Here is a 68943-nt window from a genome sequence, read left to right as displayed (position 1 = left end):
ATGATATCAAGCTCAAACTTCTAATTTCATAGCCAACTTTGCACAAATACCAGCAGTTCACACAATTAACTAAAAATATGCGACAATTTTGGTTCACCACACAAACGAATATATTTTGATATGAAATTTGGTAGACATAGGCAGCCCAATACTGACTAACTACTGGTAAAATTTTAGGAGTTTCCGGATGGATTTACGAGGTCAACAAAATTTGATTAGGTCTGCCGCAAAATTTTGATTCGGTAGGCAAATAATGTCACAAAACCTCGAAAATTGACACAAAAACTACTAAAATGGAGTATAATCAGCCTGTAAAGTTTCAGAGTTTTCTGGATTGGTTTGGTGTGTTAACTAAATTTGATCAGGTCTGCCGCAAAATTTGGTTTGATATGCAAACAGTGGAGTTTTCACATCAAATATGGCATGTGAGGTGTCTAGTAATACCCAAAGATGTTGGTAGATTATCAGGCTCAAATTCAATGTTTAACTTCACAATTCACAACTTCATCACTTATGTCAGCTTGCCAAATTTTCAGCACAACACAACTCAGCTTACAATCCAATCTCCTTTTTTATTTTTTTATTTATTTTTTTTCCTTTAATACTGATGCAAAGGATAAAAATTACATAATCAACTACCGATACCACTCAAGTACTTTGGCAATCCAAATCAAGCTCTACCCACTAGCATACAGGCACATCCTAAGCATTAATTACCCAATTTAACATACTCAGACTTGATATCATATAACTCAAGAGGCAAATAGCTAGTGTCAAAGATAGGTTTCAGCTTGATTAACTCTAATCCTACAGACAAACTCAAGGAAAACAAGATGAACAAGAGATTTAATCTAAGATTAAGCAAAATCCTACACTAAAATTAACACTACCAAGTTTCAGCAAGCAAGAGTTTAAACAAAAAAAAAAAAAAAAGAAGAAAAATCAGTACCCTAAAATGCAAATTTGATTTGGCTACAAAAAATAAGGTACCAGATGAAGAAACTAATAAATATTTAAAGGTCCTACAATGGCTGACTATTATAGTTAACCAAACAGAAAAGAAAAAGTAGTTTTAATGGATAAATACCTTGTTAGATGCCAAGGCTCTGATATCAAAATGATGAGCACTCCTAGGATGCCAAGAAACACAACATTTAAAGATTGGAACCAAGATCTTTAATCATCCAAACAAGGCAGAATTTCAGATTGAAAACTCAAGTGTCAATACACAAATAGTAACAAGCTAAAGCATATTGATCATCAAAATAAGACTAGTAAGGGGTTCATGCTGCTAGAATCCAAGTTCTTTCAAGAAACATGGAAGAAACATAGAAGAAACTCAAGCTCCAACAATGGAGTTCTCTCCCTAATGCTCACACTAAAACTAGAAAAAATGAATGCTGCCCCATACAATCTGAATATCTTGGGTTATATATAGTATCTCTAAAACCCTAAAAGTGTGCCAACATGGCTAAAAAGACAAAAATACAAGGCTCCTTAATCAGATGGGGCGTCTCCATAGGGGGGGGGGGGGACCATTTGGGACCATTTGCTTTATGGCGTGCTTTATGTAGTAGTGGGGATATAAGGTGGCAGCAACACTTTAGGTGGTAGCAGCCTTTTTTTAATGTAGTGGGGACCAATAAAAGGTGTCAGCACATGGCAAATCCAAATAAGCATAAGAAGCTCCTCCAATCCACTTGGCCGAATGGTCTTGTGCCAAGTCATGCTGATGTGGCAAAGTCACGCTGATGTGACGCCACTTGTCAAGTCTCCCATGCCAACTTATGTGAGAACGATCCACCTAGATTCCAACAATATGCAAAAAAGTCCAACATGGCAATTTTGATCCCCCTTGTGCTCACAATGCTCCAACACCAATGCTTGCAGCTCTCTAGCTCTGGCTCTGGTGATGGGTCCTCTAAATAATGGCATAGGCACTGGTGCTTCTTCATCAATTAGTTAGATTACTTTTGTAACTAGGCCAGATAACAGTGGTAATCCCATCAATTCTGGCAACATGCTGCTGTTTTGTAACCGGAAATACTTAGAAAAATCTGGCAAATGAAGTGATTTCTGGACATGTCCAAGACCACCAAGTCTACCATTTCTCCTATCATGCAGAGAACTTATACGTGTAAACTGTTCCCAGGAAGGTACATGGAGGTCAGGAGGGAAAGAGTCTTGTTGTATTATAAACGAGCCATTTATAATCACAACAATATTTTCTTCATGATAAGGGCCTTTTCAGGAAATGCATAAAATGAAAAATCACTAAGATTTAGCACTCGAGTCCTGGCTTAAAGATTACCAAAAGTTGCAGGAATAGAATCACTCAATTGATTTTCTGTTAGGTCCAAGACTTGCAAATAACGCATATTGGAAAGAGTTGATGGAAGTTATCCAGAGAATGAATTTGAGGGTCTAGAGTTTCCAAACTTGACAATGCTTCGTGGTAAGTTATTCCTGGAAAGATCATGATCATTAACAGACTCTGGATATCACCTGAAACACTAGCTTTTCCATTCCTCCAAGATTTCAGATGTAAACTTTCTGTCAGATAATTATTTGATAAATCGAAATACTTTGGAATTATACATGTGATTCAATGATGTAACAACTTCAGTTCTATTGTCACTGCTTATTCCTCTCCATTGACAACAATTACTAGTTACTGTATATCATTCCATGATGAGGAAAAATTATTCATTACAGTTATCGTGTATCCAACTGTTTTATTTAAGACTCGCCATGATTAATGGAGAAAATGTATTTATTCTATACAAAGCAGGTTGCATGGATCTTAAAGACCATTCTTGAAGTCAATAAGAACTTCTGTCAGAATGAAGAAATGCCATAATTTTTTTCCAATATTTCTCTCAATTTCCCATGAGAACCTCAATTCCCAAGTCAACAAAACCCTAAAAAATGTCGAGATTCCCCTATGATTTAAAATTTCTAGACAAATCCGAGATCACCATTGAAATTCAAAATGTCAAGATCCATTCTATTCAAGAATTGTCTCACCAACAACAATGTGGACATGAAAATGCTTGGGAGGCGAAAATGAAACAACCAACTGTTGACATCTACACAGCCGATCCATTGGACGATTTCAGTAGTAATGATTTCGGTAGCCTAATGATAAATTGAAGCCAACAATTAAGATTCATGTTTGTACGAAAGATTTCATAAAAATTCAGGCTTTGAATATTAGGCTTTTAGAGATTGGTTGAATATTTTGGATTTGCTAGTTTGATTTCAATATTACATAATGTTTGATTTATGAAATCCTATATTTAGTAGGATATAACTTAAAATGTATAATACAATTAAATTTAATATAATTCATACTTGTTATAATTTTAAAATTGAAATTCATTTATCGTCATTTTTTAAATTACTCTCAAGAATAAAATTAAAAAAATTATAATTTTTTACACAATTCAAAAAATCTTTTATGTACTAAATTTAAAACAATTAACAAACATATAAACATATAATATAGTAATAAATATAGAACAAATTTACATGTCTCACAAGAGTTTAAGAATGATATAATGGTACTTGGTTATTTTTCCTTGAAGATTCAAACAATTTTTAATTTTTTTAATTAATTAATGGTACTTATTGGATGTAGTAAATTTTATTGATCATAGTAATGACCAAAATTTCAAAGTGAATTAATTAAGTAAGTGGATATATAAAAAGATAAATGATTGAGAGGTAATTTTGATAAGGGCTTTCTAGTTAAAAAATGTTATTTTTGTAAGTTTTGTGGAATTAATTTCAAATTCACTAAGAATTTTTGTTTAATTTTATGGTAAAATTTATTTCACTTGTAAATGAATTCCATGATAGAATTTATTTATAAATAAATTTTTTTATTTTGTATATTTTATATTAAATATGAAATTCATTTCATTTGTATTTTGAATAAATAAAATAATATATATGAGAGGATAATTTTGTCACTTGAAATATATATGATTTTAAGTTTAAAATTCATTTGTAAATTCTATCAATTTTGATGAAATTTGATTTAATTATAACAAATTTCATGAAATTAATTATTAAAAATTTCAAATGAATTTTCATTTAAACAAAGTACTAAAATTTTAGATCAACAAATAAATTCCATAAAGTTTTATAGAATTCATTTATTCATTTATACCAAATACTATCTAAGAGATAAAGCGCTTTCAATAAATATTGTTATCATTTTCATTCATGAGTATCAAAAACTAGACCTTACTTAAAGGATAAAAGTGCCGAATCACTTATACCACATACCTATTAGTAATATGAATTGGTTTTAGTTATATTTAATTCCTAGACTTAAATTCATATAACTAATTCTAGATTTTTTTTTTTAACCAAATGCATAAAATATAAAATTTAATTTAATTTTACAAAATTTTGTGAAATGAAATTCAACCAAGAAAGGGTTTAGAATTGGAGTTCGTTTTATTATTTCTCTTTTTAATTATAGGCTTATTAGAATTAGAATTTTCTCTCTGTATTTTTATTATGTTTTGTTCTAAATTTTTGTTTTTGTAATTATCTCTTTTGCGAATTTTGATTGCATGTTTGTGAGTGTTTTTTTTAAGTGGTAAGTCTAAATAATAATTTACTTTTTAGTAACTTAGGAATTATTATATATTCTTTCATATATTAGATCATCTTTTAAAGATATGATTAATGACTAAATTATTGGTTCTGTTTGATATTGTTATTAAAATTATTATTAAAAAAATTATTTTTTGAGATATATTAGTTAGAGAGTATTAAAAATATTATGTTATTGAATAGTATAAATAAGAGAAATAGTATTTCAAAAATATTATCTTAAAAATTGTTACCAAATAAGGCTTTAATTTATTTTTAAATAGAGGGATGAAAGTGTTAATAATGTAAAATCATGGATCAAATAAAAATTTACCCTTTTTTTTAAAAAAATTTCTTTCTTTTTAAGGCCTCAAATCCTTTAATTTGGGTTAGTTTGGCCCATTACTTATTCCTAATTCGTAGCCCAATAACACTAAAAAAACAGAAAGCTTTCTCATTCCCCCTCTTCCCAAAAACCCTAGTGCTCAGTCTCTCTTTAGCGGTCCAATCGAGATCGGAGAATGGCGGCGAGCGAGCACACTGCCCTTCAATTCACGCCAGTGCTCTCATCGTCAAGCCTGTTGGCGAAGGTGCACCCCTTGGTGATCTTCAACATCTGCGATTGCTACGTGAGGCGCCCTGACCAAGCAGAGCGCGTCATTGGCACGCTTCTTGGCTCCGTCCTACCCGATGGCACTGTTGACATTCGTAATTCTTACGCTGTCCCTCACAATGAATCCTCCGACCAGGTTTCCAGTCTTTCGTGATTGAGAATTTATTATTTTTGGATCTTTATGGAAACTTTGCTCCATTTTTATGCTCCTTATAATGAGTTTTGGACTTCTCATAATGATTTATATTGATTGAAAGAGTATTATAATATTGAAAAGGAGTTGTAATTTGTGTTTTGCCGTCATTGATTGTACTCGTTCAACACTAGTTTAGAGAGTCAGCGGTGTTACATGCTTAGCTGGAAACCGTAAGAGTTGCTAGCTTAGTAAGTAATGAAAAGATTTCCTATTTAAGGAATTATTTGTCGCTAGATATTATCATTTGTGCTCACTGCATGCACTAATGGATGGATTGAACTCATGAGAGTGTTGCAGTGGAATTCTGCAATTAGTGTTTGTTCATCGAGAAAATAAAGGAGAATTCAGAGAGAGAAGAAGAATCTAGAAAAGATAACAGAGTCTCATGACTCATCATTTTTCATAACTGATTCACATCCTGAGTTGCATCACTATACATCGACTGAACTAATTCTAGCTGAGCTGTAACAACTAACTAACTAACTAACAACCGAAGAAGAAGAAGAAGAAGAAGAGGAGAAGGAGGAGAATCCTAATACATTATTTCCTATTTGAAAATTTTTTTTAATCATTATTATTTTTTTTTATTCAATTTTCATTTTATCAAAATTTTAAACCTTTATTTTCAGTATTTTAATATTAATTTTATTATTCTATATATTTATTATTTCATTTATTTATAATTATAAATATATAAATAATCTAATTAATTAATCAAATAATTAATTTTATTATTTTTTTCTTTTTTTAATATTTAAATTTATTATAATTAGGACTTTCAAATTCATATATATATATATATATATATATATATATTTATTTATTTATTTATTTATAAATATATCTCTATATTTTTAGCTAACAACCCCTTGAAACCACTTCAACAACCATTCCCACCAGAACTTCGTGCTTATTTCTTCTTGAAGCTTTCTTGTTCTTCTCTGCATCATTGAGAGTGTTTGTGGGCTGAGAAAGTTTGAGAAAGAGAAGGAAAGGAAATAAAAGTAGCAGTTTTGAGAAAAAAAAAAAAAATGAAAGGGGGAGGATTGTGGAGGCCTTTCTGAGATATTCTGACTAAGACAAACTGACTTGGCAACATATAGGTCATTGTTTTTTATTCTTCAATCAATTCCATTTCTGTATATAATTGACAGCTATTGTAACTAACTTTTCTAACTGTCAATTGTCACTAATTAACTTCAACTATCTTTGTTCATATATAGAGTGACATTTGGAAATGAGTGTGGAAAGCTTGACCTCATATGAGTTCTAGTTTTTGGCATTTGGACCGTGAAAAAGAAAGGGATAACTTTAAACTACTGACCATTCAGTTACTTATGGAAATCACTTGCATTTGAGTTGACACTTTGAAAAAGATTGTAGCTAGTTTGAGTTTAGCTTCTCTTTAAGTTTTTCTCTTTAATGTATCTTTCAATGATACATTAGTTAAATTTTTATGTTCCCTTTGTAATGGCTGCAGGTTGCTCTGGATATTGATTACCATCATAATATGTTGTTGTCTCACCAAAAAGTGAATCCAAAAGAAGCTATTGTTGGATGGTAATTTCATCTTACTAATTTCATTTTTTGTGGCTTGTATATTCATTTTTAATAAACTGTAGTAGAAGTTTCTCGTTATCCTGTAGAAATAGTAACAAAATATCTATTGGTTTCTTCAATTTTGACCTTGCTGTAATATGTTTTGTCTTAATGAGGTTAGAAAGCCCTCTCCAAGGCCACCAAGCTAAATGGCTGTCCATCTTTCATGAGATCTGAATTTTTTTTTCTTTTTGATAGAGTTTTATGTTTTGAGAAGTAATTTTATATACACATTCTGTTCTTATCTTATGCTTTTCTTTTTATGTGCAGGTATTCAACCGGATTAGGAGTCACTGGTGGAAGTGCATTGATCCATGAATTCTATTCTAGAGAAGTTCCCAATCCCATTCATCTAACGGTGGATACAGGGTTCAGGAATGGAGAGGGTACTATTAAAGCTTATGTTTCTGTTAATTTGTCTCTTGGAGACTGTCAGCTTGCTGTACAATTTCAAGAAATTCCTGTTGATTTCCGCATGGTTGAAGCTGAGCAAGTTGGATGTATGTATATTCTGAAAATTCCTTTGTTCTAATAAAATCTTTACTAATCTGTGTTGTGGACATTTAGGCTTTTACGGCTTAAAGCAAGTCAGCCTAGAATGGTTTGTTCCTGTGGTATTTAGAGAATCTATCCAAGACAAGGCAGTCTTGATTGTTTTCCCCCCTCTACTTTCTTTTGTGATTACTTTTTGCTTCTGTAGGTGGTAACCATAGGGTTTATGGTTGGGTAAGGATTGATGCTAGTAATCCTTGTAGAATTAACTGTTGCAGATAGTTGGCTTCAAAATTATGACAACTTCATCTATAGGCCTAGTTGATAATGGCCTCTTAAATTAAAAGGCACTTTTTTTAATTTTTTTTAATATTCTGCCTTTACCTAGGTGGCTCATGACCACCGCTTTTTTTAATTGAAAAGAAAGATAGATCGCTGTCCCTGACTTTGTTGCTTTTCAGTGAGAAACATTTATCTTTCTTGATGTTGAGATATTATTCTAATGCAACGGTTACTGAACTTGCAATTGATTAAGATCAAGTTACATTTGGATAGATATCTTGAAACTCAAGGATGTGAATTTAATATTTTAGTCCAAATTGTACAATTAAAGATTTAAAATGATACCTTCTTAATAGGCGAATTTGATTCTTCCTAGAACAAGTTTCATTCATTTTGAATCCAGTAAACGAAACCTCATTCAAGTAATTTAAACTAAATTTTCAATTCATATCTCTCCAATTCAAAATTTTCTAATCCAAGATGACCTATATGTATTTTTATTCTTGTGTGAGCAAACTAGATTTGGTTTGCTACGTATTTTTTCCATCTCATTTCCTTTCCTTCATTATTGTTTTCTCAGCCCTTGTTAGATGTTTGGAATTCCATACTCTTGAATGTTGAGTGCTCTATTAAAATAAGATTGTATTGAGTGTCTGATACAATGTGATTTGACCCTCCCTTTTTTTTAATATTTGTAGTTGATATCCTTAAGACACCAATGGTTGACAAAATCCCAAGCGACTTGGAAGGAATGGAAGCCTCAATGCAGCGGCTACTAGCCCTAATTGATGATGTCCACAAATATGTTGATGATGTTGTGGTGAGTTAGGATTTTACTGGATAATCTATTTAGTTTTTACTTTCTTGCCATATGGGATGATATGGTTGTTTTTCTCAGGAAGGGCATACTGCATCAGATAGTAGCATAGGCCGGTTTATATCAGAAACTGTTGCTTCCCTTCCCAAACTTTTGCCATCGGCCTTTGATAAGCTTGTGAATGACAATCTTCAGGTAATGTGTTGCTCTCAAATCACCTAGAGGTGAAGTTTATAACTTAATTGTATTAGCAGACTCTTACCATTTAATTAACCTTAGATCAAAAGGGATTTCTTAGTGTTGAAAATTGTTGGTATTATAATTTGATTGTCCTTGTTGACCACTGATTCAATCATACTCTTGAATTACTGTTGTAGCTTTGTGGTTACCTTGACATTGGTGGCTTTTTATCTGACTGACTTTTGTGGCTATTGCTTTCTTCCGTTCCTACAGGACCATTTGCTCTTGCTATATTTGTCAAGCATCACAAGGACACAGCTGAGTTTAGCAGAAAAGCTGAACACTGCTGCTCAGATCCTCTAATTTATTCTATCCATTGGTGGAATTCATGGGTCAAAACAATTTTAGTGTTAAATCATTTGACCTATTGTAATGCATCGCTAAGCTTGAGGAATCAGCTATTCATTCTGTGGGAGGGTTTGTATTAATTTCGAGAAGGTAGGTTCAGGTTGTGCACAATTTTATCTGAGGTTCGCTTTTTTGTAATGGTTCAGTTACCGTCTGGAAACATCCTACGCTTTGGAAAATTAGGCTTTATATTATCTCCCATATAAACATATGATGCCTTCCATATGATCCAATTGCATAAAAAAGTGGAAAAAAAAAAAAGAAAATGTTATAAATAATTTTGTATCACATTTTTTTCCTCACGTAATATGGTTACGATATGATAATATTTTATTTTTGAAAATGAGCACGTGTATATATATATATGCCATTGTACTCCTAAAATATTGAGGTTTGATGTTGTATGAAGTACGAATCTGCAGGCTGAGATGGGATAGTTAATGAGAGGAGGAAAGTCACCTCTATTGTATAGTTCATTCAATAAAATCAAAGTATAAATAAAATAAAAGTGAAAATTGACTAAAAATGCTATATTTAATTTTCTCATTTACGAATTTTAATATCTATTTATTATTAATCACTTTTATGATAAAAAACTAAAAAGAAAAAGTTATTTTCATTTTGCAGTCCACCCATTATATTTATAAAAGATCACTGTTATGGAGATATTCATGCCTGTGAAATTAAGCAAGGTGCGCCTCCGAAATGATGCCCACTACACAAGTAGGTCCCACAATTTGTTGCAGTGTGATTGCATGGGAGAGGCCTTCCATGATTGGTTCTTTCTCCCATCATCTCCGGGCTGTGTTTGGCCATCTTCCACTTTATATTTTACATTTAACAAATGAACATCTAGTGGAAGACAGAAGAAAAATTAAAGTTATGGGATGTGGGCAGTGGCTGTTTGTCGGAGCTGAGTCTCTCTCTCTCTCTTCAGTCTTTCCCTCAAACAGGAAAAGAAAGTGCTTCTTTCTTTGTCTATTACTACTAACGTTAACAAACAGAGACCACATCCACACCTCAATCACACTCTTGCCCCTTTAACCTTAAATAAGTTAAGAGAGAAAAAAAAAAAAAAAACCCTTTAACCTTTAGCAAGTTAAGAAAAAAATGTTAAACAGTAAGTATTTTTCTTATCTAAGTACAGTATAGATTCAAGATGTAAGATACATGATGAGATTTACTTATTAAATATATAAATTTTATATATTTATTTATTATTTACGTATTGAGTATCTATTAAAATAGGTCTAAATAAGAATTTATTAGAATGATAATAATAGTATTTTTTTTAATAGAGGAATTGGGGAGTAGGAGATTTGAACCTGACTTATCAAAGTATGATAATTGATATATGTTTAAGTCACTAGATTAAACCAAATTAGGACATGTAGTTAGGCTAAGACAAAAGCCACAAGACAAATGAAAATACAAAGCTGCTTCCCTTTTTTACTGGTCATGAGTTGTCTCTCCCAAATCTCAAATTGCTGGCTTTATTGTCTTCTTGTTTCTGTTCCCATGTTCTTAAAAGCTGCCATTACCCAACTTAATTCACTTACCTCTATATATCAATAGTCAACTTACTTCAGTATCTTTGTCTCTACTTCAGATCACAACCCTCCAACCCTAATCAGACAATGTGAACTTTGACTTTCACTTGCATCAATCTTCTTCACCATCACAATATTCTTTGAAAAATTTGAACCATTCTCTTGTTCTTTAGTGGGTATCCCTACTAATAGTTTAAAAGCAAAGCTTGGATTATTCAATGTCTTATTTGTGTTGGACTTATTATAGGCAAGTCTACTATATTGAACCATATATAATCACAAAGGCTTGCATATATTATTGCAAAATTTACACTTGAAACTTTATATAATCTAGCAAAATCGAAAACAAAGCTTGGATTATTTGTATGTCTTGATGGGCTTGAACTTATTAGGTTAAATTTTTTTTGTTTTTCCTTTTTTAATTTATAGGGTTTTGAGTTATGTACAATAAAGATATTCTCATTTTAATTTCTTAAACTCCAACTTATCAAATTTGTTAGAAATTTATAAAAGAGTTTGTTCATATTAGTTTCATTTGGAAAAAATCATTTTTAAGAGAAAAATTCAATTGAATTCTTTAATTTTTTTTAAAAATAATTTTTTTTAAATTAAAAAAATGAACTTTTCTTTCCAAATATGAAAAATAATGCAAAAAAGTTAATTAAATTTTTATAAAATTTTAATTTCTAAATAAGAGAGATTGAAATATGAATTCTCACTCATATATTTCTTTCAAAGTATTAAACTGCTAAGTCGATAGTTAGATTTTTATGATGTGTTTAGTAGTTGGTTAAAAAATCAAGGGTTAAATGTTAATTACCTTTGTAAAATTTAACTTTTAAAGATGGCAATTATTAACTTACTCCTCTAAAATTAACTTTCCCTCTCAAAAGAGTAAATATTAATTAAGTTAAAAATTAATCTAATCTTTTTAAATATCTAAATAATATTAATAAAGAGTTAAAAATTATAAGAATAATAATGACCTTGTTCTTATGCTCCTTAAAAAAGAAAACCATCCCATTATAGCGGCAAGTGCACACGTTAAAGAAAATCAAAACCCCATCTATGCATATGTGCCTCTATGTGGATCAACTTCGAGAAATAAAAATTTCAATACCAAGATTCATGTAAAATCAAGTAGGGAAACTTCTCGTCTGCTAGGCAGCCCATGCGTGGCAACTTTTGCGCATCTCTATTTCTCTTTCTTTTTCACCATAGATCATTAAGTGCATTCGCAGCACATAATTATAATGTTCTTTATGCTCATTTACATGTAAATTTTTTAAAATTTATGAAAAGTGAATCCTACAAATGCTTCAAGTGCATTTAATAATTTCCCCACTTTCACTACTGTTGGTACACAAAAATCCGAGCACGATCAAATGCTAACAAATTAATATTCAATCTCTTCATAATCCAAAAATCAAAGCAGATTGTAATAAACAAAGTGCCAGCTAGCTGATTCTGTAATCCTTTGATCAACCATTTCAATAAAACAAAAGATAAGTGCTCAAGGGAAAAAAAAAAAAAAAGGAAAGAATTAATAGAAAGAGAAAAGAAAGGCATGTATTCTATTATATATATATGCACACGGGTTCTTATCTTTTGAGTTCAGAAAAGCTCAGAAATAAAGTTTAGAGACTTCTATACACATCAAAAAGAATAGCATTTTGGAGCTGAGAGATATATTATGGAAGAGAGAATGTCAGGCTTTTGCATTACAAAAGCAAGAAATCATGTTCGTGGTGATGATGATAGTGGTAATAATTGTAGCACGGGAACTAAGTGCGGGCGTTGGAATCCTACTTCTGAACAAGTTAAAGTTCTGACTGACTTGTTCAGGTCCGGACTCCGAACTCCGAGCACTGATCAGATCCAGAAGATCTCTTCTCAGCTTAGTTTCTATGGCAAGATCGAGAGCAAGAACGTGTTTTACTGGTTTCAGAACCATAAAGCCAGGGAAAGGCAGAAGCGGCGAAGGGTTTCGGTCGATGAGAAGGAGATGATGATTCGGAGAGAAGATAGTCTTTCATCTTCTGCAAGATGTAACAGCTTTCTTTCTTTTCTCTTCTTTTCTCCTCTTCTGGGAAATATGCACACAGAAGTTTTGAACCCCTTTTTTTTCATCATCTTTTTCTGCAGATTTCTCTGAGATGAGTCAGGTTACTGTGCAAGAACGAGTGATTGAAACACTCCAACTATTTCCATTAAACTCATTCAATGAAGGGGAATCAGAGAAGCTTAGATTTCAAGCAAATGAATGCAAGGAACCCACATCTTTTTCCTACACATTTGGTACAGAAATTGATCATCCACCATTGGATCTCCGATTAAGCTTTCTGTAAAACGATCTTGGATTGTTTTAGCTAGGGTTAGCATGAAGGGTTAGTACTTAGATGGGATTGTAAGATAAAAAATGGTGGCTTAAAATTAAAAAGCTTTAATTAGTCGTGATTGTATAATTGTTGTTTTAAAATATTAGAAAAGCTTCAACATTCCCATCTGCATGCTCATAAATACATTGTTTAATCTCTCTGTGTTTACTCTGTTGGATTTTTTTTTTGCATTTTCTATGACTATGAGTGCTTGGAAATTGGAATTCACTTGCTCTCATGAGAAATGTCTTCTTGAAATGCATATAAAATTAAAGAAATAGGCATATTTTATATGGTTTTTGATGCCTAGGGTCTGCTTCCATCTTTGAAATCCATGTTCTGATCCCTTCACTGTCCTTGGTCAATAAGAAAAACCAAACTATTTCAATAATATGGTAGTATTTAAAAGATTGAAAAACAAGTTCATCTATGAATATACAATGGGAATTTGGAGCATCTTTTTATTTTGTTTTCCTGGTTTAATTAGTACATTTCTTTCAAAGTTTAAATCAGCCTCCATGAAATATGGATTCAGTGGTTAAGAATTCAGTTCTTGATATATTCCATATTAAGTTCGTATCTTATTGACTATTATTGGAGTTACTCATGCGCGCAAGATGTATCAGTTCTACTATAAATTTCTTTGATTTGTAAGCTCTCCTTGATATGATACTCTTTTTACTCTTAAACTTTAAAAAAAAATTATGTGTATAAAATATATTTAAATATATAAACCCAATTACTGACAATTTGGAAGCTTTGGGACTCTATTATTTGTGTAGAAGGCTCTGAACGGCTGAAAACTTTCTTCTTCATGATTATCCCTTTCCACTTGAACCATAAAAAATAAAAAATAAAAAATAAAAAAAGAAGGCAATCCAACACATAATGGTGGCATGCCTAACACGAACAGTAGCAATATAATCCTTTTGTTAATTATTACTAATTAATGTCTTAGTCTTTTTCTTGATAAACTTGTTTGGTTCCCTGAAGCTTATCATCATCTTGTGGGGTGAACAAAAATTATTTATAATTGAAAAATCAAATCAAAAGTTTTAATTTATTTTTTGATTTACTTTTATAATTTGTTCGATTCAGCTAAGTTAATATTTTTTTATAAGTTTAATTTTCTGTTTAGTTTAATTATTTTTATTAAAAAATTAAAAAATAAACAATTGAATTTTTGTTGAATTTATAAACTATCAAAAAATTTATAATAGACTCAAAAATAAAAATATAAAAATTAAAAAAATTTAAAATAATAGGTCCAAATTAAAAAAATAAATCGAATCATATTGAAATTTTTTTATTCAGTTCGGTTAACATTATTTTTAATTTTATATTTTAATATTTTAATTCAATTTGATCCAAAATCTAAGAATTAAAAATTCTACTCAATTCAGGAATATTTGAATCACAAAGCTAACACTGTAAAATTCGCCAAGTGATCTGCGCAGTAGTTGATCTCGCCATTGACATGCTTGACTCAAACTTTCAAATCTCTTGTTAAAATCTCCTTAATTCCCATAAGGGTTGAGTTCTATCCATGCAATACAGTCATATAAATAAGCAGGGAGAGTTGAACATTATGTTTGGGCCGTACATGGTTATGTTTTGTAAACCCTTCAATCTTCATGGACTCTTCAATCTTCTTATGATGAGTAGATGTGACAACCTGATCGGATGGAGCAGGTTTGGCTGACAAGTTGATTGGGTTGGGTGAGTTTAGATTTCAACAATTTCGAGTTGTGGGTCATTTCAAGTCTCCTTTCTAAAGGGTTTGGGTCAAATCGTTTATAAATTGTAGATCATTTCCAGATTAAATATTAATTTTTTTAATTTGATAAATTTATTTTTAAAAAATAAAAAATAAAAATAATAATATAAAAATTTATTTAAATTCTTTTCTTGTAAATGATTATTTTTTTTATGTTTATATCAAAATAATTAAAAATAATATGTTCCAAGAGGATACATAGTCTATTGATACAAATGTTAATCAACTTAATTAAAAGGATTAACTTTATTGAAGTAATATAAATTAAAATCGTATTAAAAAATGAATCAAATCCCTCTCCCAAATTATTCCATTCAGGCAAAAACCATGAGGAAGAAATGCTTCCCTCTATTTGCAATTTCAGTTAGCTCCACAAATAAATTCCCCAAACAAAGCCCACTAAGGGCCCAATGTTAGATGTGGAAATGGGCTTTAATTCCGGCCCAAGTATGATTGACCAGTGCCAAAATTGAGCTGGATCCATATAAAGCCCAATTCATGAAAGCTTGGGCCCAATAAATCATAAACTTGCAACAGCCGAATGAAAGAAGAGGAGCAAGCAAAAAAGCGAAAGCACAAAGCTGAAATTCACGTATAAAAACAAGATTTCCTGGGCAAGAAGCAACCAAGCACAAAACTCAGAACCAGAAATCAAAGGAATTGGAAGCAGAAAGAAAAAGGGATTTGAAATCTTGAAGTTGGGAAGTTGGATCAGCGAGCGAGAAGTGGGAATGGATGTGATAAAGACGCAGCAAATATCTGCGAGACCCATCGAGAAGGTGATAGTGCACCCTCTGGTTCTCCTCAGTATCGTCGATAACTACAGCAGAGTTGCTAAGGACACTCGCAAACGCGTCGTTGGGGTCTTGCTTGGTTCTTCTTTCAAAGGCACCGTTGATGTCACCAACAGCTATGCTGGTTCAGTTCTTTCTCTCTCTGATAAATTTCTAGATCTCTTTTGTTGTTGACCCTTCAATTTATTCGTGTTATAGATCATTATATGTGAATAGAGGAATTGGGTTTTGTTTGTGTTAGATATTGATTGTGATGGCCATGCTGTTCAAACTAGGATATGATTTCTTTCCCCTTTGGATTCGTGACCAAATGCTTTGTTTGAAAGCTCATAGCCTCATACGATATTTTAATTGTAATTTCTCAGTGCCATTTGAAGAGGAAGATAAGGACCCAAGCATATGGTTTCTTGACCATAATTATCATGAATCAATGTTTTCTATGTTCAAAAGAATAAATGGTACTGTCTCAGACACTATTACTTATATTGCCTTTCTTTCTATAGAGATTTTGATACTATTAAGATAAATTGCTTTTTCAGCCAAGGAGCATGTGGTGGGTTGGTACAGCACAGGTCCAAAACTGAGGGAAAATGACCTGGATATTCATGCGCTATTTAATGAGTAAGATCATCAACTGTGATTTATTAAATCCTTTATGCTGTTTCTTGATGGAAATGGACTACCTCTGACTCGGAGTATCTGCCTCTTGGCAAAATAAATCAAACCTTTCTTTGATTTTTGCTCCTCAGGTTTGCTTTATTATTAATATTCTGCTTTATTAATAAGTTTCTACTGATATTACAGTTATGTTCCAAATCCTGTCTTGGTCATAATTGATGTCCAACCAGTGGAGCTGGGAATACCCACGAAAGCTTACTGTGCAGTTGAAGAGGTGAAAGAGGTGAGGATATCAGTTCTGAAATCAAAGCCAAAAAATCATATTGTTCCATTGTGTTAAATGAGCTGCTTATATGTAGATGTGAGGCAGTTAAATGGATTCTATAGCTGTTCTTTATTTATAATGCTGCCTCCATGTATCATGTATGCTTGTTAATTGATGGTATATGTGCTTGGACATTAGCTGATGGTTATATATGGTTATAGAATGCAACCCAGAAAAGCCAGAAGGTGTTTGTGCATGTGCCATCAGAAATTGCTGCTCATGAAGTTGAGGAAATTGGTATGCCATTTGAAAGCCATTATTTTCTTGTTTGTAAAATATAGTTTATTCAAAATAGCCTTCTATTGCATGCATAAAAGTGAATTCTTTTCGCTTGATCAACTTGATATTCTGTGTCCGGTTTTGACTGTTTCTTTTGCCCACTTTAACAGGTGTGGAACATTTACTAAGGGATGTGAAGGACACCACTATTAGTACCCTTGCAACTGAGGTTTTGCTTCTGAATTTCTCAGTTTTTTCACCTCTCTGTCAGTATGGAAGAAGGAAACTGAGTTTTTGGTTTGTCAATGCAGGTGTCTGGAAAACTTACTGCTTTGAAAGGGTTGGATGCTCGACTTCGAGAAATACGTAGTTATCTTGACCTTGTCATTGATGGAAAGCTACCACTAAACCATGAGATTTTGTACCATTTACAGGTTTTATTATGAGTCTTCCAAAATTTCCTATTTTCTGGTCTTTTTTTTTTTCTGTGCATACACATGTACACATATCATGCATTAAGTTATCAGTTCAATCTTGACTGTAAGAAGGAAGCAAAATTCAAGTCATTCATTTTAACCCTAGTTAGGAATCTGTATTTAATTAAAATGAAATTTAAATAAGTTGTCTTTGATGTTTTCACTGGGTTTGTTGTAGTTTGCTTTGAATTGATGGAGGCTTTTCTTTGTTTGATCTGAGTTAAAGAAACTTAATGTCAAGTTTGTTTTCTTTTTTAAGATAAATAATTGAAATAATGGAACTTTTTTAATATTTTTGTGTTACAGAAATTTTTTTTCTATGTTAACAGTGCTTAATTTTGTCTGGCTTTTCCTTGATTGGCTACATTGTTTGTAATGGAATTTGGAAACCGCTTCAATGTCCTATTGCATAGCTCAAAATAGGAATATTAGATTTGAAAAATGCTTCTAAAATTAAGGACTATGCACTCTTACTAGTTGATTCATATAGAATTTTGGGCATTTTCTTTGACGTTGACTACTTCCACGTTATCTTCTGTAGTCATTGCTCGGACTTGAGTGTCAAATAGCTGATGTCCTAATAGCCACACAATGGACTTGTTTTTCAGCATGGGCTCACAAGCAGTACATGCCTCAATGATCTGATTCTTTATAAATTGAAAATCATGGTGTAGTAAATGAACAATTCTTTCCCAAGAAATATTGTTGTCAATTGAGTCTCTCATTCCATTTTGTGGAACCAAAGCAAAACCATCATGAACTTGAGCCCATTTTTAAGACCATCTTTCCTTCTAAGTTTTTGTCAACCTTCATGATATGCTTACCTCTGTGCATTCATTTATAATCATGAAGATTTATCATCTCACTTTGATTTTTTTTTCTTTTGCTACATTTTGCAGGATGTATTCAATCTACTTCCAAACCTAAATGTGGCTGATTTAATCAAGGCTTTTGCTGGTATAGAAATTTAAAAAATGCTTAGTAACTTAGCCTTCTTTATTATTTTTACTTTGCTGCTTTGTTGTTAGATTATTTATATATTTCCAACATGTGCAGTGAAAACCAATGATATGATGTTGGTTATCTATCTTTCTTCCCTTATCCGAAGTGTAATTGCTCTCCACAACTTGATCAACAACAAGGTGAGGACATCTTTATTAATAATCGTTAGAGAAATTACTTATTCAAGTTCTGTCAAGCTTGTAAAGGATCTTTATCATGGGCATGGCCCAATCAATATATAGTGGTCCAAACATTGCTATAATAAGTTGCTTTATTCATGTTTTTCTAAAGTTCAAGCATGCATGATTTTCTCATTCTGTTGTGATTTCATAGTGGTCCAAACACAGTAGTGGTTTAGTTGAAATCAGGTGCTAGTAAATCCTGATCATATTCTGGAGAGCTTCATAATGGATCTACAAATGCATCTTTGATGTTCTTCACTCTTAACTTTTATCGGTTACAATGCTTGCTTCTACCCCCTCTCCTGTCTCCCAAGTCTCAATGCATCCACAAAACTTTGTAGATTATAGATCAGGCATAAATTCCTCATCTCAAAAAATATGTTCTTCACCTTGAAAAAGCTTCTCTGCCGACCAAAGAGATCATAATGATTATTATTACCATTAAGATCCATCATGGTTTTATATTTCTGAAAAACTTGATGCATGCGTTTATTTTGCTCTAGCTTATCTGGCTAGCTCTTCGGCAATTTTAGTCAAGACTGATATGTCAAGCTGTTTGTGAGTGTCACTTCTTGTGGATTAAGTGATATAAGTGTTATGTTGAACATTAGTCATACAATTTATTGTTCTTGGACAAAATGAAGAAAATTTGGATTTGTGATCTGATTTTCAGATGCTTAACAAAGAACATGAGAAAGCAGAAGACTCGAAGTCAGTTGCTGTACCTGCTGCGGCTGGTAGCTAGAGTTGGAGATTTTACTGGCCTCAGTCTTCTCTGTGGCTGCATGTGCTTTGCAATTCAGACTATGTTGTTCTCTTTCTTCAGTCTTTCCAGCCTTGGAGAATCTTGTGTTTTCTTAAAAAGACAATTGGAAGGGGTAGAAGGATGAGGGTTTAGTGTAAAACTTTCCTTTAGTTTGTGTTTCTTGTGATTGATTAAAGTGTTTGTTCTAATGGATATTTGCAAATGCTATCTTTATGGTAAATGTAAGCTCATTCTTTGGCATCAGAATTTCCATATAATTTGGTTTTCCTTGTGAGATAGGTTTAAATTTCTGTAATTAAAAAAATTAAAAATATTCTTTTTTTTTTTAAATTAAAAAAAGTGTTCCATAGTACATATGGCTGAATGCTAGTAAATAAGGATTGGAATAATTTACGTCAAATGTTGGTGCAATAGTAAGGCTTATTAAGCTCTAAAAAAAAGGTGGTCACGAATCCTAAAGAGATTTATTTTATGTAGAACATAAGATAGATATAAAAGTTAACTTAATGTATAAAAAGAAGTTAATTTTTAAGAAAACATTATTTTAAATACAGTTAAAAGAAAATATGCTATTTAAAATTGGTTAATTAATTATTAAATTTATGAATTTAAAATTTTTAATAATTATAATTAAAACAAAAATTAACACTTCAATATTGTATTGTTCTTTTTAGCCAACTTGCTTAGTATTACATAACATGTTTATCCATTTGAAGTGAATGGGACATGCCATATTGCTGTTTACTTAATTCTATGGGGCAAGATGAGAGTTGAAATCCAGATATTTCATTTTTTTTTAATTTTTTTTATAAAAGAAATATTAAAATAAGCAATAAAATTACTAGAAAAATATGTCACAAAATTACGTAAGATGAAAACATCCCTCTTCTTATCCTCGATCATCGCTCCAAATTAATCACCAACCTTGACACCCCAACAAGATAATCATCAACGATACAAGATCATTATCATCACCGATAATTCAACTGCAGATCAGTTAGATACATATTGCATGAATTCGTAATCAGACTCGATCCCAGCCATTGTTTCAGGCGCCAAAACCACCTCTAAGTCGATGCTTCCGCCGCCTTCCCGCCCTGGAAAGGCAGAGATCTTACCGTCAAATTTGTTGGCCCCACCACTCCTAACGGCCAAGGGTCGACCCCACCCGAAATCATTATCGTACATTGGAAATCTAGGGGAGCTACCCATGGTCATTGATGCACCATCAAAGTTTCCCAAGGGGAAACACTTCGGATCCTCCTCCCAATTCTTTACGAAACGACGCACCATCTCGTCGTTGTGAGCTATTACGTTCTCATTTAATTGTTCGGCGCACCATCGCAAATCGCGAGATAAGACGTCACCGGCTGATGCGTATGTGGGTATGCTTTGAATTGCGTTCCCGAAATAAAGCGGATGCAGTTTCGGGTTCAAACGGTGCCGGCAATTCGCTGCCATTCTAAATGTCGTCGTTTTGGTTGGGCTCAGCTTCCTCGCCCGCGTCACCGCCTTCCACAGCAGCGCGCACAAAGATTGAAAAGAAGAAATCTCCACCACCGTTGGAGTACGGTTGTTGGACTCCATTTCTTGAGGTTTCGAAACTGCGTTCTTTAACCAGTTTTCAAGAATTGCAGTCATATTCGTTTTTCCATTGATTTGGTGATGATAAGGATCATTACTTTGTTTACCCATTAATTCCACAGCGTCAATGCCTGAATTTTCAATCCATTTCTTGTTGTTAGCTCTGGCTTTTAGCTTCAAAATGGCTTCTCTGCTAAAGCTAAAGATTCTTTCACTCAGTGGCTCGTTTTCATTAAAAGTGACCTTGGGTCCACCCTCAGGGACTTGAAGCACCTCCTGGGATATCAGCACCGAGTTTCTTGAAAAATCGGGCTGCAGCACCTGCGAGATTTTCTTGATTCCTCTTGAAAGCTCAGCGAAGGTGTTAAAGAAGTTCCAGATGGAAGTTCCATCTGTGACAGAGTGGTTCAAGGCACAGCCAATGAAAACTCCATCGGCTAGCTCCGTCACCTGAACAGCCAAGATTGGCTTGTAATGCCCATCATAACTAACAGTCCGATCAAAAGCAAAGAAGCTCTTGACGCACTCAGGGACATAAACTGGAGAAAGAATATCGCAAATGGAAAGATGGGTGGCGCAGGCGTGCAAGAAATCAACACCTGCGTCGTTGCAGGTTATGTAAACGTAACCATTGGAGTCTGTTTTCAATCGACCAGCGAGAGGAGGGAAGTAAGAAAGTGTTTGAGAAAGAGAATTTTTAAGGAGGGAAACAAGAGAATCAATTGGAATATGAGGACGAGTGAAGAGACCACCCTTTTGAATATAGTGGCAAGAAAGCATGGGGAGGTCAGAAACTGAAAGTTTGAGGTCTTCCATGGTGGATTTCTGGTCTGGGAAAACAGTGCATTTGGAGACCAGAGTTAGAGACGGGGCAGAAGGCATTTTTGTTCTTTCTCTTTCCCTCGTTATAGCTTACTTCCTTGTGTATGCAAATTTGCAAGCGAGAAGTGATCGGTGGAAGGAGAAGGACAAGTGGAATGGGCATTTATAGGAGAGGGTCTTGAAGTGGGTTCATGCACTTGGGGAATAATGGGATTTTCTATCTTCTTTTGTCATTAAATAAGTGAGGTCACGAGGATTTGTTATTTTTTTTTTATTTATTGATGGGATTTTATTTCTTACAATTAAAAATTTACAAGTGTATAATCTAGTTGCCACATGTTCTTTTCAGTTGCTCTCCGGGTGCCACATTTTTATACCAAAGCCGTTCTTGAATAAGATTGAATTGGAAATTCTAATAAAAAAAGAGATGGAGTTGAAATTATACTTAATTGTGATTTTCATTTTAGTTATTTCCAAATAAAATGAGTATGTTGTAAATGAATCTAGATTTTATTTTATTTTATTATTCAAATCATAGTTTAGGGATTCTATGAAGATAAGAATTTTTCTTCCAACTCTAATTCTAAAACAAATTTGATAGATATTATCAACTTACTCATAGCAACTTTCACAAATTTCAATGAAGGAATCTCTAGACCTATTCAATCTATAAAGTCATCCTTTCCTCCATAAACAAATGATACTGTTCTAAAAGCAATAAGTTCTAATGGTAATTTTGATTATATAGTCATTAATACTTTACTGCCTTTCTATTCTGCTGAACCCTCAATTCCTATCATTTTGGTGTACATTCATGTCCTGTTATCCAAATACGATAGACCTGGACTGAGTTAAACACCCACCTTTATGCAATAATCAATTACCAGCCCAAATGAAGAATGATTAATTGTATCTCTCTTTGACACTGAATTGATTATCATCATAAGTTGTGCGAGATATAAGATTTAACATATTTTTTTATAAAATTATTATAATGTTATTAAAGGGTATGTGCTTTTCCTGATAGACTCTATATGTGCGTGTATTTTTAACTAATATATATATATATATATATATATATATATATATATATATATCATTTAAACATGATAGGAAATATAGAAATTAAGAGATAAAACTCTCAGCATTATGGTTAATAATTTAAATTCGTGTATTATTGACTTTTGAAAAATTATTTCAAATGTCACATCTATCAAATATTTTATAAAAATATTAATTCCAACCTAATAGAAAATGAAAGATTAAAAAATTTTAATTAAACCTAATTAAACTTAATTCAATTACTAAAGAAATATTAATCACTTGACAGATTGAAGTTTGTTTCCCATTCTTCCAATTCCCTAATTGTGGTAGAACTTTTAACCATGGATATATCTAAGGATATGAATCTTGCAAAAAATGAACACTAGTTTTTTGAATCTGATATGAGATTCTTTGTAAGAGAATGAGATTTTATTTTATGATTGAGGATAAAAATTGAACTAGATCGGAGATTCTTATTGTGAGATTTTCCTTCAAATCTCAGGAGTATCAACTTAGGTCTACCTTGAAATCACACAAAGCCCATATCTACGAGATATGCATGCCTCACAACCATCCAATTGCCCATACTCAATAACTTTCAGATTTTGTGTCTGCTGTTTATAGTCACTAGGAAGGTTTCCTCCATTTTTATGCAAAAAATAACAAATAATAACACTAATGATAGTAAAGAATTGTGAGATCTTTAGTACAAATTCTAATCAAAATTCAAAAAAAATAATAATAATAATAACACCTTCTTGGCATTCATGCAAAGACATACAATTATCCATCATGGCAGACATGCAAGATTGTTTAGGATAAGTAACTACTAGAACAATTACTTTAATTATTTGGGTTGTCTTTGCTTTTGGAACCTGCATTCTAACGTCAAGAAAAACATTCAAAAGTTAACTCTACAGGAGACATACAATAGTTTAATTAATTCATGATGCTCTTCTCCATTTCTATGGTAATAAATTCAGATATTAAATATGCAAAATAATAATGAAAAACACTGAGTAGATTAATTAATTATCGCTCCAATACTTAAATGGGAACTAAACTGCGAATAAATAGGATTGATTAGATTCAAGTACGTGTAGATTCCTATTAAAATTAGTGGGACTAGGAGTCATCTCATTTGAGAGTCCTATGAAACTATAATTATGATGATTATCTTGAGATTATTTTTAGGTAATATAAGTATCAAGAAGAATGCTTAACAAGTGTAATGAAATCAATGAAAATAATAATTAATATCAACTTGCGTATATGAATTAAAAAACCTTTATGTGATTCATATAAATCACGCATGCATTTCATATCATATTTCAAGTGAATTAAATAATTTCAAAAACAAAAATGTGTATAATCTATAGTATTAGATGAAAACTGCATGGCAAATGATTATACATTAGTGTCATATCTCACATCTAGAATCACACATCTTAACTCATATCTTATTAATATCATATGACCCTCCAAACCAGGTAATAGTTACAAATTTGAAAAAGTACGTTTTAGCCTCTGAAATGGATATTCTGTAAAAATCACTCAAATAAGTCTAAAAATTTTAAAATTTTGTCTCGCGGTCCTCAACAATATTATAAAGCTATTGTAAAAAGAATTATAATTTTCTAATAACCTCTAAATATTTTATAAATTTTTATTCTAAACCTGATACTAAATAATTAAAGAAACATTTGGTTAGGATTTACTTATACCAATTCTAACATTTGAAATGCATTCGGGGTATCTGTAAATAGTAGGGTTGCTTATAATTTTGACCCGATTTTAAAATTATTTCAGCAATTGTTAGGCTCAAAATTACAGATCTGGGCGACAATTAAATTTTTACAAAATGAAAATACTTACATGAAGTTCAAAATATCAAAGTTAAAATAACATATTTTTATATAAAATAAATATTTAAAAATTAAAAATATTACAATTTTCTTATTTAAGAGTCTTATGAAACTATAATTATGATTATTATTTTAAGATTATTTTTAGATAATTTAAGTGTCAGAAAGTATGTTGAACAAGTGTAATGAAATCAATGAAAATAATAATTAATATCAACTTGCATATATGAATTGAAAAACCTCTATGTGATTCATATAAATCATGCATGCATTTCATATCAAATTTCAAGTGAATTAAATAATTTCAAAAAATAAAAATGTGTACAATCTATAGTATTCGATGAAAATTGCATGGCAAATGATTATACATTGCTGTAAGTTGGCTGTCATTCTTCTGATCGCAAGAAATGTCGGTTAATCTAGAATCTAAACTGTTTAATTACTTAGCTAATCCTAAACTGTCTTCAGCAATTGCTACAACAGATTCAGTTGATTATTCATTATTACTACTGCTACATGATTTTCATGGTCGGTTTAATCATAAGAATCTCCTTACAACCGCCATTTCTGATTTGTCGGCGTCTGACAATTTTCTGTAAGAGACAAAAAATTAAATTTAGTTTATTTAATTGTTTGACTTTTCACAAGTGCAAGTGTCCAAGTGCCAGGACCAATGGAGGATATTAGTTGACATCTGCCACGTGTTTGACAGATCAGGAACAACTATGTGTGTAGGAAGCATCTCATTGGTCCTAAAATATATATTTAAAAATATTTAATTAATATCAGTAATTAATTGTTTTTGGCATTAATGCTTGGTGTCTAAGTACTAGGACCCAACACCAAGGGCAAGTGACTAGTAAAGTTGCACTGAACCTTGACATGATTATAATTATATGACAGTTCAAGAACAACCATGAAATTTTAAGTTCTTCACCTTTAATTCTTGGTTCTTGGGTGTTTTTTTCTGCATAGGTTTTTGAGTCTGGATCCATGCATACTAGAGTTGGCAATTCTCAATTCTTAACTCTTCTTTCCATTCAAGACAATTTGTAATTTACTTAAATTTAAATAAAATATTTAATCATTGTATTATCAATTGATATACTTAATTTGATCAAATCCCATAAAAAAAATTTATCAACAAGATGAATTATTGAATAACTTACTGTTAATTTTATTACACTCTTAAATAGAAATAATATTTAGATATTATACTAGTGTAGAAAATTGAATTAAAATGAAATAAGATCATCTTATCAAGTTTAATTTAATTTAAATTTATAAGAAAAAATCTATCATCGAGCTCAGGATGACACTTAATGATGTAAATTATTAGATAATTTATCATCAACTTTTATTACACTTTTAAGTATAAATAATATTTAGTTATCACATAGAGTTGAATCAGAGTAGGATAATATTATCTCGTTAAGTTAATCGCTAAATTACTTATTAGGTATATTTAGTTAATTGTAAAGGGTGTGAAGTGAGTAATTTATGAAATAATTGAAATGAATCCATCAACGGTCTGATTCAAAATCAATAGAATTTAAATGCAATTAGTTGAGATTTAAAATGGGGATAGTCCAAGTGAATGCAATTGGAAATGTCACTTCACAAATGCCCACGTAGGCTTTTCTGATGGAACTTGTTCATTGGAATAGCACACATCAATCTCAGTTTTTAAAATTAACTTAATAATTGAGATTTGTTTAATTTCAAATCACGTTGACCTTTCTAAATCCTCCTCTATTTTATAGGCTAAATCCATTTTTAAGCCTCTGAAATTTTAAGTTTTATATCTATTTTCTTTTTTTTTTTAATTTGTCAATATTTAGCTTCGTATTTTTTTTAATTAGATTTATATGGAAATAAATTTAGTATTCATTATATTAAATATTTATATTTATATTTAAATTCTTAAATTAATTATACATATTTTAATTATTGCTTGCATTTTATTATTTTTTAAAAATGTACATTATTGCATTTATTAATATTCATTAAATATATTTATTTATTTATTACTAATTTTATATAAAAATTATCAATATTACATTTTCTATATGATATTGTAGCATTTTCTATGTAATATTATACATTTCTATTTAATATTAATAATTTTCAATTTAAATAATATTGTACTCAATAGAAAAACTATTTTTTTTATTAAAACCTTTTTAAGAAAAATTATTTATAAAAAAAAATTCAATTCAATTCAAAATAATTTTTTAAAGTTTAAAATTTAATTATTTGGTTTCAAAAATGGAATTGACAATTAAAAAAAATCAATTGAAGTGAAGTTTTATAAAATTTTAATTTTTAAATAAAACTTTATTAAAAATAAAAAAATAAACATAAATTAATCATTTTCATTGGAAATATATATATATAAAGGTGACTCATTAGCCATAGATGGTGAAAGAAACATTTAATTAATTCAAAGATTTTCAATTTCAAGTGAAAGATATTATTATCTATAGTTTGCTGAAGCAATTAAATTAACAACCATATATTGACTTTGGAAATTAAATTGCATGATAAAATGGCTATAAGACTAAGTACCAATGAACCTTCTACTCAACAAAAAACAAAAATTTTAGCTCATTCATGGTACCTACTGCATACATGTCTCTTGTGGGTCAATTTTAATTTATTCCCAAAATTAATAAGGAAAAAATATATAATAATATCTTTTTTTTTTTATAGTATATGACTATACAATGGTCAAAGGTTTGACATCATAATAAAGTATTTATGTATGTGGCTAGTAGGGCTAAAGTGTTCGTTCATGTACCTTAATTATTTTTTCAACATTGCAACACCACTTATGGATCGGCCGGCCATTGATGATTATATCTTTTAGTAGTTCAGTTAAGGAGTGTTGTAATAGTATCATTAATTTATATGTGATTATTTGATTTAGGCTTTATTTGATAATAATTTTTAAAATAATATTTAATTTTTTTTAATTAATGTCAAAACACTATCTCTTTTATTCGATAGTATATTATTTATATTAATATTTAGAAGTTAAGCGAATAGCTTATAAAAAAATTACTCCTTTTAGCTTTTAGATGTTGAAAGAGCGTTTTTATTATAGTCAACAAGATACGATAATATCACTATTTTTATATTAAATAATTAATTTAACAACTATTTTTATTAAACAGTTTTGTTTTAATTACTATATAAATAACTAACTATTAATAGTTAACATCTAACAACTAACAGTTAGTAAAATAATTAATAGTTACTAAAATAGTTAACAACTACTAAAACAATTAATATTGCTGAATGGCGCCTTAAAGTGATTTATAAATCATTTTAAATTATATAAAATTTAAGTTAATCTAAATTTAAATAATTTATAAAATTAAAAATTAATTTAACAACTTATATATTGATTCAAAATTAATTTTTGTAGATTGATATAAAAACTAAATGAATATAATTATTTTTTTTAAAAAAATTAATATTTTGACTAGAAGCAACCTTCGAATCAATAAATTTTCTGTGCATAAAAATTCAAAAAATAATCTAAATCAATTCAAAATCTGAAATACCCATCTCAAATTTATTTAAAATAAACGAGAAAATCAATAAACTATTTAAAAAAAATAATAATTTGTAACGTTAGGTTGTTTTTTTGCTGCTAAAAAATGAAAGTACAATATTAAATTTAGAAGGAAATTAGCAGAAAATATTATTATTTAATGCATAAAAATTTTGTAATCAAAAGTTGTTAATGTCACGACCCAAATTCTGGGCTGAACCGGTAGTGGGACTTGGGTTAGCATAAGGCTTCTGAAACCCATAGTAAGTCTAACTATTCCTAACCCAACCATAAGGCCTATCACTGTAGCCCAAATTCAAGAAATCAAACGAATAGAGTTCGACTATAAATTGGACTACCTAATAGAGAGTATTAACTCATCCGACCTGTAAATACAAAATAACTCAATTTGAAGAGTTCACCTCACCCTCACAATCTTCAAAATAATAAATAATTAAATAGGAGCTCAGCTCCCTTATCCAAGGTAAATACTCACCTTGAACATTCCAACATATCCATGCATATAATATATTTACAACTTCAAAGAAATAAATTATTACAGTCCCAATCAAGATTAGAACATAACTAACATATGTGGAGTTCTAGAATATACATCAAGAAAATAAAATACAAATAAGATGCTACTGTGTAAACTGCGACAAAGGAAGCGGGTTATTCACAAAAATAGTCCACCTGTCACTTGAGGAAAAATGGCTGAACAGGAGTGAGCGTTCGACTCATAGAGTAAGATATCGGTTTTAAATATAATTTTTATAACTATCTACAACTAATGCATTGCCTGGATATGAAATGTAGCATAGTCACATAGTATCAAACAATTCAAGCAATAATTGCACAAAAGATAATTTAGAGCACGTACACACCCATGTGTCTCAATAACATATATACATATGGGAGCTGATCCTCTATACAGCTCTCTTAATTCCAATACCTGCCAGTGAGACCAACTCGAGCCGAACTTTCTCTCAGTAATCCGCTCTCTTAATTCCAATATCTACTAGCAAAATTGACTTGAGCTAGACTTTCTCTTAATAATCCAAATGCAGGGGTCAATGAGATCAACTTAAAGCCATACTCACCCTAACTTATTTACATATAAGGATTGAATTCTAGCAAGTCAAGCTCCAGCCGTGATTACTCGTCCTACCCATATTTATAAATACACCACATGCACATCGACACACGCATAAAGCCCCAAATTACTTTAAAACGACATCTACAACAGTTTCATTAAATACAAATGTAATACAAGGCATGCCTAGTATTCAACTACATAAATATATTTATAAGTGAATGCATGAGCATACATTGAATATATAATAATATTGAAATTGCAAATAAAATCAATATCTACTCATAAATCCACCAGATATTATTGCGGCGGCTGAGAAGATGAAGAAGGTTGATTCTGATAATCTAAATAATTATATTAATGAATTCATCAGTATTAACACAAAACAAGAATTTAAAGAATCAAAGACATCCTAGTTTATGCCAAAAATACAGCAACGTTTTTCCTACACCAAGGACCTACCCAACCTGCAAGGCAATCTAAGTAGTACTTTTAAAACTAAAGGCCTTAGACCCACATCACAATAACATCATATGGCCCCTCCTAGGCTCGTCAAACCAAATAATTCTCAAGTAACTACACAATTCAGCTATAAGGCTTAAAACTTATATTTTTCAAAAATCATCCAAACCAACTTCAAAACTTCTACAAACATGCCCTATAGTCCTTAACGATGCTATTAAATTATTGCAAAAGAAATTATCATTTTCTGGCTGCCTACGAATATTTTATAAATTTTTATCCTAAGCATGACATTAGGTAAATAGGGCAATTTAGAGTTTGGGATTACTTTTGCAAATTCTGTTGCTTGAAATGTGTTCAGAACATTTGAAAATACTAGAAACAACTATAAACATGATCCCTTTCTAGGATAGCTCGCCAGACACCTAGACTGGATAAAAAACTAGGTCCTGAGTGCTGGTGAGCAATCACCATTTTGATCGCACCTAAACAAAGCTAAAAAATTATTAATAATTATCAAATAATTATTTTAAATTTATGAGAATCGAAAAGGGTCAAAAATCTCATCAAATGATTTGGACCGTCTGATGATTACATTTTTTAAACGATGTCCGATCAAAGCGGGACTGGTATTATCTCGAAGATTTCGTCGCTTTGAGTTCAACGATGGTCTCGGATCACTGATCTGATTGTCAGATTGCCTGAAACGATTGGAAAGTGGCAAAACCCATATTTTCTCTCTCATCTTTCTCTCCGTGGATCTTCTCTCTCCAGCCACCGTTGGAGGCGAGGCTAGTTGGTTCTTAAAGCTTAATGTGCTAGGAGTTGAACGAGCCTTCCCTTGAAGGAAACAACCACCGAACGACATCGAAACGAGGCTTGGAAGTTGCTATCTCACACACGCATCCACCTCTTTGATGTTAGCTGTGAAATAGCTTTCGCAAGTGCACGGGTCACAGTAGTATAATTTTAAAAATATCATTCCTACAAGGAATTTTACTTAAATTAGAAATAAAAGAATAAGCTAATTGGAATGTTAAAATTCAAAGATATTGATAATGAAATTTAAAATTAAAATTAGTATTTGAGGAATTTAAGTCAAATCAAACAATTAATTAAACTAATTAAACTATATGACTAAAATTCAAATTGAAATCACTAATTATGAAATTGGAAAGAATTAAATTTAACTTCAATGAAAATTAAAATGATTCTAGAGATTGAGTTTTCAATATTTTTTGTATGTGGTTTATCCCTAATTTAGCCAAACACATGAGAATTGCAATTTTGAGGGAAATCAATTCTTAGTTTTTTGAAACATTTCTCAAGCATTTCAAAGTTGGTATTCATCAAATCAAACCATGTTTTCATGGTATTTCAAACCTGACAAAAACCTAATTAAAGCTCTAATTGATTTTAAAAGTCTCCTTAATGCTCTTAACTTATCTCTAACACTAAGAAAACTAAGTTTATTGCAAGATTATCTATCCCAAATATTCACTTTTTAGTCTATTTGTTAAGGATTAAAACTTAACTTAATGATGACTCTTTCATCAAGCAAGGCAACAAGCTCACAAACAATAAATCAAAATATAGCAAATCTTATTTAAATGACTAAATTAATTCAAAAACCACAATACAAACCAATATTTACAAACCTATCTCTAGAATCTCAAAGATCTACTCATAAATCATGATTTCAAGACAAACCCAAGTATAGAAATGAAGAAGAAATGAAAATCTAAGCTAAGGGACAGAAAAACCCAGTAAAATGATGAAGAATCTGCTGTTGGAGTGTTGCAGAAGGTGTCCTCTGCTGCTGCAAAACTTGATCTCACATGCTCCTCTTCCTTCTTCTCTCTCTTGCAAAATCTCCCCTCTTTTCTCCTTGTGGAAAGAAAGAGAAAAAGGTATTTATATATGATGCAGAGGTCTGCCCTAGAATGGGTTAAAAAGACAGAAGATTCTGGAGAAAATGATGTATTAAATCAGAGAGAAGAAAGTGTCACGTCAGTAATTTTCATTAAAACATCACAAGCTGAGTAGGTTGTGTTGCGCCTTGTGTTGCAAGTTGTATAACTTTCTGTCTGAGAAAAACTTCATATCTGATAATGACACAACCTGTAACATAAGTTGTGTCATAAGTTGTGCAACTTTCTGTTTTTTTAAAACTTAACTTTAAATTTTCTTTTTGAAATTTTGTAATTCAACTCTAATTTCCTTCAAGTAGCTGCTCTGATCAAAATATCACCAAAATTCTCTAAATTTAACCTATAAAACAAATAAATTCCAAAAATTAAACGAAAAAGTGTAAAAAGGTAAAAATTAACTAAATATATGCTAATATCTACAGTAATAACTATCAACAATAGTAAATTATGTGCAAAAATTATACCTAAATGATGATGTAAAATATATGCATCACTCTCTCTCTCTTCATTCCTACGTATGTGGAAGTCCTTGTGAGCATCCATGGCTGCTGGAGGATGGCCAGTTAGTGCTGGGGCTGCTGGGAGAGGCAGTTGGACTTTTGGCCAGCTATGGGTTGCTTGGGTGGTGGTCGGAAAACAAAGGAAAGGAAGGGGAGGAAGAAGGAGTCGCACTACAAGAAATTTAAAAAATAGCTACGAAAATTACCTACTAAATATACTGAAATTTCGCAGGTAATCAGTGATTACCGACGAAATTTTTTCGTCCACAAATACTAGCATAGGTAATTTTTACTGACGAAAAAAATGTTGTCCCTAAATTTACTGACGAATTATTTCGTAGGTAAATTTAAATTTTTTTATAGGTAATTTCGTAAGAGATCTTACTCTTATAAACTACCGACAATTTACCGACAAAATTTTTCGTTGGTAATTACTAACGAAAACAAATTTTCATAGCTAATTTTTATTTAAAATTTTTTAATTTAGTCTTTACTTTTTAATTTAATTTAATTTTTAATTTTTTTAATTTAAATTAACGTTTAAATTTAATTTAATTTAATTTAAAATTTTCAAATTAATTTTTAATTTTTTTAATTTTTAATTTTTTTAATTTTTAATTTTTTTAATTTTTAATTTTAAATTAAATATTAATTATTAATTATTAATTATTTTTATTTTTATTTTTTAAGATTTAATTGACTTAAAAAAAATTACTAGTGGGGCTCAAAGTAGGCCTCATATATGTGACTATGCCACAATTACTCTATGTTGAAAAATAGTTTTCCTTTTATAGACAAACTCACTACTTTCCAATCTATTCTCAAACGATGTGAAAATTTCACATTTTTTTGTGATTTACCAATGAATTACTGACTAAATATATTTCGTTGGTAATTATCAACGAAAAAATTTTCGTAAGTATTTTTTTAAAATTTTATTTTCTATTTTCTCTTTAATATTACCTAAGAAAACTGTTTCGTTGGTAATTACTAATGAAAATAATTCATAGCTAAAATTTTTTAAGTTTTTTAAAATTTTTTTTCCTATTTTCTTTTTAATATTACCTACGAAAAATATTTCGTTGGTAATTTCCGACGAAATACTTTTCGTAGGTAAATTTTTTTTATTTGTTTAGAATTTTTTTCTCTATTTTCTCCAATTACCTACAAAAAGCTTTTCGTTGGTAATTACCGATGACAAATTTTTCTTAGGTATTTTTTTATTTTATTTTCTATTTTTTCTTTAATATTACCTATGAAAATCATTTTGTTGGTAATTACCGACGAAAACAATTCGTAGCAAACATTTTGTGAGCTTTTAATTTTTTTTTTCCTATTTTCTTCTTAATATTACCTACGAAATGGATTTCTTTGGTAATTACAAATGAAATAGTTTTTGTAGGTAAAATGTTTTTAGTTTATTAGAATTTTTTTTCTCTATTTTCTCCTAAATATTACCTACGAAAAGCTTTTCATTGGTAATTACCGATGAAAAAGTTTTCGTAGGTAAAATTTTTTCCCTATTTTCTCCTTAATATTACTTAGGAAAAGCTTTTTGTTGGTAATTACCGATGAAAAATTTTTCGTAAGTATTTTTTTTTTCAGTTTTTTTTGAAATTTTCTTCTTTATTTTTTTCTTAATATTACCTACGAAAAGTTTTTCGTTGGTAATTACCGATGAAAAATTTTTCATAGGTATTTTTTTTAGTTTTTTAAAAATTTTCTTCTCTTTTTTTTTCTTAATATTACCTATGAAAAACTTTTTATTAGTAATTACCGACGATAAATTTTTTGTAGGTATTTTTTTTTTAATTTTATTTTCTATTTTCTCCTTAATATTACCTACGAAAAGCGTTTCGTTGGTAATTACCGATAAAAAAGTTTTCGTAAGTAAAATTTTTTCAGTTTTTTAGACTTTTTTCCCTATTTTCTCCTTAATATTACTTAAGAAAAGCTTTTTGTTGATAATTATCGACGAAAAATTTTTCGTAAGTATTTTTTTTTTAGTTTTTTAGAAATTTTCTTTTCTATTTTTTTTTAATATTACCTACGAAAAGCTTTTCGTTGGCAATTACCGATGAAAAATTTTTCATAGGTATTTTTTTTTAGTTTTTTAGAAATTTTCTTCTCTATTTTTTCTTAATATTATCTACGAAAAGCTTTTCGTTGGTAATTACCAACGATAAATTTTTTGTAGGTATTTTTTTTAAAAAAATTTATTTTCTATTTTCTTCTTAATATTACCTATGGAAAGCGTTTCGTTGGTAATTACCGGTGAAAAAAATTCATAGCTAAATTTTTTTCAAGCTTTTTAGATTTTTTCTTCTCTATTTTCTCCTTAAAATACGAAAAGCATTTCGTTGGTAATTACCGAAGAAAAAAATTCGTAGGTAAAATTTTTTAGCTTTTTAGAAATTTTCTTCTCTATTTTTTTCTTAATATTACCTACGAAAAACTTTTCGTTAGTAATTACAGACGAAAAATTTTTCATAGGTATTTTTTTAAAAATTTTATTTTCTATTTTTTTCTTACTATTACCTACGAAAAGCATTTCGTTGGTAATTACCGACGAAATATTTGATCGTTATTTTTATTATTTGGCTGCTAATTTTGCTGCTAATGTTAGGCACCACTTTTATCTATGAAATTACATCGTCGGTAAAGTTTTGGTCGGTAATTAGTCGATAATTTCATCGGTAAAAATTAGTTTAAATTTTATTTCTCTTTTTCGTCGGTAAAGCGTCGGTAATTCATCGGTAAATTACCAACGAAATTCTATAGTCGGTAATTTTCATAGTTATTTTTAACATTTCTTGTAGTGTCGAGGAGAGAAAGAGCTGGGGGGCGGGGGGGGGGGTGTTGGTGGGCGCGCGGGGGGGGAGGACCTGCTATCCGAAATTTTATTGGTCCCTCTTTTTTTTTTTTTTAACTTTTAATTACACTTTTAGTCTCTAAATTTTTTGAGTATATTCAAATGGGTCCAAAATATAAATATACGTATAATTAAATAATAAAGAAAATAATAATAATAATAATAATAATAATAATAATAATAATAATAATAATATTGATAATAATAATAATTGTCAAATTAATAACTATTAAATTAAATCTTAGAACCAAGATTAATAATAATGTAATAATATATCTTGTTAATTGATTTAACATTAATATTTAAAACTAATCATTTAAATCAAAATTAGACTATTAAATAATTTTATAAAATATGTTTAGAAATAACATTAAAAATATATAAATAAAAATATTATAAAAATTATAATTTAGTTAGATAATATTAAAATAATATTTGAATACTATATAAAAATATAAAATTTATATTTTAACAATTCAGGTCATTACAGTTAATAATATTATCATAAAGATTTAATAACATAAAAATGTTGTTAATTATTATTTTTAATATAAATATTTAATTATATTAAAAATAGTGTCCTTAAATTTAGCAGTTATCACAGTGATATAATCGATTTCCAAAAAGTCAAAATATTTAAACCAAGTACATAGACCACCATTATTAACACTATATATATATATATATATATATATATATATATATAAACCCTTAATTTAGCGTGATGGTGTTGTGTCCCTTATAGCATTTGCAGCTTGAAAACGACATTGATTTTGTATTTTGTGAAGGACATTTTAGGGTTACATTTACAATAGAATTTTCTTACCTAAATCTCAATTGTTTCATTGATTAATATTTATGGGCATACTAAATACTAAATATATCATTTGATTTGCGCTCTAATTTTTAAAACTAATGATTGTAAAAACTGATTTTATTATACGTAGTTTCATCAATTTCACTTCTATTAAAGGTAAGTGAATTAAAATTAAATATTTTAATTAATTAATTATAAAGAGAATACAAGACTGGCCTAAAAATATTTAATAAATAAATTAACTATTTTGATGTAAATAATCATATATTTGTGATGCAAGATATATAATAAAATTCATTTATTAAATATATGGGTTTTATAAATTTATATTTTAAATTTATAATGGACCGTATTTAATAAAAAAATTTTCATATAATAAATTCAGGTTTCGATAATTATTAGATTCTAATTAAGTTTAGTGAAAATTTAATTAATTTTTTGTCATGCATGTCAATTTCATATTGTACTATTTTTGACCATTATCATTTTTGCATACATTATATAATTTTTTTTGTTTGTTTCTTGAAGCACTCTAATTAACGTGTGGAAATTATATATATATTGTCAAAATGGAATTGCACTTCCTTCAGTCTCTCTTCTTTTGTGATACATGCAGACACTTCTTTTGACACTTTATATCATTTGTAGTTTGACGTTTAATCCGAGCGTTGATCAGTCATAGGATCAATAGTTCGATACTCATTCTAATACCATACATAATAAATCTAAAGCAGCCATTGAAAATTACTGTCATGTATATTTAAATCATAATCATAAGATAATGACAGGATTTTGAAAATTGCTATATTTATCTTCATTACAATAACATAATAATTTAATAGTTGATTTTAATAAATGTAAATCATTACTATCTGTTTAGTAATAATTTTGTTAACTTTTTTACATAATTTATTGATTAAGCTTACAGGATCTCTGTTTGTCGAAGAAGTAGAAGAGCTAGGACTTAGGCTATAGTGGCAGTTAACAAGGAATCAAGGAGACTTAATTATTTGGTTTGGTTGAAGCAGGTGCAATTCAAGGTTCACCAAATATTAGGGAATAAAGGAATTAAGAAGGAGAAGATGGTAGATGGTGGGTTCATATTCATTCATATACATTAATAATTATGAAATTAATTAATTAATTATATGTGATTCTAAAATTCCAATTAAGGAATAAATTAAAATTGGAAATTGTTAATTCGATTTTATTTATGATATATATATTGCAGAAGATCGCTGATTGAGATGATCTGAATATGGCCGTTTCTTGTCACTTTTGATCAACAACTATTAAAACTGTCGTGAACCTACCACGTTTCAGTTCAGTATTCCAATGGCCGCAATCTACTAATGGGCTCCTTTTTGTTTTCTTCTGCTCCATATGCCCAAAACGACAAACGCAGAAATGGTCTACGACAGCGATCTCATATCCATATTCTCCCTCTCTTTCTCTCTCTATCCCTTGAGAGGGAGGGATTAATTGCAAAATTGGAGATAAAATCGTAAATAATTATAATATTTAAGGATTAAATAGTAATTTATCTTCAAATACTAATGTTAAAATGAACAGAAGGACTAAATGTGTGATTTTTATTTAAGACTAAGTCTGCAAATGTTGTTCTTAGGAGAGTGACTCCCAGATTCATCATGAGAACTCAGTTGTTGTTGATCATCCATGGACAACTTGAATCCATGCGTGCTCCACTTGCTTTCATCCACACAACTAGTGTCAGCTCTTGTAAGACAATTTAGCTAGGTTAAGAGTATCAAAGATGGTTGCATGTGCAAGGGACCACTAAGAATGGGCAAGCTCTCCAGAATCCTGAGAGTTGATGCTGCTTTATAAATGTTCAATTTGTCAATATGATGAGAAGATATTGATGATGATTTTTGGCTGTATACAATTCCTGTATATTTCTATTCTCCATGATCTGATACGGAAGCCCATTACAGGGCTGCATGGTCTCTTCTTAGGGTTTAACTGCTCGATTCTATATATATATATATATATATATATACACAGTTTCCATTGACGGGTTGTTCTAATGCACAATTGTTAAACTATATATGATCACCAAATAGAAAGTAATTAAGATTACAAAGCTTAATTAATCCTTCTTCTTATGAATAAACTATATATTTATATGGCATTGTAAATTAGAATATGCTATTTTTCAGAAGTTACTCCTGTAAAGAAAATGAATAAGGCCTAACTCCACTTCAAAAAATAAACTTTAAGGAAAGGAGATTTACCTAAGTCATATATAAAACTCAAACATCTCATTCCAAACTAATATGGGACGATAGCAAGATAGGCTTTAATATCTTGTAAAGAAAATATACTAGGCCTAACTTCACTCCAAAAATTAGTTAAATGAGAAGAGGTTTGCCCAAATCATATATATAACTCAAATACGTTATCCCAATCAATGTGGAATAATAATTCCACCTGGGATTTTCACATACTAAAATGGCACATAATTTTTTTGTGAAAGAGATTCTTTAAGTATCCTCATCAAAGAAATTAATGGAGAATGATGTAAACTAAAACACTACAATTTGTATTCTAAACTATAAACTAAATGAGGAAAAGAAAAACCTGAGTTTTTTTTTTTTAATTTTTTTAATTTTTTTAACTTTGATTGAGACTTAAATTTATAAAAAATTTCACATATCTGAAGACGACATCATAATTAATAAGGTTGAAAATTTTATTAATATTTCTAAGTCTTCCACTCAGCTAATTGGGAACAGTAACCTCACTAGCTAAGTGGAGTTTTTCTTTTGGTCATTTGACTTTGATTGAAATTTAAACTTGTAGAAATCTCACAACTCTGAAGAAAAATTTTATTAATATTTTTTTAATGAAATGTGTTTTTCCTGTCAAAGATAAAATGCACACATATAGCGTTCAAAGATAGGACTCGACATTTGATAAAATCATGATAGTTTTATCAAGATTCTTCATTCCATATAAGTGTTACGCATGCACACCTAACAACTAATGTAAGATTCTAAAGAATTAGCCTTTGGACATGCCAACTCACTCACGGATCTCAACCATTTTGCAAATAATATTTTTAATGATACGTGTTCCACTGAAATGAGAAGAAAAATCAGAATCATATACACCATATATTTTTAAGTCTCCCACTCAACTATTTGGGAACAGAAACCTCACTAGCTTGAACATATATACCATGATAATTTCAGTGGCAGCATCATGATCTTAAGTTGATTTTTGCCGTGGAATAAAATATTATCTGCAGAATTGTTGAAACTAACAAATTATTTTTCTCCTTTTCATAATTAAAATCCAGCCAAACGAGCCGTAATGTGATATGCGATACACTCGTACGCAAGAAGGATGGCTTTTTCTTTTTCATAACTCTCATTATAATGATGCAAATTCTTATATATCAATTAAGACAAATTCAAATTCAAAATCATAACTCTTTATATCCTTTCAAAGATATGACAAATTATGTAAAATCAGATTACTTATCATGTGTTTTCGAATTACATTACTCACTAGTTAGGTATAAACTTTTTTTTCTTTAATGATATATAGAAAATTTAGCAATTATCCGAGTAAAATATAATAATTTTTTAAATGGTAACGAATCCTTTTTTGTTTTTGATTATCAAAGAAACCTTACGTGATACTACCCTTTTAGAAATTTGCTATTTCTATAGCCTATATATAAAAGAGTTTAAATAACCAAATGTTAATGAAGGAACAAGTTGCAATATTAGGCTCCATTGACAAAAGATCATTGCCCGTACTTGAAAATCTAATATTTCTAACCAATCCAAAGCAATTTAGATGATCTAAGCATAATAAAATAATTTTTTGAGTAGTAACTAATCTTTTTTTATAGTTTTTATTTTAAACGATCAAAGAAATCTTTTATAACACTACCTTTTAGGAATTTGCTACTTTCATGGCCTATAAAAGGAGTTAAAACCACCAAATATTAATGAAGGAAAAAGTCACACTAGCTATCAAGCTCTATTGATAGAAGATCACTGCCTCCACTTGAAAATCCAATATCTAAGAGTTTTAAAAAATAAAAAAAAAAAATGTATTTGGAGCAGCCACTCATTGGTAATTGCTTAAGAAAAAGATTAAAAAAAAGAAAAAAAGAGAGAAGAAGAGAAATAATGGAAAAATCACTAGCTAAATATAGATTACTTATATACATTTTATGATCTTTGATGGGATGCTTCCAAGTTGATTAATCATATCCATCAGTAGCTTATGTTATTCCACACTTATTAGCTACTTGTAAATGTCAACTTTGAAGTAACATGTAACTCATCGTAGAGTGATAAATTAAAGGTTACACAGTTTTAAGCACTAAATTAATGTACATTTATAGGAAAGGATTCCATGTGCTTTAATTGGAAACAACTAATATTTATTCTTTATCAACTTTTCTTCTTTTTAAGATGCAAACTTATTTAAGGCACGTCTACTCCACTCTTTTAAAATGGGTATGAGAATAAAAGTAAATGTCTCATAATATAAGATTTTTTTTTAAGGAAAATATCTCTTTTATAGAATTAATTCCTCTTATAAATTCATTTTATTTAAATTACTTAAATATAATTTTTATGGTGCTATTAAAAATTGCATTTTTTTATCCATTGATATATAAATTGAATTTAAATGAATTTCATTTGATGGGAAATTAAATCATATTATTCATAAAATTACAAGATTTCACATTAAAAGAAATATAAGAAATTAATTAAGATTTTGATATGGTATTTGAAGCTTATTATTTAAAATTTTAAACATTTAGATAATAAGAGTGATATGATAATTGATTTTACACTCAAATCTCTGTCTGTCTAGACATACATATCCAGTGCAATGATAATGTTTGGATTGCACCATTTAATAATTTGAAAATTTTGAATTGACAAAGAGTATTTTTATTTATTTATTTTTTGTGGATAAAAAATTTTCATTTATGAATAAAAATCGAATTGAAGTCAAAAAAGGCAAGCAAAGATAAGATTTGTTGCATGTTTGATACAATTTTTTTTTTTAAATCAAAGATAACTAATAATGGGGTAATATGTAATTTTTACTGTGTTTCATATTTATCACTCAATTTAATTTATTATTAAGAAAACTCTTTAACTTGTAATGGTGTGTTTTGATATTAAAAAAAATCTTACCTTTAATAATATGTTTTGATATTAAAAAAATTTAATATGACGTTTGTAAGTGCAACTTTAATTCTTTTTTTTAATAAATAAATTATTATGATAGTGTTGGTATTTTTATAATAGATTCTGAAATAATTAAAATATTAATTTTTTTTAAATATGAGAGAAAAAAAAATGAGGTTAAAAGATAATTTTATTATTTTAATTTGAAAATCTATTATAACAGATTATATAGATTTTTATAAAATAAAATTAAAATTTAAAATTTTTTTAGCAATAATTAAAGTTAAAAAATAGCAATGAAATATAAAATAAAATTTAGGGATAAGTTAAAAAAATTGCTCCAAGTAAGAGACTAATCAGCAGCGCTTGCTCAACGGGATTTGCTGCTGTACAAGGAAAGCTAGAGTATGAGCAGCCTCTTTGCCATTCCTCTTGGTGAAGGAGAAGGAACAGACTTCGAAGGAGCTTGCTAAAGATTTGATGGTTCATCCACCCTAATAGATAAACCAACTTCCATTAATTTAAAATGGGAGTGGAGAAGCGACTAACTTGTAATTGTCAAACATCAAACATTTAGCAAATCCCATAAAAGACAAAAGATAGGATAAGACACATGGATATTAATTTTCGAGTCCAAAATAGGAAATGGGAGTCTTTTCAAGACCAAAACAATTGTTTTGTCCTTCCAAGAAAAGCACATATAGCCACCTTTTTTTTTTTTCTTCTCTAAGATTTTGTTTATCGTTTATTAAAGAGGAAAAAAAAATCATATTGTGGAGCAAAAACATAGACAAATTTGGACAAATGTATATATCACCTTCTTGCAAAAGTTTACATCCGCTGCTTAATTTTTCTCTCTCTAAATTTTAGAGAGAAAAATTTTGTTTAGTCGATTTTTTTATTCGAGCTTAATCCTTACCTTATCATTATTTATAGTTTTTTTTTTCTGAAAAATTCTTTTTCAGTTTAAATAATAGGTTTTACCCTTTTCACTTTCGGATCAGGTATAAATATTTTTATAATTTTTTTAATTATTACGGGTCCTAAAGATCTTATGAGAGAAAGAAAGAGCATGATGAAGATCTAAGCTCTGAGTATTTGTATAATTTGTATTTGTCTTGTCTATCGATGTTTTAGTTTAGTGGGAGAGTTCTCTTTGAGTTTGAGACGGTAGGCATCTTTAAGTCATAAATCTGCTTTGATGATTGGATGATTGGCCCCTAAAATTACACGATAATGAGATAATTGTGAGCTCTATTTAGTGTCACCCTCCCAAAGCCATGGTTAATAGCTTTATTTCTAAGCTCTTAAAATTATAGTACCGACTGAATCGAAAATTTTATTAATTTGGATTGAATTGTTATATTTTCTTTTCTCCTTTCTCCATTCTTTGAGATGAATTGGATTTATGAACCTCTTGTTTATCTAAATTGTCTGTTGAAGCCTTTGTCATTAATGAAACTTATCTTATCTTAAAAAATAATAATAATAATAATAATAATAACTTGCTCCACACCTTTTGAATAAATTAATGTTGCATTAGGCAAAATTATATTGATTAGGAAGTGGTGCACCTATAGTTGTCCCTTGAAAGGACATGTGGGGTATTGTCACAATGCTACTTGCTACTTTCTAAAGATAAATGATAAATTAAGTTGCTAAATGATGGATTTAATTATATGTATACAATCTTGTTTATGGGCAGCTATATTAATATGTCAAATATTTATTCATATTATTGTCTTATTTGAGATTCAACTATTGAATATTTAAACTATTTTTTAATTTATAAAATATTTAAAATTATAATAATTAATTAAACACAAATTATAGTTGTTTGGTTCAGTTATTAGTTTTAGACTCTGAATATATTATCTGTACAGTTAAAAGATCTTATTAATGAAACTTCTAATTTTTATTTAGAGTTTACAAACAAATTGAGTTGAATTAGTTTGGATCATTTAAGACATTTTAGATTGCATATCAATGGTCTTATTATTATTATTATTATTATTATTATTATTATTATTATTATTATTATTATTATTATTGTAAGTTTATTTGACTTAGGTCATTTTTAGATTGCAAGTTAATTCGAATTACTAAATGTGTTATTAATTTAATTTTTAAATTAATAAATCGACTTATTTTTTTTAATTATAATTTTATTAATAAAATTTAGAAAAAACTTGACATATTAAGTTCAAATTAAACTCAAGCCAACAGATCTCTCTAATACACTCAATCTAAAACTTAAACTTAAAATGTTAAGTGAAAAAATTTAAAATAATATTAGACAAAAAAAATTTTATATAAAGAGCTGGAGGCTCAGATTAAAATGTAACAACTAGAATGAACTGTTACAATAATTTATCACCTAATTCAAGTCAAGGGCCTGTCAGACCTTTGAGATAAACTTAAAATATTTAATCTCTATTAATTTTGATTTACATACTAAAATAATCACAAATCAAGTTAAGAACTTCCATTTGCTTATAAAAAAAGGTATTCTTTATGACTGAATTATTTTTTTAAACTTAAGCAAATGATTTGCAAGGGTAAGAGAAGTTGGTGAATGTGATGGCACTAAAATTGCAGTCTACCATGCTTATGGCAAATTTGGGCATAAAGCTTGGTTGGGCTTGTTGGCCCTCCTCTTAAGATTGAACTGGTTCAGCTAGTTTTCAAACAGAATCTTCCCATAAAACCCAAGTGACAGGACCGGCTTGGTAGCTTTTCTGATGTGTCCTAGGCCCATCATTTAGGTTACCTTGAAACTCCAGCATTTGATCGTAATTCCGCAATGCCATGTGTGTACATCTTTCCAGATCTGTTGCATTGAAACCCTAACCCTAATTTCAAAGTTCTAAGCTTGAAAATTTTCACACTATTAATCCTATTTTAAGTTGACAAGATTCAACATGTAAGCAAGAGTTCTCAGGCCCATCTGACAAGCTGGGAAATTGAAATTTTACACTTGAGTTCTGCCCTTTACAAGCTTCCTGTTGCTTCTTTCCGGGTAAATTTTCCCTAGCCAATTCCAAAGGGTGTTATTCAAATTTTCTTGAAATCACATCTAGATTTTATATTAGTTTCACAAATATTGATCTGGGATCAGATCCCCTCTGAGAATGCTATATATCATAATCTTTGCTCCCCACCCCAACAATTGTTTATTGCTTCTCATTTATATTTTGGTTAAAGTACCCTTTTCTGATGATGACCACATATCAACCTTAAGTTTATTTCACTAGACCTGAATTTTCAGTTTGGTGTGATTGGCTGTGTTTTTGATATTCAAGCATTAATGGGTGTGATTCTCGGCTTTCAGATTGGTAAAATTGGTCAGATTTGGCAGGGAGTGGTTGAACTTGGATTATTATTCTTGTCTCAACAGTTTGTAAATCATTTGAGCTGCATTATATATATAGATGTCTGTCCAATATCGGCTTAGAGATTCTCTGATTGCACTAGAACTCAGGGATTAGTGGCTCAAATTCTGAGTTTATGCAACGAATAGTGGCTAATTGCTACCATTGTCTTTAGGGTTGCAATGTTGAATGCTAAGAAAACTGCTTGATAAGGTTTGAAAGGGAATTTTTCGAAGTTTTGGCATGAAGATTTTTCTTATCAATAGTTATGAATGGTTAATGGTAGCAAGTTTCTGATACTATTTTTGTCCTTAGATTGCTTGGGAAAAATGTTATGTTGAGATACTGAGATTTTAGGGCTATTGATTAATCACCAGTGATATAATTGATAAAGAAAATGAGGCGAGGCTATTTTTTGAAGAACCCAATTGCCTTTGTTTGTGTGATGGTTTCTGTTTGCTGCTTGTTCGTAATCATGATTTCATTTCTTAGACTCCCTGTCCCTGAGGCTTCACTAGGAAATAGAGTAATCAAGCCTTATAAGAATGCTAATAGCAGGAAGGTTTTGAAGGATGAAGGGATAGGAAAGTTAGGTGACATGATGATTGAAATGTCGCCAGAAGAACTTGCTTTTACAGTCTTCATACCTTCGGAGAAAGCTTTCGAGCGAGATTTGAGGCTACAGGTGAATGATAGTTCGCTAACAGAGAAGAGAACCAATACATATGCAGTGGTTTCTCCACTATTGGGTTTCTCAGCTATTCCTCGAGCCCTCTTTTCTGATATGGTATCCTCTAGTAAAGAGATCGTTTATGATTCATTATCTGGGTTTACATTATACACTTCCAAGGATGTAGATGGAATGCTGGAAGTTAATAGAGTTCGATCAGAAAGAGTTGATCGTAGGAGAGGCCAGATCATTGTACATATCATGGATGGGGTAATTGTGGATGCTGAGTTTAAGCAATCACTTCAACCAGCTGAAAATGAAGAAGATTAATTGAAGTCACAAACACTTGCAAAAGACTGAAGATGCAGCTGCTTCACCTGTGAATTCTTCATAAACTTGGAACATGTAAGTTGAGCAAAATATATTCTTGCTTGCTTGTACATCAGAAATTTTAGAGGGAATTGGGGTGGCTCAGGCTGCAATGTGAGTAATCACTCCACAGGGAAATACAAACTATACCTTTTATATTTAAAAATAGTGTAGTTCAATGCATATATGGTATGGAAAATTTGTATGGATAATGTAACAATTCTTTTATCAAATTCAGATCCAAAGTTTTGATTTTTGAATTTCTGTTCTTTAGCTACTTGTTTTAATTTTCCTGGGCTATCTAAGTCCATTGTTTTTAGTCCTTTTTATTATTTCTTTAGGAGAAGGAAAGAATAATTGAGTCATAGTTTTAGTGGCTGTTTTCTTGCTAGCTCTGTGGATCATGAAATCTTATCATTGTCTTTTTATAAGTAATCCTCTATGAGTACTTTTAACTCCTAATAATTATTATAGGATTTGTTTACCAAAATATTAAAAAAAAAAAAAAAAGCTTAACTTTAATTTTATTTGCTTATAAAGGAGGACATTAACTAATGACCCAATCGAGTATTCCTGCAGAAAGCCTCAACCAAGTAGTCAAGGTAGACCCGGCAATAATTTATGAATCAAAATCGAAATTAATCGATCAAATAAAAAAAAAATTGAATTGAACTCAAAATAAAAGTGACCTATTTGATTTTGTTTAAAATTGATTTTTTTTTTAAATTCAACTATTAAATTTTATCAAAACACAAACCAAATCAAAACCAAGAGAAATCTTGCAGTTTCGATTCCAATCCTTATGAACATTGAACTGGAATTGCTCATTTCGACTCCAAAGACCACCCTTACATCAAGGTAGCCCATCCACTGGCCGATTTCACTTTAATTTTGAATCAAATTGGATCCATAAAATTGAGGACCTTCTACCGGACTACATAATTCTGGTCCAGTTTTGATTTGATTTGAATCAATCCAACAATTAAAAAAAAAATTTCAAGTAAAAAAAAAATTAAACACAATTTTAATCCAATTCACGAAGGGAGGAAAACAATTCCAACAAGGTTCAAACCAGTGAAACTTCAGGTTAATTCCAGTCCGATTTTGAGTCCCAACAGTGATCGACTCAACATCAAAGACTCAAAACCAATATCATAACTTAAATATTAGAACCTCTGAATTAATAAAGAAATATTGCATCCTTTAGCCTTCATTTCGTTTCCTCCACATTACATGATTCTCCTATTCTTCAATGGTTCAAATAGAAATTTAAATGCAATTATTATTTCGAAACCTTTTCTCTTTTCCTGGGTTACTTATCATATAAGTTCATTTATTTGGTTTTATTTTTTTCGTTTCCTCGAAATACCAACATGAAAAAGTTGGTTTTATAGCTCTCTTCTCCAAACCTCCACCTACTTAGAAACAGTGACTTCTATAAATAAAAAATTATTAGATTGTGAAAAGACTCGATATCAAAATGCAGAAAGTTCAGAAACAAGAACTTGGATGAATTAAATGCAGCAAGGGGCTTCTCAGATGTTGCAGAGTCATAAACAGTAAAACTCAACCAATTCCGAATGCTGTCTCTCAAAGGAACCCTTCCCCAAACAAAGGGTATGATTGTGAAGTGGTAATAAAGAGTACGGTTATTGGGATTTTCCCAATTTAAAAGAAAAATAACCACAAGCGTCGCCACTGCACATTTCTGAACCTGTGCTTCCATGGATACTCAAACAAAAATGAATAGTCAAGAGCACTTGCACGTATGTGGGTATAAGCGAGAGATAGAGAGCGAGAGAGCTCAATATTGGTTAAATTTTCATGCCAAGTAAAGTTTCACGAGTTTCTTAATACAACTCTGTTTTCAAATTTCTGCCGTCAGATTTCAATTAATCTGCAATGCTCTAGAAGACAAAATAACACTATATCCAACCACATAATAATAAGAATTAAGAACTGCCTGTTTCCCCCACTACATCATAAAAGAAACTAAATCACTGCTTATGCATGTAACTTGCAGCACTAGTTCTCCCTCAAACAACACATAATCATCAATTGCATGTTCACTAACAATTAGCCCAGCGAACAAAAATAATTAAAAAAAAATGCGCAAGCATTTTTGGATTAAATTGTTTCAATAGTGATAAAACATTTGACGAAGAAATAATTTGAGACCCAACAGTCAGACAGCAGGTAGAAATAATAGCACGTCGAGAAAGAGAGCATGAATTTGTGGGCAACAGCTAACTTAAGCACCGTAGAACAGTAAAAATTAAGGCGATACAATTATACAACAAATACAAATACAATAAATTAATTAATTAATTAAAAATAAAAAAAAAATTAGGTTATGAAATCAATACTATCTTAGTAGTTAGCACCACCATTTCAAGCCAAGGTACATGTGAGAATACCTTTTACGAACCTTAAGGACTCAAACTTGTACACAAGACTTGCAAATTGCAAATTTGCAACAGCAAAGATTTCCTTTGCAGTTAGGAAAACAAGAGACAAGAATGAGGACAAGATATAGCCTCATCTGACCTACCTAACGTGAAGACCAGTAGAGGATGAAACTAAAATCGAGCATAAGAAGTTCTTGTTAGAAATTAAAGAAGCAGCTATCAAAAACCTTACACCACCTATATTTTATCAACAAGACAACAAGTGAAATACTCATGCATGAGTGTCAGTTCAAAGGAAACTAATCCCTCTCCCTTCCATCTCTAGGAAGCATTCATCTCAGAAAGTGTAATATCTATCTATCTAATCAAACAGTCATCACTAAACAGTAAATAGTGCAAGAACACAGCTCCAAGACTTAAAATTTCACTCAATCAAGGCAATGTTCTATTCAATGAATAGGGCATTCATTTGATCTTAAAATACCATCATCATTTAAGTGCAACCATTAAGAAGATATTAAAACCAGAATTTATTTCCTTTTGAAAAAGATGCTCAAATACCAAGTGGTATTCCACCCAAATTCCCAAATAGATTTTATATATACATATATATATGCCTCAGAATCACAAACAAGTAAGCATATATTATCACTTAAAAGCCTCACCCAACCAGCAATTTACCCATCAATAATCCACGCGATAATCACTATAATCATCACGCCCAGCGAGGTCATTCTCGACCCTGTCTGCGATCTTCTCCTCTTCATATTTCAATCCTTCGTCCAATGCTAGTCCACCTAGAGTCCCAGCAACCGCGCCCACAGCCAATCCTGTACCAAACCCCATCTTCCCTCCTTTCTGTCTCTGATCATACGCTGAATAATCAACCGGCGCAGAAGGCCCACCGTAACTGCCAGTCCGATCAAAGATGGGTCTTGGCGGGGGTGGGGCCGAGGAGTAATATCCCGAATAATAAGGAGGATAACCATCGTGATAAGATGAGTATGGAGAAAGCGGGGGTGCGGGTGAGGACGAGGGAGGCGACGGTATTGTCGGCCCGAACCTGTAATCACGCGGCGCAGGAGGGGAAGGCATAGGGGCAGTGTTGTAATAATAGTTTTGTGAAGGGATAATATGGTGGTAATCAAAACCTGCCGGAGGCGGAGGAGGGGGTGGCAAAGGCCGTTCGCGTAAACCGAGCTTTACCCTGATCTTCCCTTGAGGCCGACCAGATGGGCGGGTCAGCTCAAAAGTTCGAATCCGGGCCAAGTCATCCGGGTAGGGAAGTTCCTTTAACGGTACCCGGAGGGTGCCGACAAGGGGTTTGGGGGTTTCGCTGGGCTTGGAGTGGAAGATATCGAGGGTAAGATAAGATTCCTGTAGAGGAAGAGGGAGAGGAAGCGTGAAGCGCTCGTTCCAAACGGGTTTGGTAGAACCGGAGTCATCGGACTTGGTAGAGAGCCTCCGATCGGGATCCAGCCAGAAGACGGCGTAGGCCTTGAGGTCGCCGTTTTTCCAGTTGACGTTCTTGAGGTGCTTGGCGGAAACTATGGTTAGATCGAGATCGAGAAGCTTCGCCGTTGGCGGGCGAGAGGAGGCCATGATGCTAACGGGCACAGTGTTAGCCGGGATAAGCAAAGGGAGAGGGGGATGTGGCTATTGGGAAGTAACAGAGAAGTTCTGTGGTTTGGGGAGTAGCGTAAAGCGATAAAGAGAAGTTGAGAGGACAGTTTTTACTGTGATTATTTAATTTTAATTTATTAGAATAAATTTTTCCAATTTTAATTTTATTTTAAAAAATTCAGTAATTTTTTTAATATAAAAATTCAGTAAATTTAATCACTCTTCTATATTTTTTTCGTTTTTTTTATTTTTAAAATTAAATTAATTAATAATTATTATCAATAAATTTTTTTATTTTAATTAAATTTATTAATAAAATTGTTAATTATATGTTATTTATTATTAATTAAAATGTAATTTTCAATAATCTGAAATAATAATAATAATAATTTTAAGATTTTTTTTATTAAAATATGATATTTTATTAATGTTTTAGTTTTTATATAAAATAGTTTTTATTAATGTTTTATTACCTTCCTTCTACAATTATAATTAGCAAGGGTTGTTTTTGAGTTTGCCTCAATTGCAAGCTATTTAAAGGCTATTTCACCCTGAACATGGTTTTTATAAAATTATTTAAAATTAATTTTTTTAAATAATTTGAGTATTTAATTAAAATATATTAAAAAGAAATTTAATTTATTAAAATAACTAATATATATATATATATATATATATATATAATTGAGTGTTGTGTTTGTTAAAATTAGGATAATATTAATATTTAATTAGCTTTGAAAAAATAACTAAGAAAGGAAAATTGGCTATAGCTTCTTTAAAAAAATTGTATGAGATATGATTAAGAGCATTTTAGCACAACTTACACTTCTATAAAAAAAATTGAAACACAAGTATAAGCACAATGAATAAATAAAATGAAAAGTTTTGCATGCTTTATAAAAAGTGGATAAATTAAGTATCTTCAATTGACTTTTTCCAAATAACATAATTTTGAAGAAAGTTTATGGCTAATTTTCTTGTATTTGTTTAGATATTGATTGGTTTTTTGTTATTAAAATTTGGGTGAAACTAAATTATTTATAAAAAATAATTTAATTGAATTCTCTTAGAGGGTGTTTAATAAGACATTAACAAGGAAAAATTATTACTTTTATAACTTTTAATCATCATTAACGTTGTTTAGATACTTAAAAAAAAATAAATTTTCACATCATTAATATTTATATTTTTTTTTAGAAATTAAATGTTAATATTGGAATCTAGGTTAACAATTACTATTTTTAAAAATTAAAACTTGTAACATTTAATCTTTAAATTTTTTTAACATTTTACCAAACGTAATTTATTATTATATTTAAAAATAATTTTTAAACTCAACTCAACTCAACTAAGCCTTTATCCCAAAAATTTGGGGTCAGCTATATGGATTCGCTTTTTCCACTCTGAACGATTTTGGGTTAAATCCTCAGAAATATGTAATGCTTTTAAGTCATGTTGTACTACTCTTCTCCAAGTCAATTTAGGTCTACCACTTTTTTTTTCTTTCTATCCTCTAACCTAATGTGCTCTACTTGTTTAACTGGAGCCTCCGTATGTCTACGCTTCACATGACCAAACCACCTCAATCTCCCTTCTCTCAACTTATCTTCAATTGGCACCACTCCTACCTTTTCTCTAATACTCTCATTCATGACTTTATCTAATCTAGTATGGCCACTCATCCACCTTAACATTCTGATCTCTGCAACTCTTATCTTAGATGCATACGACTCTTTCAGTGCCCAACACTCACTACCATATAACATAGCCGGTCGTATGGCTGTACGGTAAAATTTTCCTTTTAATTTATTGGGAATCTTACGATCACATAAAACTCCAGTGGTACGTCTCCACTTCAACCATCCGGCTTTAATCCTATGACTAACATCCTCCTCACATCCCCCATCTACTTGAAGGACTGAGCCTAGATATTTAAAGTGATTACTTTGGAACAGTACCACTCCATTCAAACTAACTCCTTCCCTATCACCAGTTTGGCCTTCACTGAACTTGCAATGCATGTATTCTGTCTTCGTTCTACTTAACTTAAAACCCTTTGACTCTATAGTACTTCTCCAAAGTTCTAGCTTCCTATTGACTCCTTCTCGTGTCTCATCTATCAGAACAATATCATCCGCAAACATCATGCACCAAGGAATACTCTCTTGTATATGTTTCGTCAGTTCATCTAAAACTAATGTAAAAAGGTAAGGGCTTATGGCTGATCCTTGGTGTAATCCAATTGATATCGGAAAGTCTCTTGTGTCCCCTCCCACTGTGCGCACAATAGTAGTTGCTCCTTCATACGTATCTTTCAATACTTGTATGTACCTAATAGATACCCTTTTTTATTCTAACACATTCCATAAGACCTCTCTTGAAACACTATCATAAGCCTTCTCCAAATCAATAAAAACCATGTGTAGATCTTTCTTCACATCTCTATATTTCTCCATCAAGCTTCTAATGAGAAAGATCGCTTCCATAGTTGAACGACCGGGCATGAAACCAAATTGATTGAGAGAGATAGAAGTATCATGACGTAGTCGATGCTCCACAACTCTCTCCCACAACTTCATAGTATGGCTCATGAGTTTAATTCCCCTATAGTTTGAGCAACTCTGTATGTCTCCCTTATTTTTAAAAATAGGTACTAAAATACTCTTCCTCCACTCATCAGGCATTTTCTTTGAGTTTAGAATCTTATTAAATAATTTAGTTAACCATGCCACTCCCAAATCTCCCAAATACTTTCACACTTCAATTGGTATTTCATCAGATCCACAGGCTTTACCCACTTTCATTCTCTTAAGTGCTTCCTTTACTTCTAAATATTGAATCCTTCTAGTATAATTTACATTCTTTTCTATTGTTCTATAATCTATATTCACGCTATTACCATTTTAACTATTATTAAAGAGATCATTAAAATAATTTCTCCATCTTTCTTTAATGTCCTCATCTTTCACCAACACTTTTCATTCTTTATCCTTAATGCACCTAACTTGATTGACATCTTGACATTTCCTTTCTCTACTCCTTTCTAATCTATAAATATCTTTCTCCCCTTCTTTAGTTCTAAGTTTCTCATATAACTTTTCAAAGGCCTGTGCTGTCACGACCCAACCTATAGGCCGGACCGGCACTAGGACCTGGGCCGGCATAAAGCCCCCGAGGCCCGTAGTAAGCCTTATTATTCTCAAATCCATAACCAAGGCCCAAAAACTTAGGTCCAACATGTAAATACAATTAAATAAAATATTTTTATTCGGGTCAACCCAACCCGATAGCCATCGAAAACTGAAATAAGGGGAGCCTCGCTCAACCCTGTTACCTCATTTACAATCTGTTTAAATCTCATAAAATTTTTTCTTTTCATTTATTAATATGAAAACCTGAATTCATACAGTCCCTGACAGGCTTAATACTACTACTAACACATGCGGAGTCCTAAATTTACAAATTTAGAGAATAATAATACAATTAAGTAATCTTTTCATAACCTGAGAGGAAAGGGACAGGTTATTCTGAAAAATGTCTCCTCCTGTAGCCTGGAAAAATATGGTGAACAGGAGTGAGCGTTCGACTCAGAGAGTAAAATATCAATTTTAACCATAATCTCTATAACTATCTAGAACTAATGCACCCTGTAGAGTGAAATGCAACATCAATAACATTTTCACATCATAACATCAAAAAGGTAATTTGGAGTACTCACACACCCTGTAGTATCAATCATAACATATGGGAGCTGATCCCCTATACAGCTCTCTTAAATCCAACCTGGTGCCAGCGAATTACTCAAGCTCGGACTTCCACTTAATAACCAAATCGAGGGTCCCAGCGAATTACTCAAGCCGTGACTACCCCTCGAAGGATCGGGTCCCGAATTACTCAAGCGGATCGCGTCCTATCCATAGTCCACACCACATCACACGCACGCCAACGCCGCTTCAAATTACCACAACAACATTCATGGCACATTAACAGTTATGAATGCAACATAATTCGTGTCTAGAGTTTAACTACATAAATATATGCATATAAGTGATGCATGGGCATGCTGAACATATAATAATATCGAAATTACAATTAAAATTAATATTTTACTCACAGTACACCGATGACTATTGTGGTCTTTGGATGCGTAAAAATAGACATCGATCACCTAATAATTAAATTATAAATTTATTAGTCTTGAGTTAAGATAAAACTCTAAAGAAGCAATAGCCTAATTCATGGAAATGAGTTTCCTATACAGGACCTACCCAACCTGCAAAAAGGCTTAAACAACACTTCTAATTTCTCAATTCCCACAATCACATCTCATCAATATCACATGGCCCCTCCTGGGCCCTCCAAATCAGAAAATACTCAAAATCTTAAAAATTACACTTTAGTCCCTATAATTGACATTTTTCAAAAATCCACTCAAACAAGCTCTAAAAATTCTAAAATTTTGCCCCGCGGTCCTTAATAATATTATAAGGCTATTGCAAAATGACTTGTAATTTTCTAATTACCCATGAATATTTTATTCAAGAATTTTACTCGATTCCATAAGTTTCCAACATCTAACGTATTCTTAATTCAACCCAATTAAATATTTACATATTTAAACTTCCATCCTCAAGCTTCAACCAATTATGTAAAATTTAATTATCTTAATTTCAAACAATCTTATATGCCTATATGCTAAAAATTTAACTAAAATCCATCCATATTTCTCAAAAATATTCTACGATCATCCAAAAATTCAACTAACACCATAGAATATCTCCAAATAATTTTACTTTCATCATATATTTTTCTTAGAATTTTTCTCCAATTTTTCCTGTTTAAGAAACACTGTATTTATGCTCCACAGACAGAGAAATAATAAAAATTGTCTTACCCGAAGTTTATCTGTGTCTCAAAAATTCCAAAAATTTATGAGGAAGCTTCTGGAAGTTGAACCATCTCCATAGCTCACAACATTTTCCTAATCTGATCATACCCCCATGCTCCTCTCCTCTTCCTCAGTCCATATGTGGTCTCGGATCGTCGATCCAAAGTCGGATCGTCGTAGATCTGACGAAAAAGCTTGAAAAACCCGAAATTTCTCTCCTCCATATCTCACTCATCCGACCTCCATTTGCTTCAAAATTGGCATCAAAAGAAAGCTCTCGGAACAAGCTTTCCAACGCCTCGATCGGACGTTTTCTCTCTTCTCCCTCCCGCCGTTTACGGTGGTTATGGCTTGGGACGTCCACCGGAGAAAGGAAGAAGAAGAAGAAGAAAGGGAAGGAGAGGGAAAGAAGAGAAATGGGGGTCCTCCTCCGTTTTTCTTTTGAAATTTTTTTTTTATTTTTGGGAAAACCCAATTCCCATCAATCATTTTTTTTTTTTTTTTTTTTTTTTTTATCCTGGATGTTACATGTGCTCTTGCTTGACTAACTGCCTTTTTTGCCTCTTTATTTGCTATATTGTACTGTTCATATGCCTCATTATTATCACATTTAGGTAATTTTTTATACCGTTCCCTTTTTCTCTTCACTGCCTTTTATACTTCCTCATTCCACCACCATCTCTCTTTTGAGGGTGGTCCATGTCCTTTAGACTCTCCAAGTACTTTTCTAGCTACTTCTCTAATCTTTGATGCCATCTGTATCCACATATCATTGGCCTCCATATCTAGCTTCCATACTTCGGATTCGAGAAGCTCATTTTTGAACTTCACTTGCTTTACTCCTTTGAGCTCCCACCACTTTATTCGAGTTACACTATTTCTTCTGACCTTACTTGAATTGTTCCTAAACTTGACATCCAAGACCACCAACCTATGTTGACTTGTTAAAGCCTCTCCTGGAATGACCTTGCAATCCTTGCATAGAGCTCTATTTGTCTTCTTGGTTAAGAGAAAATCGATTTGGCTTCTATGTTGTCCACTTTTGAAAGTCACTAAATGTGACTCTCTTTTTATAAAGTAGGTATTTGCTAGTATTAGGTCGTATGCCATAGCAAAATCCAGGATACTTTTTCCCTCCTCATTTCGACTGCCAAAACCAAAACCTCCATGAACATTCTCATAACCTTGTCTATCACTTCCTACATGTCCATTCAAATCTCCACCAATGAAAACATTCTCTTCATTCGGTATGCTTTACATTAAATCATCCATATCTTCCCAAAACTTTTGTTTACTCTCACTGTCTAGTCCTATTTGTGGGGCATAAGCACTAACTATATTTATTGTTTCTCCTTCTAATACTAGCTTTACTAGTATAATTCTATCTCCTACTCTTCACTTACTACTCTGCGTCTTTCAATGTTCTGTCTATGATTATACCCACTCCGTTCTTATTTATCTCCTTTCCGGTAAACCACAGTTTGTACCCTGAATTACCCACTTCCTTACTTTTTTCTCCTACTCATTTAGTCTCCTGAATGCAAGCAATATTCACCCTTCTCCTTCCAAGGTATCCACTTTTACCTTTTAGATCTCAGCTTAAAATATTGGGTTGATTTTTATTATTTAAAGTTTTTGTATTGTGAATAAGTAAATGAATTATTTATTTAAATTATAATAAAATTTTTTAATGTATTTAAATTATTTTTTTATCTTATGTTATTAAGGGAAATTACTTATTAAAATAAAAAATAATTTTTAACCCATTCAAGTTAGATAAGACTTTGACCTTTTAGACCTTGGATTAAAATATTAGATTGATTTTGGTTATTTAAAGTTTTTGTATGATAAGAAAAAAATTTAATTATTTAAATTATAATAAAATAATTAAAATAAAATTTAAAAAATTATATAAATAATTATTATATTTAGTAATGACAAAGATATAATTTGAAAAATAATTAATATTTTAATTTTTAAATTATTTACATTATAATATAATATTTTTTAATTTAATTAAATTATTTTTTATCTCACATAATTAAAAAAAAGAGAAAAAGAGATGTTAATATATATTTTAAAAAATTATATAAATAATTAATATATTGAAATTTCATTTATTTTATAAAAATATTTTTATATTTTTTAACATTTGAAACATTTTAAAAAATAGATTAATAATAAATATTTTAGAAAAATTAAGTTAATTTTAAAAAAATAGCATTCCTTTTTAAAAGAAGAAATTATTTTTATTTTATAAATTTTAATAAGATAGATAATATAAATATATATAATGAATTTAATATTTTAATTAAAAAATTAAAAAAAATTGTATGAAAAATATTTTTTTATATATAATTATTTTTTGCGAAATAAATAAAGCTTAATAGAGAGAAGGGTTTTTAAATAATTAAAATATATTTCATATTTAAATTGGATAAATTTTAATAACTATTCTTGAACTTATATAGTTATAACACTATAATTCTTAAACTTTAAAACATAACATAAAATCTCCTAAATTTTTAAATTTTATACAGTAAAATCTCTCAACTTTTAATTACTTATTTTTCAGTTAAAAATTGATGTGAACAGCTCCCATATCATATAACTCTTAGTTAACATTTTTCTCTTACTTTTTATTTAAATTATAAAATTATTCTCTTTGTACTTAAAAAATTATTATGTTTATAGTGAGAAAAATGATTTAATTTACACATAATTTAAAATAAAAAAAATATTGACTAAATTTCGTACTTAAATTATTCAGATCAGTGTCTAACTGAAAATTAATAATTAAATATTAGAAAAATTTTACTATATAAAATTTAAAAATTGAAAAAATTTTATATTATATTTTTAAATTAAGGAATTATAATATTATATTAGATAAATTTAAAAATTATTATTAAAATTTATCCTTTAAATTCCTTAATGTTTTTTAAATCAATTATATTAAAAAAATATATTTTTAAATTAATTATCGGGGACCAATAATTTTATTGGGCGATTGAAATAATTTAATTAAATTGATATTAAATAAATCAATAAAGAATTGAATCCTGCTTCTTGGGAGTTGGAAAAAGTTGATCGGCTTGAAGAGGACATATAAGGAAAAAGTGGTAAATATGTTGTCTACTCAACAGCCAACGTAATTACACTCAGCTTTCAGCTTTCTTGAACGGAACAACCGAACGCGGCCAATCACACATACTGGGTGTGTTTTTCTTTTTCTTTTTCTTTTTCTCTGCACTTTCCCTGGAAAAATAACAACTTAGATTGGAGATTTTCTCGAGAAAATTTTACATGTCAGACGCTTTGATCAATGGGCTCGCCGGAGCTGGCGGCGGGATCATCGCTCAGCTCATCACGTATCCTCTCCAAACTGTAGGATATTCCATGATCTCTATGCTCGTTCTGGAACTATTTTATTTTTCTTCTTTCAATTTTTTGTTTTTTAAACCGTCTCTTGATCTTTTAGGTAAATACTCGGCAACAAACGGACCGTGATCCGAAGAAAGAGAAGAGGAAGCTTAGTACTGTAGAGCAAATATGTCAGGTTCTCTCTATTTTCTTTTAGCTCTTTTTCGTTAAGATTTTGGAATGCTGAGAAATATGAGCTCTGAGGTTTATGGTTTTGTTGTTTGTTATCGGATTGGCTGATTTGTAGGTTGTAAAACACGAAGGATGGGAACGATTGTATGGGGGATTAGTGCCATCTCTTGTAGGAACAGCTGCATCTCAGGTGAGATTATTTTTACTGCTGCTTATTCATAATTGCAATCTGATTTTTTTTTTTTTGGGAAAACTAAGGCGTTAAAAAATTTGTTTGATTGCTGATAAATATGATGGTAGTGGATAATTATAGGTTGTAATTTGTTTAATGGGAGAAACCGAAAGATAGTTTGTTGGATTCATGAATTTTTTTCAAATTATAGTTTGACTTGGCATGGCATGGTTTGTTTGTAGATAGATGTATTGGGATTTTCAATGAAATCGGTATTGTGGTCCTGAGGATGGTAAAACTGTGCATTCAATTCTTGGACATTTTGCGTGTTTCACTTTGTTTTATAACTGTGTTTCTAATGACGAGGGTAAAAAAAAATTAGAAGGAACTACCTTTTAAGTTTCTTGTATGTTTCTGGACTCCACTATCTAGTTTTCTGTTTAAATGAAAATAATCTGTGGTAAATTTACTAATTTTTTGAAGGTAGTACTGACTTGAGATCAAAATTGTATTCTCTATCCTTGGAGGTATTATCATGCTACTGGCATATGCCAAGATGTCTGCTAGCTCAGAGCTATGTATGTTGTTTACCACATTTGCTATTTGTTTTCCTAGATTGAATGCCCTTACTTCTGCTTGCTAAACAATGGGTTGCATAACCATAAAGAGGCTTTAGATAGTGGGGTGGTGTAAATTTGGATCGCTTTCTTTAATTTGTGATTTCTTATAATGCTTGCCATTTTTTTATGATACAGGGTGTTTACTATTATTTCTATCAAATATTCAGGGACAAAGCTGAAGCTATTGCGCTCAAACATAAGAGAAAAGGATTTGGTGATGGGTCTGTTGGGATGTTCTCATCACTTGTGGTGGCTGCTTTGTCTGGGTAATTTGCTCTGGTCATATTTTGAAAGAACTCAGTTCATTATATCTGTGAAGCGTGAACGCTAAATATGCTGGAGGACCACTGAACTGTCATTCTCTTGTATCATGCCCTCCTCCGAATTTGACTGGTATTTTGTTTTCAAATGCTTCATGTCAAATCCTATGAACAGATGCTCTTGAAAACTCTTTCCAAAATAAACTCAAGTAAGCAAGCTATCTGGTGACCTTCTGATGTAGAACCAATAGGTATTAGGAGATTTGAGGTGAGAACATATTCTCAAATTCAAGAGAAACTCGTTCTCAATTTAGTTGCTCAAAATCAATAGTCAATAATTATAATAAAGTCAGTCAATATGTAAAGATCCTAACCCTATTGAAGAGAAACTCGTTCTCAATTTAGTTGCTCAAAATCAATAGTCAATAATTATAATAAAGTCAGTAAATAAGTAGAGATCCTAACCCTATTGAAGAGAAACTCGTTCTCAATTTAGTTGCTCAAAATCAATAGTCAATAATTATAATAAAGTCCGCAAATATGTAGAGATCCTAACCCTATTTATGTAACCTTAATTACATTAGGATTAGGAACCCTCATTCCAACTCTAATTAGGAATTAAATTAAATGAACCTTCTAGATAAAATAAACTACTATTTCTAATAACTTTTCCTAAAATAAGGAGTCCTAAAATCTCTAAGATTTGCTTCATTACCTTCCTTCTACAATTATAATTAGCAAGTGTTGGTTTTTGAGTTTGCCTCAATTGCAGCTATTTAAAGGCTATTTCACCCTGAACATGGCTTTTCTTTAGCTATTATTTTTCAAGTTTTTTTATCTGGATTCAGGGACCAACACACTGGCATAAAACTAAAAGTTTTTATCATGCCTGCTCTGTGATTTGGTCAAACCAAAATATTTACAATAACGTAATAATATTTGAATTATTTACTCTTGCTGCATAAGGTAGATATATCCTTTCTTTCTCTCTACCCAGCCTTTGTTTTCAAAAATTTCAACTGATAATCAACATTGCAAAAATCTTCTAGAGTATAAATATATTAAAATGGTTTCATGTGTCCTCTATCGATAGTGTTTTATTAGTTCAATTTGATTCAACAGGTCCTAACACTAATAGGGACATATATATGAAAGAAAATATGGTTTCGCTCCCTGCAGCAGTGATAGCACTTGTAAATGCTCAAGTCAAGTTAGCTTAAATTTCTCTTGCAATTCTATCAACATCCTTTTTTTTTTTTTTTAACTTCCTTTGGCCTTTGGGATTCTTGTGATTTGACACTTAAAGAACATTTGATGCCTTCTTTCTGCAGCTGTGTAAATGTGCTGTTGACAAACCCCATTTGGGTAGTTGTTACACGAATGCAGGTAAAAGCTAGTTGACATCTCAAATTTCGTAAGGAAATATAGCTTAGCTAACCTACTATGCCCTAAGAACCATATTTTTTTTTTTTTTTTGAATATGTTCCAAAACATGAAAGTGACAAAGCCATCTGTGTGTGTTCTACATAGCCTAATCTATGCAACTTTTCAGATATTCATCGTCTCCTCTCCTTCATATATATATATATATATATATATATATATATAGGCAGGTATTGCTACTCTTCGTAGTTTCATGTTTCAAACTGCTTTATTCTGCAGACTCATACAAAAGTGTCAAAGAAATCCCAGCCAAGTAATTCATTGTCGGTTGCTACAGATGAAACTTTTCTAGATGCAACTGAGCCTCCTCCTTTTGGAACTAACCGTGCGGTAGGTTCAGTCAAATGTTCATTTTTATGGTTCTTATGTAATCTGCTCATGACATAACTGCATGAGGTTCAGAGAATTTTCTTCTGAAGGCAATACTATGAAAGCTAATTTTCTTGAATGTTTTGTTTTGGAAATTTTTGGAACTTGGATAGCCTTGTCACATAGCTTTCCTGTAAAAACAGTGTGTTTGTGGTTTAAGTGTATTACCTTGTTTCTGTGATTAACACTGCTAGAGCTTTCTCTTTATGGTTTTTAATGGAAGAAAAAATTATACAGATTCTAGAGGTCTATGATGAAGCTGGAGTTTGGGGCTTTTGGAAAGGCGTATTCCCAACATTGATCATGGTAAGTGATGATTGACTCTTAAATCTGCCAAGGATTATTACTGATTGTCCTGCAATTTGCTCAATAGGTGAGCAACCCTTCCATACAATTCATGCTATATGAAACCATGATGAAGAAGCTCAAGAAACAACGTGCCTTGAGTAAGAAGGGCAACAATGGGGTCACTGCTTTGGAGGTTTACTTTTTCTTTAATTCCCCAAGTCTTCAGCTCCAGAACTTTCTATTAGTTTTCTATTCTTAAAGCTCCTATTCAAATATTTACATGGCGCTGCCCGTCAATTTGATTTTTTTGGCTTTTTTTAATAGTTACATTAATTGCCTTATTTTGCTAGATATTTCTTCTTGGAGCATTGGCAAAGCTTGGAGCTACTGTTGTAACATATCCTCTTCTTGTTGTAAAGGTGCATAAAATACTTATCTAGCAATGCAATCTTTATTTGCAGAAGCGACGTTTTTGGAGTGAAAAGATGGTAATAGGTCCTTGAGCACGCAAAAAGCTTTACTTGAGTTATAAACCCTCATCCCTATTTTGAAAAAAAATCTTGGCATAAATGAGACAAGCAAAGAGCTAAATATAGCTTTGGGAATCACTTAAAAGCATCAGGTCTTGCTATCAAATGAAATATTAGTAGAAAACAAAATAAGCAAAAATCTATGCTTGGAAGTGGCAGGATAGAAGGACATGATTAAATTTTCATATCACAAGCGTTGGCTGAGGTGTATTTGGTACTGGGAGAGATGTAGAAAAATTAATAGGAACATTACAACAAATGTCATCGATTTAGTTGTGAAAACCTTGTAGACCTATATAGAAAGATTTATATCTGTTTTATTATTGCTGTGGTTACTGTTCTAGCTTCCTAATTAACTTGTTCACTCTGGCAGTCGAGGCTTCAAGCAAAACAGATTAAAACTGGAGACAGAAGGCACCATTATGAAGGTTTGAAATATTTTGATGAACTTTAAATATTATGAATGGAAGTACAAGTTTCCAGGTTGGCCTTAAAAGTCTTAACTTTTGCATGGTAGACAGGGATATGCAACCATCTACTGATTGTATTTTCCTTCTAATAGTCCTTTTCTATTAGAAATTTACTAGAACAAAGATGCAATAACAACATGTTGTATCTGTGCATTGTTCACTTCTCATGCAAAGATATGAAAGCATTATCTGTGATTCACTGATTGATTCTATTTTCCAAAATTTTAAAATTCTTTAACGCATCTATATGATGATTTTTTCCCCCTTCCTTCAACTTAGGTACTTTGGATGCTATCCTCAAGATGATTCACTGTGAAGGGTTCTATGGCTTTTACAAAGGTATGAGCACGAAAATCGTACAAAGTGTTCTTGCAGCTGCTGTTTTGTTCATGGTTAAGGAAGAACTTGTCAGGGGTGCTCGATTATTGCTTACTAAGGGAGGCGCGAATACAGTGAGATCAAAGCCTCCTTGATCACAACTTAATATCTGCTTCTCTACTTCCAGCCTTATTGTTTCTTTGAAGTTACTTAGTCAAAGTTTAATTAAAAATTGATGCCAGCATTTTAACGCATGTTCCTTGAAATAAGAGGGATGTCTTAGGATTTGCATATGGATTAATGTTTTCTGTATACCCACTTAATCCATTTGAAGGCCCTTTACTTCATGGATGTTTCATGTAAACTGTAAGCACAATGTCTGTTAACTGTTATCAAGCAGCAAAAAGATTATGGTTTCAATGACAACTTATCCATTTGTAGAACACTGTAATATTTCAACGTTAAATTTTCTTCTTGTACCCTTCAATGGAGCATATCCTAAGTACCAAATGCTATTGGCTTTTTAATGGAGCATATCCTAAGTACCAAATGCTATTGGCTTTTTAATGGAGCATATCCAAGGTACCCTTCGTTGTATCTTTAAGACTGTTTGGGGTTGTAGTTGGCGAGGCTAAAAAGTTACTTTGTAGAAAAGCACCATTATAAGTGTTGAAATAAAAAAGCAATTTTAGTTATTTTGGAGTTCTTATGATAATGCCAAATAGATTTTAAGTTGCCAAAACTTGTGATTGAAGAGAAACGAGTGAATAAAAAAAAATCATAAAAACAAAGCCTCACAGCCTACGTGTGAGGTGAAAGAAAACTGATATGTGAGGTGAGAGAGGGAGGGATAAAGGCAAGGTGAGAGTCTAAGAAAGAGGGCATGGTGTTTCAGTAGGCAAAGACTGGGAGCTGAGATTGAAACGAGGCAGCAAGCAAAGGATTTCTTTATTTTCGAAAGAAAAAGATTCCATTAGCAAGTTAAGAGACTTGGAGGCCAATACAATTATAGACAGATCCAATTAGATCCAAAAATCTATAAAACCAAACCTAACTCCAACAACAAGGTCCATGGGCTCACCAACGAAATCCAAGGGTAAGAACTATGGCTTGGAAAATAAATTAAGGTCCTGCGCAAATAGGCTACACCCATCCAAAAGAAAAGGCCAAAGCCCAACAAAAAACCCTAGGTGTCAGATTATTCAACCCAAGAGGAGAAATCCGGTGGGTAGCTTAAGTAAGGATGTAGGAATTAGAAGCCCCACAATTGAGATTGAAACGAAATAATGAGCAAAGCAAATACGCTACACCCACCCAAAAGAAGCTTAACAAAAAAAATTCTAGGTGTCACGACTGTTCGACCTAAGAGAAAGAAAACCTGGTGGGTAGCTCAAATAAGGTTGCAACTTGCAAGACCCATAAGCCAAGCAAGGAAAACCCATAACCATGGAGAGGTGGATGAGTATGGCTTGGTAGAGCTTTGACAATCTCACTCTCTTATAACTTTTTAGGGATTGGGAAGCCAACACAAACATCATTCGTTAGCGTCGTGAGCGTCTCCGAGATGACTAATCACTAGTCGCCGAGAAAACTTGTAAAACCACTTACACACAACACAGAAAAAGAAGACACACAAAGCAACAAACAAGGCAACTACGAAAAAAGATCCCTCTGCCATACAAAGTTGGCTACACTGTTCAAGAATTAAAAATAAATAAAAACTATTTATATTCGGACCTAGCGTTGGAGAGGAAACCCATTCGCTGGGTCGATGAAGTTAACCTTTTCTGCCTGGAGGGGCAGAGAAAAATCGCTAAGTGATAGAGCAAAGGACCTATGTCCTAGTAAAGAAAGAAAAAAAATGCAAAGAAGAAAGAAGGAGAATATCTCTTCCTAAAAATCTAGAGAGAAGGATAATTTAATTTAATAACGCTTTTTGTGAGCAAGATACTTGATATTTCTAACTCGATTCAATTGATTTAATTTTTTTATTGAGTTAATTGAATAAAAAAGTTATTTTTTTAAAATTGTAATTAAAATTAAATTGAAAAATTAAAATTTCGAATTAGATTTCTTGGGTTCAGTTTTCGTGCAATAGCATCGACTAAGCAGGAACGGCGTCGTTTATCTCCCGCTGACCCGACAAGACCTCCGTAAAGGAAATGAAAGTTCGCCCTTCACTTGCAAGCACAGACAAAGACTCGCTGCCAAATCTCTCGTCATCTGCTATCAAATGCAAGAAAAGAAACCAGAGATGGCAAACAAGAACCCAAAGAAGGCCAATCTTTTAGATCACCACTCTATCAAGCACATTCTCGACGAGTCCGTCTCTGAGGTAACGCAGAAAACCTACTGAAAAACCCTAAATCTCCACCTCTCTCTCTCTCTAGATCAATTGATTCAATTTGTCTTTTTATTTATTTATTTTTTAATTTCTAGAATGTTACCAGTCGCGGATATGTGGAAGATTTTAGGATGAGCAATATAAGATTGTTGATGGGGACCATTATCATAGTTATCGCGCTTATTGCTCAGTTTTACAAGAAGAAGTTCCCTGAGAACAGGGACTTTTTGATCGCTTGTATTGTATTATATCCTTGGAAACTTTTTTTTTTTTTTGCTTTTATTGATTGATTTTTCTATTTGCGTTGCACACATTCATTAATTAGGTTTTAACTTTTTTAGATAAATAATTGCATGATCCTGCAAGCTTGGCTCAGTTTCCTTGTAGATTGTGGGTCTTTGACTTTATTTAATGAATTATCAGCTTTTAGGAGGTGAGGAAAACTGAAATTACATGGACTGTGAGAGATTTGGAATTTATCTCGGGGAGGAGGATTTTCTTTTTCAGTTTTTTTTTTTTTTTTTGAATGTGAAAATTGCAATTATATGGGCCTCTTATCCTAATTCAGGTTTTAGTGATTTTAAGGGTGAGAGTATTACTTGAAAATTGGTTTTACCCCTTATTTTTCTTGGTATGTTCCAAGGAAATGATTGGAAGTTAAACTCAGATTTGTTTAATCTTTGACTCTGGCAAGTATGTAGTCTTCAATGGATTGTTGCAGCTGATTATATACACAAAAGAGAAGAATGCGATCATGTTCACATATCCTCCTCAGGTAAGTTTCTCAGTTCTGAAATGGGACATTTGGCAATTATAACTGCTACTTGCATATTCATTTGTTTGGTACTGCTGGGATATTATTATGTTAGTGTCTATCTTGCACCATTAAGTGGTGGGTTGACCTAGGATAACTTCTTTATATAGCAAGTTATACCTCAATGTGCTTGTGTTAGGCATATCATTCCACTGCAATCACAATAGAATCTATTGAAGTGTCATTATTGTTTTTGCCTCATCCCAGGAGCTGTAGATATTGGATATAAGATGAATTGTTCCTCTCATCATCTAAATTGAGTTTTAAAGAGCTAGTGTTTTGGCAGTTGAAGCGAAATTGTGCATTTCTTGGGTAGTGGCTATGACACAGGAATACGTTGTAGACAGAATTTGAAAGCAGTTGGTTGGTTGTGTTCATTCTCTTTGCATTTGAATAAGTAAAATAATTTTTAAATCATAAGTGAAGCTCAAATTTCTCTTTCGCAAGTTACTTTTCTGGTGTTACTTGATTTGATGCCAATAGCTGTTGGCGTCACAGGTTTTCTGTTTATTCTTTGCATTCTTCTTCATATTCATCTTCCAATTCTTAGCAATGTCCTCCTTAATGTTGCACCATTTTCATCTCCCCATTGGGGTGGGTTTGTCTAGCGAGAGAAGGAAAAAGAGAGAGGGGGGTGGGGGTGAGGGTGTCTGTTTCTTCTTATTTACCCTTGGAGGACGGAGGACCACAATCTATACCTTCTGCGTCGTTGCCCGTTCTTTGTTCTTTTGTTTTTCTTCATTGTTATCACCATGCACATGGATGCATATGTGCATACTGGTTTAAATCTCACATGCTCTTGGTTGATGGTTATTAAAATTAGTATGCTATTATTTTTAGTTTTGATCTGAACCAATATCAACATATAATCTCTCTTTCTGTGTGTGGTGTGTGTCTATATATATATATATATATATATATATATATTCCCCTCTCCATCTTTTTGAGTTAAGGGACATTTTCTAAGGGTCCCTACCCTCTCCTTGTCATTGTAGTTGTTTTGAGTTATGATATCTCAATTTTCTTTTTATTTAACCATCCTGCCATTTCAGTGTTCCTAGAATGAACCTAAAAACTGCATCACCTTTGAATTTGCATAACTCATTTGGGTGAAAGATGCTTCTTTGAATCCCATTCTATCCAGAAGAATCAATTGAAAATAAAAAGACGATTCCAGCCCACAAATAGTAGGAATAGAGAACTAGGCCTCATCCTTCAAAAGTTTGATGTATGTTTTTTCAACTTGTAATGACCTTGAGCTTGTTTTCAAGGAAGGTGAAAAACTTACAAGACACCATAATGGTGGTTGGGCCTTCTATGCTGTCAAATATTTCACATAATTTCTTTTTTAATTGCCCCTCTTTGCTGTCAAATATTTGCTTCTCTTTAAAGTTGGGGATGCCGCGACAGTGTAAAGTTGTTTTTCTTTTTGTCCTAAGGTTACAGAAGGAAAGAGGCATTTAACTTAAATTAAACAAGAAAGAAAATAGGAACAATATACTGGAGAAGGAGATTTTGTTTTGCTAGCTCATGCATATGAGAAAATAACGCTCTTAAAGAGCTTTCAGTCCTTAAAAAATTGATTTTCCTTGGCTGCATCCTTTGATTGATCCTTTTCTTTGAGTCATGTAAGAAGCAAGTAACCTGCTCATGACATTGCATAAGTGATGCCTGACATTGATGATGGAATCTTTGATTCCTAGAAGCTTACATCTTATGAACCTATGTCTACTTTAAAATCTAGCTCAAAAGGGCCAGTTCCCAATCATAGTTGGTGCATATATATTTTCACAGCCAGTGTTCAGAACCATCTAAAGTAAGGAAAGGAATGGACTCAATCACACTAAAGCCAGCCACCACTCAAAAGAGAAAGGAGCTTATGATTTTCCATATCAAGGCCATTGACTTGGAAACTGCTCAAGTCGGGTACATAACCATTGTCCTTCGTAGGGAGGATTTCATGGTTCCTGTGAGAAAGAATCTATGCCCAGAAACTCATACAACTCCCGGTGATTGCTTGCTGAAATAGATGAGAGGAAGAACCACAACATCAAAATCTATGACAATTGTGGACATGATCTGGGGCTAAATTTCTGGTAGAATAAGGAACCAAAGATTATAATAACAGCAGAAAAATGAAACACAGAATGATTAATAGGGGAGAAGTATTGCCTTAGTTATTTATGAACTATTGTTTTGTGCAACTGACACATGAACCCTATTCTGCTTTAAGACAGACACACATTCATTTTAATTAATTATTAATCTTTTTCTATGCAGGGATCTTACACCAGCACTGGTTTGGTGATCTCTTCCAAATTGCCCAGATTTTCAGATGACTACACACTTAGCATAGCAAGTGCAGATCCCAAATCAATTTCTGCAGGAAAACCAGTGCAGTTTACCAAGAGCGTCACCCAATGGTCTCTCTCTCTCTCTCTCTCTCTCTCTCTCTCTCTCTCTCTCTCTTATGGAAACACAACACAAATCACAAGCACACACAAAGATAAGTGTGCACACACAATTCCATCCTCTGATTTTATGAAGTGAACACATGCATTTCTGATCTTTCAAATTGTTGCAGGTTCACCAAGGATGGCGTTTTAGTGGAAGGTTTGTTCTGGAAAGATGTTGAAGCTCTAATAAATGATTATGCAGGAGAACCAAAGAAAAACAAGTGAGCTGCTCCTCTAACAATATTTCATAGGTCAATGGTTGGACAGATACCCATCAATATTGAGATTTGATATGGATGGTCATTGAAATTATCATTAGTGCCTTGAAAATTTTTGAGCCAAACTAAATGAATATCGAATTTACAAGTATTTTGGATTAGATTTGTTAATGTGATTCATATCGTGTTGCCTCTTGGAAAACGAGGGGTTTGTCCATTATTGGATGGCACTAGGTATGTCCAAATTTCATATTGGCTACTACTATCCATCTTTATTGATGCTCAATTGGGAGATCATCATATCAGTATGTCTTATCAATCGAATGTACTCCCTCCATATCTTTGGAAGAGAGCTTGGCAAACCTTGTGGTGAGAAAAATCAGGCTGATCTAGACCTCATTGCGAGGAAGTAAAATGAATCTTGATTTGTTTGGCTTGCACACCTACACTAATAAGCACTCATTCTGGTGCTGCTACTTTGGTTTTAGACCCTGGCATAGTCTGGTTCGGAATCGGAACTGGACCGTCCAATACGAAACTAAAACTGGTTAAAATTGGATTGACGAAAATTAGCCTTGAACCAGATTGGAAGCGGCAGGTTCAATTTGGTTTTGGGTTAAAATCAGATTTTTTTTTTCTTTTTAAAAAAGAAAATTAAAAATTTTCAAGAGTTGAATTCGATTAAAATCGAAATTGAATCAAAATCTAAATTGAGTAGACCTTGCGGTTCAATTTCGGTC

The 68943-nt window shown here is 31.3% G+C and overlaps 8 protein-coding genes across 8 annotated transcripts; 6 read left to right on the top strand and 2 right to left on the bottom strand.

Annotated features, from left to right (window-relative positions):
• Positions 1 to 5056: 5056 nt before the first annotated feature.
• On the top strand, positions 5057 to 9404 carry LOC110640956 (eukaryotic translation initiation factor 3 subunit F). Its single transcript, XM_021792522.2, has 6 exons — positions 5057 to 5357; positions 6898 to 6977; positions 7287 to 7516; positions 8489 to 8610; positions 8689 to 8802; positions 9061 to 9404. The coding sequence occupies exons 1-6, from the start codon at positions 5130 to 5132 to the stop codon at positions 9148 to 9150; spliced, it is 864 nt and encodes a 287-aa protein (XP_021648214.2). The 5' UTR covers positions 5057 to 5129; the 3' UTR covers positions 9151 to 9404.
• A 2937-nt stretch (positions 9405 to 12341) lies between these two features.
• Positions 12342 to 13291, top strand: LOC110640963 (WUSCHEL-related homeobox 5). Its single transcript, XM_021792539.2, has 2 exons — positions 12342 to 12793; positions 12891 to 13291. The coding sequence occupies exons 1-2, from the start codon at positions 12439 to 12441 to the stop codon at positions 13091 to 13093; spliced, it is 558 nt and encodes a 185-aa protein (XP_021648231.1). The 5' UTR covers positions 12342 to 12438; the 3' UTR covers positions 13094 to 13291.
• Positions 13292 to 15457: 2166 nt separating this feature from the next.
• Positions 15458 to 19522, top strand: LOC110640962 (26S proteasome non-ATPase regulatory subunit 7 homolog A). The gene is made up of 10 exons (XM_021792538.2): positions 15458 to 15818; positions 16060 to 16152; positions 16234 to 16315; positions 16499 to 16595; positions 16799 to 16874; positions 17027 to 17085; positions 17168 to 17290; positions 18232 to 18289; positions 18389 to 18474; positions 19190 to 19522. The coding sequence occupies exons 1-10, from the start codon at positions 15632 to 15634 to the stop codon at positions 19259 to 19261; spliced, it is 933 nt and encodes a 310-aa protein (XP_021648230.2). The 5' UTR covers positions 15458 to 15631; the 3' UTR covers positions 19262 to 19522.
• A 578-nt stretch (positions 19523 to 20100) lies between these two features.
• On the bottom strand, positions 20101 to 21840 carry LOC110640948 (uncharacterized acetyltransferase At3g50280-like). The gene has a single exon (XM_021792513.2). It carries the CDS (start codon positions 21746 to 21748, stop codon positions 20276 to 20278), a length of 1473 nt encoding a protein of 490 aa, XP_021648205.2. The 5' UTR covers positions 21749 to 21840; the 3' UTR covers positions 20101 to 20275.
• A 21925-nt stretch (positions 21841 to 43765) lies between these two features.
• Positions 43766 to 45687, top strand: LOC131172582 (uncharacterized). The gene is made up of 2 exons (XM_058133699.1): positions 43766 to 44036; positions 44349 to 45687. Exon 2 carries the CDS (start codon positions 44786 to 44788, stop codon positions 45386 to 45388), a length of 603 nt encoding a protein of 200 aa, XP_057989682.1. The 5' UTR covers positions 43766 to 44036; positions 44349 to 44785; the 3' UTR covers positions 45389 to 45687.
• A 2663-nt stretch (positions 45688 to 48350) lies between these two features.
• LOC110640949 (formin-like protein 3) lies at positions 48351 to 49526 on the bottom strand. Its single transcript, XM_021792514.2, has one exon. It carries the CDS (start codon positions 49435 to 49437, stop codon positions 48520 to 48522), a length of 918 nt encoding a protein of 305 aa, XP_021648206.2. The 5' UTR covers positions 49438 to 49526; the 3' UTR covers positions 48351 to 48519.
• A 7917-nt stretch (positions 49527 to 57443) lies between these two features.
• Positions 57444 to 62858, top strand: LOC110640968 (peroxisomal nicotinamide adenine dinucleotide carrier). The gene is made up of 11 exons (XM_021792549.2): positions 57444 to 57733; positions 57828 to 57905; positions 58017 to 58091; positions 58829 to 58959; positions 60285 to 60339; positions 60616 to 60726; positions 61003 to 61071; positions 61139 to 61246; positions 61404 to 61472; positions 61957 to 62011; positions 62333 to 62858. Exons 1-11 carry the CDS (start codon positions 57653 to 57655, stop codon positions 62524 to 62526), a joined length of 1026 nt encoding a protein of 341 aa, XP_021648241.2. The 5' UTR covers positions 57444 to 57652; the 3' UTR covers positions 62527 to 62858.
• A 1672-nt stretch (positions 62859 to 64530) lies between these two features.
• Positions 64531 to 68503, top strand: LOC110640954 (signal peptidase complex subunit 2). The gene is made up of 5 exons (XM_021792520.2): positions 64531 to 64706; positions 64811 to 64962; positions 65409 to 65490; positions 67810 to 67952; positions 68114 to 68503. The coding sequence occupies exons 1-5, from the start codon at positions 64605 to 64607 to the stop codon at positions 68208 to 68210; spliced, it is 576 nt and encodes a 191-aa protein (XP_021648212.2). The 5' UTR covers positions 64531 to 64604; the 3' UTR covers positions 68211 to 68503.
• Positions 68504 to 68943: the final 440 nt, after the last annotated feature.

This window comes from Hevea brasiliensis, chromosome 14 (genome assembly GCF_030052815.1).
Source record: "Hevea brasiliensis isolate MT/VB/25A 57/8 chromosome 14, ASM3005281v1, whole genome shotgun sequence".
Taxonomy (NCBI): domain Eukaryota; kingdom Viridiplantae; phylum Streptophyta; class Magnoliopsida; order Malpighiales; family Euphorbiaceae; genus Hevea; species Hevea brasiliensis.
This window is presented reverse-complemented; position numbering and strand designations above follow the sequence as displayed.

Coding starts and splice junctions, on each gene's coding strand:
- LOC110640956 (XM_021792522.2), top strand. CDS start 5,130: ATGGCGGCGAGCGAGCACACTGCCCTTCAATTCACGCCAGTGCTCTCA. Junction 8,611..8,688: donor AATATGTTGATGATGTTGTG/GTGAGTTAGGAT, acceptor TGTTTTTCTCAG/GAAGGGCATACTGCATCAGA. Junction 8,803..9,060: donor TTGTGAATGACAATCTTCAG/GTAATGTGTTGC, acceptor CCGTTCCTACAG/GACCATTTGCTCTTGCTATA.
- LOC110640963 (XM_021792539.2), top strand. CDS start 12,439: ATGGAAGAGAGAATGTCAGGCTTTTGCATTACAAAAGCAAGAAATCAT. Junction 12,794..12,890: donor TCTTTCATCTTCTGCAAGAT/GTAACAGCTTTC, acceptor CTTTTTCTGCAG/ATTTCTCTGAGATGAGTCAG.
- LOC110640962 (XM_021792538.2), top strand. CDS start 15,632: ATGGATGTGATAAAGACGCAGCAAATATCTGCGAGACCCATCGAGAAG. Junction 16,875..17,026: donor TCATGAAGTTGAGGAAATTG/GTATGCCATTTG, acceptor CCACTTTAACAG/GTGTGGAACATTTACTAAGG. Junction 17,086..17,167: donor TTAGTACCCTTGCAACTGAG/GTTTTGCTTCTG, acceptor TTGTCAATGCAG/GTGTCTGGAAAACTTACTGC.
- LOC110640948 (XM_021792513.2), bottom strand. CDS start 21,748: ATGCCTTCTGCCCCGTCTCTAACTCTGGTCTCCAAATGCACTGTTTTC.
- LOC131172582 (XM_058133699.1), top strand. CDS start 44,786: ATGAGGCGAGGCTATTTTTTGAAGAACCCAATTGCCTTTGTTTGTGTG.
- LOC110640949 (XM_021792514.2), bottom strand. CDS start 49,437: ATGGCCTCCTCTCGCCCGCCAACGGCGAAGCTTCTCGATCTCGATCTA.
- LOC110640968 (XM_021792549.2), top strand. CDS start 57,653: ATGTCAGACGCTTTGATCAATGGGCTCGCCGGAGCTGGCGGCGGGATC. Junction 61,072..61,138: donor TATTCCCAACATTGATCATG/GTAAGTGATGAT, acceptor TTTGCTCAATAG/GTGAGCAACCCTTCCATACA. Junction 61,247..61,403: donor ATGGGGTCACTGCTTTGGAG/GTTTACTTTTTC, acceptor TTATTTTGCTAG/ATATTTCTTCTTGGAGCATT.
- LOC110640954 (XM_021792520.2), top strand. CDS start 64,605: ATGCAAGAAAAGAAACCAGAGATGGCAAACAAGAACCCAAAGAAGGCC. Junction 64,707..64,810: donor TCGACGAGTCCGTCTCTGAG/GTAACGCAGAAA, acceptor TTTAATTTCTAG/AATGTTACCAGTCGCGGATA. Junction 67,953..68,113: donor ACCAAGAGCGTCACCCAATG/GTCTCTCTCTCT, acceptor AAATTGTTGCAG/GTTCACCAAGGATGGCGTTT.